We start from the raw sequence: 72,089 nt of genomic DNA, 5'->3' as shown, positions 1-72,089 counted from the left end.
ACTTCTTGCAGACTTATGTTCACTACCACAACAAACTCGCAGCATATACACGTAGTGAATGGTGATGAGTAGGGTGAAGCGTTCGTGCGACCGTCCATCCATCCGTCCGTCTGGCCGTCTGCCTGTCTTTTCGTCCGTCTATGCGTCCTTCTGTCCGTCTGTATCTCTTTCCATCCGTTCGTCCATCGTGTGAACACTTCAAATACCACCATCTAGAACATTTCATCATATATACATTTTATACGAGTACCGGCATCCAGCGGACATTCTAAAGACTAAACGAAAGGTGGCTACTACTACATCTACAAACACGGGAGGCACAGACCACGGCGTGAGGAGCTTCGCCCCTAAAAGCAAACGCTATGACTCTGAATAATTGCGTCTGTTTTTTGTATTAGCGAACCTTAAAAAAATTGTTGGATTATGGTACATTGTTAGCATGTATGTCCGTGGAAAAGAAACAGCATATCGTCTCATAATGTCAACCTCTGTCTTTTTACCTCACCACAGGCCTGCCAAATCTTCGTAAGCTTTCAGAATGAGAAAGTAACCTTGGCGGTGTACGATGTGAACTACGACTACGCCCCATCTTTATGCTCGAAGAAGATACCTGGCACATACCACAGACTCCAGAGAATAATACAGCTAATTCATTATGAGTTCAGCTCCATGCCCAGGAATGCCGTATACTGCTCAAGCCTTTATTCTGACCTCTGAAGGCGTTTTTACTGAAGGTTGGAGACATGCCCCGCGTTAATGTCAATAGAATGGCCATACGTGTTATAGATGAATGTTTGTGCTGTGACGACAGTGATCGTGGTCTTCATTTATCTCCTGCAACTGCGTTGCAATAAAAAGCTTAATATGCGACAAAGTTACCTATCGTATGGCACACACTATATGTATTGTCGCTCTCCTTCGTTGTGAAGTAGCAGATGCTCCTAGAAACCTTGAATTGGAGATTTCGTTTTATAAGGAGCATGCACATGATCCTATATTTTGGGGCGCAAAAGTTGCGGCCTCTGGGTCCACATCATGGTGTAATAATAATCAGGTGTTGACATTCAGCGCATCTGAGCAGCCAGATAATTTTCGGTCTCGCGGGAAAACTCTACTGTTAACCGTCAGATGGCTCCACGGCCAACGTGCCGTCAAAGTAGTGCTGGCGCATTGAATTTCCTCTGCCTACCCAATGTTATCGTTCTCTAGACGTGTGACCAACACTCAAAGTACGAAGAATTTTTTTTTCATTTTAGAATAAAAATGAAGCTTCAAGGAACGATCCGTATATAGGTCATTCGTACATACGGAATTCTTGGAATATGGAGCCGTGTATGCGGAAAGACCATGCGGCACTCCGCATATAAGGAACGCCGAATGATGCGGAAATGAAATTGACGTCTGAATCTAGGGGAAAGCAATAATATGTGTAGACTGAATGGACGACCACATCTGTGTACATTCAATACTTGGTACAAGTCGTCCCAATATCTCTTAAAGATGCATAATGAGGGAATGAAATATTTCTATCTTTTCAAAAGTTGTGATGCGTGAGCAAAATAAGCTTTTTGAAAAAATACATTAAGAAGCTACTGAATTACATGGTACGCATCACGGTTGTTGAAGATTGGGCGAGTTGGTTCGTCGTACTTGAACTGGTATAGCGCATTACGGGGAAGAAGAAACGGCTGAGCAGACCGACACAAGAGGACAGTTGCGCTGTGTCCTCTTGTGTCGGTCTGCTCGGTCGTTTTTTCTTCCCCGTTGTGCGCTATACCAGTTCAAGTACGCATCACGGGTCGTACTTGTATTGCAGCTAAATAACTCATTGTATTATGCAATAAACGATGGAAAACTTACAATGTTAGTGATAGCAAATAAAAGCATTGATATGCACATCGAGAGCAGCCCTGCAACAATAAATACTTTTTGTATTAGCCTGTACGCTCCAACTATGAATAGACACATCTCAGTGTTGACATGCAAAGGGGGTGACCCGGCACTGAAATTTCACGAGTTGTACCTCCGCCACAGAATGGATGCACCGGACATAATGCAACAATGGCAAGTTTACAGCAAACACATTATATTAAAAATAATTCATAGCATTTTGAAAGCGTGGTGCTGTGTTTCTCTCTTGAACGCCTTGCGAAGATTGGCCAAAGGCTGCTTGAGGCTCTGGCCCTACTGTGGATACAGCAGGTCACTGCCCTGCACCTTGATGTGTCCTACAGAGACACCTCAAAATGAAAATGATTGGCACAAATGATGTCAGACACACATGCAAGCACCTTATTTCATATGCACAGGAAATATAACACGCAAAATGAAGCTGGAAAAGAAACGCACACAATGAATCATGATATGCATATGTGGATCTGATAACAAGTCCGCAATTGAGCTCTGCTACATGCAAGAAATTAGCATGCCTCTCACACAAAAAATAACTAGGTTATTCTTACGACTTTCAACAATACAGTAAATTCAGCGAAATATCATTGAAACCGTGAAATGAATGATTCCCACACCAAAATTTTAGAAACTGCCAGTAAAAGCCCTAACGGTACAATGTCAATTTCTATGAAAGGCAACACGCGTATGCTTGGCCCGAGCACTTTGGTGGCTGCTTGAAGCGCGATCAAGCGGGAGCGACAGCAACCCCAGCCCAACATCTATATTCCCAACATCTAGTGGCGACCAAAACAACCAGTCATTGGTGATATGAAACAGGGGGGAAATCGCAGCCATGCCCCCTTCAAGATGGTTACGCCAGGCTTCTCATGTAGTTGCCATGAAGGAGGTGGTTGCTATCCTGCCGCTGGTTCTATATCACCAATATCCGGTTGTTTTGCTCGCCACTACATGGCGAGACTAGAGGCTGTGGTTGCTATCGATCATGCTTAAACATGCTATAAGTTGTCGCCAGAGCGTTCGGGCCACGTGTGCTCCCTTTCATAAAAGTTTGCAATGAACAATAAAAAGTGCGCACATGTACATTTGCTGCCTAACTTTACAGTTTGTGTGCGAAAAAGTCACCTTGAACATTGTTGTGACGTAGAACTCTTCAATTTACGAAGTTAAAAAAATCACCATATAAGCAAGTAGAACGTTGCAGCTGCCATTACAAATCTGTGCAAGCCATACTACTATAGCCCACCCACAAAGAAATAGAGGAGCAAGAGTAACAGAAACGAAATGCCAACAGAAGAGCTAAGTGCTATTTGTAACTGCTTACACCTTAGTACACACAACGTGCTCGTAACATTTCGAATACCGATCTTTAAGAAAACTACTCTATAAAAATGAATAAGATGCATTAATTCTGAATGACTGAAAAAAGTGACACATTATGACATCAACTTTTTTCTAAGCAAAATCGACAAGTCTAGAATATCATTATGCAGGATAAAATCTTCGAAAAAAACAATGAAGTTTGAAGTCAATTTTTAGAAAGGCCACCATGATTATAACCAGACAATCGGGATCAACAAGGCTAATGTTAGTTTTTCAGACCTATGTTCATTAGAATAATGAAGTATACCACAAAAAGCACAATATTCAAGCACATCCCCACGAAAATAAAAGAAGAAGCAGCCCTTTGTTATTAACTACAGCACCTTTGTAATGGTAATATTGCCTCTACTTGCCACCTTTTATCAAGGTAACTGCAGTAATCAAGCTGAAAATGCACTGTGCCTTCAAAGCCTGTTCGTCGATTCTCAATCGAAAAATTAGTGAAGCTCACGCAAAACTAAGCTGCATAATCCTGGAAACTTAGAAACTGGCTGCATTTTAAGGCTACATTGATTGCTTCTGGTTTGTTTCCATGCCTAAGCTTAGAGACAAGCGTTTCATTCAATTGCTGTTAACAATGAAATGCTATAAAATTTGCCCAGAAATTAAAGTGTGCTCAGCCATTTGTCGGTTTTCTCACTGGACCATTCCAGATTACAGAAGGAGCAATAAATGATTGATATCGAAGAAAGGTTTTCAGTAGTTTACAATTGTTAACTGAGAACTTCTTGTAATTGAGGTTATTTAGCAAATCTCTTCGACTGTACAATGAAATCTTGCAAGGCCTCGCGCACTTTCCCGTTCATGTGCCCCATCATATGTGCACCTTGGGATAGTAAATTTGACGTTGTCAAAGCTAATTCAAGGATTTGTAACTGAATGTTTAGTGATACCTTTCTTAAGAATGAAAACTTTTACAAGAGATCAAAAAGTGCTCCAGAGTTTTCTCTTTTTCACACACAAAAACAGCACGAGGTGAGATTCAAGCCTGCTCTAAACTAATAAAAATTTATTGGAAGAATACGACATCGCAATCGAGTGATTAAAACTTCTAAGTATAACTTATGACATGAGGAAATTTTCTAGGGTGACATTAGGTGGTTGAAGTCCGGGAAATTTTTTAAAGATGGATTAGAAAATGCTTGCATCTTCATTTGCCTCCTAAATTTAAACGCTACTATAAAGGAGTAATATTGATAGCTTGTACGTTTAATGCTGGTTTCACTAGTGCTTCAGCTGTTTCATTTAAAGTTGTGCCTCTATGCCCTGGCACCCATACTAATCGCACCTGAGGTAAATGATTCGTTACTAATGAGTTGAATTCGCTTAATGCTTTTGAATCACCGGATGCCACGAGCGCACCGCAGACCGACAAGTAGTCCGTTATTATTTCGGCGTAGTTCATTAACGCTACCACGTTTCGAAGGGCCAGTACGGCAGATAAAAATTCTGCAATAAAGATACGTGCGAAATCTCGAATTCGGAGGGAAAAAGACCAGTCTAGAAAAGGACAGAATATACGAATGCCGCTCTTTTCAACTTTCTGGGAAGCGTCCATCGAAATGATGATCTGTGCTCACATTCCTAGCAGGTAGTCCTATTGGGTAGCTGTTAATACAATATTCGTTAGAATTTCAGCACGACTAGAGAAAATTTCGTCAAAATATATTTGGAGGGAACTTGTCGAACTACAAATTAGAAGAACCGCCCTAGTTTGCTCGGACAGTGGGTCGAGAATAGACTGTACAAACTTTACTTATCCACAGCAGCCCCTCACTTCTTCGCTCACGCCTTCTGCCACAAACACAGACTGGCAATATAAGGCATGCTTAAGCTTACAAAAATGTCCTTCAATATTCCAACTGGTACTGTATCCTGCTTCATAGATGTGTGTGATGACATCTGCAGTACAACTGCCTAATTTCCCGCTTCAATAATTTGCGAAAAAAAGAAAGTATTCCCCTGAACAGCAGAGAATGGTAATGTTCTTTGTTTGAGCTTCTGTCGACTGGTTTACTATGGCAACAAAATTATGATTAAAAAGTTCCGTTAAGTCCTGTTCATTAGAACCTAGGACACTTAAATTTGGTAAACAGATTGTCGAGGCTTTGGATCTACAACTGCTTCTATTATATGCAGAATTTGATTTACGCCATTGTTAACTTTCGTGATGTGTCTAGTGAGATATTTTTTTTTGATTTCTCATCATCGACAACGTGAGACTTCGTATATTTTTTACATTTTTATAATAACCACTATCTTTATTTTGCTTAATTTTGGTCCTAAATGTTCTGTTAGTCTAACAACTTTGAATACTTCTTCGTTCATTCAAGAGCAAATCACTGTAAACAAACAGAGTGATCTGTAAGATTTGCACTCAGCTTTTATGTATCATGTGTGCAACAGTGATAAGAAATGCTCGTACGCTGCTTTCGCATGTGTATCACTTGAACGTGAATGCTGTGTTTCTTAGATGGCTGGTTTATTTTTTTTCGTAATGAGTCCTCAATGATTGTGTGGTTGTCTGCTTCGCTGCGTGTTGGTAAGTGCCAGACACATGAATGAAAGTCGAGAAATCATGTGATACGTTTTCTTATGTCATTCCGGCAGTGATAGCCGCACTATCATTGTTCGACAAAAAGCAGTCGATTGTAGTGGATGACGTTGTTGCAACGTTTCTCGGTGCTACAATATGATTTCTAAAACGATAAGGAAAGCTGAGTGTTCGTACTCCACGCTTGTTCATTTGAGTTTAAAATGAAATCACTGCATAGTACAACTTGTTTTTTTGCATTTGTAAACTGTTCTGAAATATGTTCTATTTTCTCAAGAAATGGCTTCATCTTCGCATCTGCTGGCTTGTACAAGACGCCCACAATTACGTTATTCTGCATCTTCTAAACAACAGCTTGCCAGTGTGTAGCGTTCTTTTCATTCTCTTGCACGTTTTAGTTTTGAAGTGCTCCCTGTTCACAATGGGTGAAAAGTCGTATACTACAATCAAATAACTATTTTAATGTGTGTGTGACGTGATTGCGAATCACAAGAAAGAAGTTTGTAACCTCAATGAAAGCATACCATACATGCTTCATTTGAAGAAATACGAGCTACGAAAGAGAAATAAGCAACGGTAAAGAGAGAGCATCTCAGTTTAAGGAAAGAAAAAGCTTTCGTTGAGGCTATCAATTTCTATCTTCTAATTTCTATTCACGTCACAAACATATGGAAGCAGTTATGTGATTGTAGTTGGCAACTTTTCACCAATCGTGAACACGGAGGAGCTCAAAATTAAAACGTGCAAGAATATGAAAAGAACGCTACACACCTGCAAGCTGGTTGAAATAAAGTAGAAAGACATAGCTATCGGCCAGGGAAAGGGGGCCCACGTACATCTACCGAAGATATGAGCTCTCCCAAATGTGTTTCCGTACATTTCTCTAGCTGTATTAAAGTTATACGGGACGGGAGTTATGTAGGATTTAAAAAACTTATACGGGCTAGATGCCTCGCCATCACCTCGGGAATCAGAATGCCTCGGAAAAGAGACAAATAGGTAAACAGCAATGTATATGAGTTCATCATCTTTCAGCCGTGTCTCAAATCTCGGTATAACGCTGTAATTTTTAATTTTACGATTGATAAGGGCAATCCATTTTTCATACTCTGGTTCAAAGTTCTTACGTTGCAGTGCAGGAGGCGCAGAGTGATGGGGCTACTATACTTAGTGGGATTAGGAGCAATTGTGCTCGCGAGCATGTAGTTACTCACACTAAACGTGTTCACTCAAATTAGACGGTACTGGACAGGTGCGCTCAAGAATCTAAGCGAGTTACGCTAGCTTTTTCTGCTTTTCTTGCAAGTATTTAGGACTGCGAAATATACACAAACTTCCAGCTCTGTTCTTTCTTTCTGGCAATTGTCATGCCTAGCAATTCTTTGTTCTCCGGGCACAGGTACTCGTTCACGCACACAGGACCGGTATGGGCAAAGGCGATTTCATTGCTCGTAAACGTTTTCGTTGCTATTTGGAGCACCTTGTCCTGTATAGCTCTACATCAAATTTTAATGACGATGTTCTTTTTTATTATTTTGTGGCCACGCTATCCACTATGTCACTGTCACCTGGTGCGATCCGTATTTCGACTTTGTTACGAATTCTCTAAACCACTTCGCCAATTTATCGTTTGGCACATCGGGAATACTTTTGATTTCTAGATAATTGTTCCTTCTGTACTGCTGAAGGTTCGTATGTTCTTTCTGTGTAGTAAAAAGTGCCCTTCCCGTTAAAAATTTTTTTCTTGAACCTGACTTGCTCTCTCTTTACCATTGCTTGATTCCTTTTCATTGCACGTTTTTCTGCAAACGACGCATGTATGGTATGCTTTCCTTGTGGTTATCAATTACTTTTTTCTGATTCGCAATCACGTCACAAACATAATGAAACAGTCATATTTATGTAGTGGGCAACAAACAGGGAGAATTTCAAGCTTATAACGTGCAAGAAAATGAAAAGAACGCTACACCCCTGCAAGCTGATTGAAATAAGAAAGAAAGGCATAGCTATCGGCCAGTAAAAAGAGGGCCTGCGAACATCTACAGAAAATAGTGCAACTGTATTTACAGATTCGGAAAATCAGAAATGGACCGCCACTTCAGAAGCTGCAGGTACACTAAAGGTGCTACAGACTAGCAGTTGACCTGACTGGTCGCATTTATGGCTTCAATGCGTGTTCATAGTGAACTTGACCGTTAAATTTATTTTCGTTGCAACAGATGCCATCTGCAAGCACTTTTTGCGCTACTTCACAGAAGACATAGAAAAAAGATCTCAGTGGGTGATAATGTGGTTGTTTTCAGAGCTTGCTATGTAAGCTCACGTCTTTTCCGGTGGCCGCCGGTGTGTACATCAGTACTGCCAGCGTTCACTTCGCCAGTCGCCGCTCATTGTTTCCGCACGATTACCTCTTCGATAAACGAAACAATGCTCACTAGATCGCGGGCCAACATCTAAGGCGCCGGTTTCTGATAACCTGCGCTCTCGCCTTCTCACGACTAGGTCCACTTCGTTCTCGTCGCTTCGTGGTCATGACAGCACGTGACAAGTTTCTACAATAAGTATTTCACTCAAGTACCGATATCCTCCCAAGTCCTTTCGCCTACTTGCTCTCAACCCCGCTGAAGAGCATCTGATAGCTCCACTTCTGCATTAATAAGCGTTATGCATTTTACTTACAGCAGTGGCCAGTATTGTATAAAGGGCAGAATAGTTAGCTTGGCCATCGACGTGACCAATACTGAATAGTAGTGGCCGTGGAACGTGCCCAACAACGCTGCCTTCTACGTACATATGATGCGCCGGCTCGTTAACGAGCCTTCCTATAAGAATTATCTTGCCAAGAAATGCCCCATGCTAATCCTAGCATACTCTTCTAACATCAGTCATTTCATGAATACGGCGATGACTTTTTTTTTGCTTCTAACAAAGTTATCAACAACCTAGCTGCATAGTGCACAATCTTAAAGCTCAGATAAAAGTGAATGATCCTGAAAAATGACAATTTTAGGTAATCTAAGCATATTTCTGGTAATCTAGGGTGCTTTGCAGGGTCAATATAGGGATGAAACAGTGTCCTAGGTTAGCATCATTGCCACCTTTGCAAGGTGGGATGGCGATGACGATGGGTGTCAGGGCGAGTACTGCCTCCTGTGATGATGATGATATATGTTGTTTAATGGCGCAAGGGCCATTGATGGCCAAAGAGCGCCAGGAAATGATATCGGTTGAGAGCAATGGTTATGGTAAATGGCTGTAAAAGGACCTAAAGTTCTGCGCTCTAAAGATGCGTAAGGCATATATTTATTAAAATTATGAAAGTGAAGTGAAGCATGCCTGGTGAGAATGAGTCTTTAGTTATTATGACATCATAAATTAGGAGCGTTATATTAGCACCGATTTCTTGCCAGCGCCCTTGGTCCCTAGGGCCGGGAGACAGGTGCTCTTTTGGATGTAGCATCCGTAGCAGCAGCCTCCTTTCAGAGGCTGTGCAACCGATCAGTTGAGTACATAACATGGAAAGTATTTACTTCTTTTAAGAATGCATTCAATGCATTATATTTGAAAAGAGGTTCGCGACCAATAAAAATAGCTGGGTGAAGGGGTATGTGTTCCTTGTATGCTAGTAGAAAATGTTTTTTCCGGTAAGCCTCTAGCTCAGAGCATTCAAGGAATATGCGGAGTACGGTAAGTGGAAGGCCACATCTGTGACAGCTGGGTGGGTCACCACCAGACAAAAGGTGTGTGTGCGTGCTGTGTGTGTGTCTTATTCTAAGCCGACAGAGACTGACCTCTGTACGGCGCGTTTTCAACATGGGTGGCCAGTTACCGAGGTAAGGTTTAATCCAGTGTAACTTGTTATGAGTTTGTAGATCCCATAACTTCTGCCAGTAAGCCCTGAGCTTTTTCCTTATGTTTGGTTTTAGGTCCATTATAGGGACAGCAACTGAAGAGTTGGCGGAGCTTCCGTTAATTGACGTGGCGAGCTGGTCGGCCAACACATTTCCTTCGATCTCCCGATGTCCTGGCACCCAGCACACGACGATATGTTGCTTGGAAGTATAGGCCGCGCAGTGTATTGAATAGAGGGATATAATTATAGGGTTTCTGTGTTTTTAAAGATTTTTCAAAGCTTTTACGACACTCAGGGAGTCTGTGTATACAACTACTCTTAGCGTATTCAATTCTTTGATGTGTTTAACGGCTACGAATAACGCGTACGCCTCGGCTGTAAAAATGCTTGTGCTGGTGAACAGAACGCCGGCATCCGAGAAGGATGGGCCGACCGCCGCATAGGACACGCCAGTATGGGACTTGAATGCATCAGTATAATATTCTGGACAGTCATATTTATGTTGCAGCTCTAAGAAATACATCCGAATGTGTATGGGGGGGGGGGGCATGCTTTGTTACAGCTACGAAAGATGTGTCACAGTCTATAACCTGCCACTGCCATGGCGGGAGCCGCAGAGCGGGGGGGGGGGGGGGGCTGGGGTGGTATTCAAGCAGCGGGACATCTGTTTCTTCAGCTAGGTCTCTAACACGCAGCGAGAAAGGGCGCGCCATGGCGGGCCGATTGCAAAAAAGTTGAGAGCTGGACAGGTCGTTGATAGTGGTATATGCGGGTTGCTCACTGTTCACATTTACTTTAAGGAAATATATTAAGGAAGAATATGTTCTCTGCAGATGGAGTGACCACTCGTCCGTTTCTACATAAAGGCTGTCAACTTGGCTTGTTCTAAAGGCGCCTGTGGACAGGCGGATGCCTTGATGATGAACAGGTTCCAACATTTTCAAAGCGCTTGGCGTGGCAGAGTGATAGACTATTGCCCCATACTCAAGGCGTGAGCGTATAAGGCTTCTATACAGATTCATGGGGCACTTTCTGTCACTGCCCCACGTTGTTCGTGACAGCACCTTTAGGATATTCATTGTTTTCAAGCATTTATTTTTAATATGTTTTATGTGCGGTACAAAGGTTAACTTCGCATCTAAACTTATACCTAGGAACTTATGTTCTGTGTTTACGGGTAGACGCTCACCCTTAACGACCACTTCAGGGTCAGGGTGCAAGCCTCTCTTTCTAGAAAAAAGGACACAGGTGCTTTTCTGTGGGTTAAGTTTGAACCCGTTTTCATCAGCCCATTCGGATACCTTGTTAAGGGCAAGCTGGACCTGTCGCTCACAGATCCCAAGAGAACACGATTTAAAACCTATCTGCACATCGTCGACATCTGTTGAATAAAAGATATTACGTGGGATGTACAGACGGAGAGAATTCATTTTTATAATAAAGAGCGTACAGCTGAGCACCCACCCTGTGGCACTCCGGTTTCCTGTACAAACGTTCGGGACAGAACATTGCTTACTCTAATGCGGAATGTACGATCAGACAGATAGCTTTTAATGACACTGAGCATATTACCGTGTATACCTATGTGTGAGAGGTCTCTCAATATTCCAAATCTCGACGTGGTATCGTAGGCCTTCTCCATGTCGAGGAACACAGATAAGAAAAACTGATTATGAACAAAAGCTTCACGTATGTGTGCCTCGATACGTATAAGATGGTCAGTGGTAGATCGGCCCTCTCTAAACCCGCATTGGTATGGGTCGGGCAATTTGTTTCTAAGTAGTGGAGTAAGCGGCAATTGATCAGTTTTTCAAATAGTTTGCAGAGGCAGCTTGTTAACGCTATAGGTCTGTAACTTGATACAGTAGAGGGATCCTTTCCCTGCTTCAAAATTGGAATTATAACAGCCTCCTTCCAGGAGGAGGGAATCACACCTGAAAACCATATGCGATTATAAAGAGAGAGGAGAGTTTCTTCAGTTTCGGAGGGTAGTTCCTTCAGCATCGCGTATATTACATTGTCAGAACCTGAGGTAGATGTATTACAGCAGCTGAGTGCTGTTCGCAGTTCTGCTAAGCAGAATGTTGCATTATATGCCTCAATTCTTGCGGATTTTCTTTCTAACTTTTGTTTTTCTATTCGTGCCTTGTAATTCTGAAAGGATTCGGAGTAGCGTAAGGAGCACGATATGTGTTCGAAATGTGTGCCGAGAAAGTTGGCTTGATCCTCCGAGCTTTCCCCGAGGCTATTTACTAGTGGAAGGCAGTACGTTTGTTGGCCCCTAAATTTCTTTACCTTATTCCACACTTTTCCCTCATCTGTGTATGAGTTGATACTCGATATAAACTTTGTCCAGCTCTCTCGTCTAGCTTGTCGACGCGTTCTCCTTGCCTGAGATTTGACCCGCTTGAAATTTTTCAGGTTTTCAGCTGTAGGAGATTCGCGAAGCAACGCCCATGCTTTGTTATGAGTGGTCTGTGCTTTGCTGCATACGTCGTTCCACCATGGGACTCGCCGTTTAGCAGACATGCCGCTCGTTTTGTTTGGTAATACGTTTAGATGCGGCATCAAGTATAACAGCTGTAAAATACGTGACAGCGTCATCAAAGGTCAGTGCAGACAGCACAGTCCATGTCATGTGTGCAAGAGTTCTATACCTTTCCCAATCATCTGAGTCAATCTTCCATCGAGGAACCTGCGGGGGTAGTTGATCTTTGTGCGGCACACTCAGGATGATTGGGAAGTGGTCATTCCCTTAAGGGTTTTTAAGAACGTTCCACTTAAAAACAGGTAAAAGGGACGGTGATGAAATGCTAAGATCTATGGAGGAGTACGTGTTGTTTGCAAGGCTAAAATACGTAGGCTCCTTTATATTTAAAAGATATAAACTAGAAGAGAAAAGAAGCTGCTCAATGAGACGTCCTCGCGCATCACAGTGAGCATCGCCCCACAGGACATTGTGTGCATTAAAATCACCTAGAACCACATACGGCTCTGGGAGTTCATCTATTAATGATTCTAGATCACGTCTGTGTAGCTGTTGATGCGGTGGTATGTACACAGAACATATGGTAATGAGTTTATTGAAAACGACAGCTCGAATGGCCACTGCCTCAAGGGCCGTTTGGAGCTTCAAATGCTTGCACGCTATACTCCAATCAGCTATAATGGCCACACCGCCAGATGGTAATACAGCATCCTCCCGGTCTTTTCGGAAAATAATATATTGCTGTAGGAAGTTTTTGTGTTTAGGAGTTAAGTGCGTTTCTTGCACACATAGCTCTTTCGCGTTGAACTTACTCAGAAGTTCTTGGACGTTATCTAAATTTCTAAGTATTCCCCTCACGTTCCACTGTATGATGTTGTCCATAGTGGAAGAAAAAAAAAGGAAGAAGTGCTGTGTGCAGAAAAGACGGAGATTAGCTCATTTTTTCAGGGCCTTTGTCAGGCCCTGTAATCGGCGTTCTGTCCTTTTTGGGGCGGTCGAGAGAAGCTCGCCACTCCTTCGGCGCTTCCTGCGCCGTTTGGCTTCAACTGGTGTCCATAGCCTCTTGCGAGGCACTGGACGCCCGCTCTACAGAGCGATCTGCGCGTCGCTTAGACTTCGCCTCGATCGACGAAGTCTCTGTCCCCACCGAGCTGGGGGTCGATAAAGCCCCCTTGGCCTCGTGATTGCCCTGGCTGCTGCCAGAACTTGTAGAGGTCACTGGTGTGGACAGGCTGAATGTGGGCAGGGCAGCGCTGGGTGCTCCCGCCGTAGGGGCTTGTGGCGTTGGCCTCGGTACGCTAGGCACGGTCCGGGCAACTGCCAAGGGCCTTTGTGGTGCCGCCCCTCGTTGCACCACTTCGGCGAAAGTTGTTTTTAGTGCCAATGTTAACGACATCCGTTGTCTTGCTTCTCTAAATGTGATATTTTCCTTTACTTTTATAGCTAATATTTCTTTTTCTTTTTTCCAGGCTGGGTACGCTCTGGAGTATGCGGGGTGACTACCTTGGCAGTTAGCACAGAGGACCTCATCATGACTACATTCATCAGCACTGTGGCCGGTTGTGCCACACTTAGCACAGATCAGCTGTTCTCGGCAGCTCTGGGATGCATGACCGAATCGCTGGCATTTGAAACAACGCCTCGGGTTTGGAATGAAGGGTCGGACATGGAGTTTTATATAACCAGTTTCGAGAGTTTCAGGTAAAGTGGTTGAGTTAAAGGTGAGTATTAAGTGCTTTGTTGCTATTTCGTTGTTGTTACGTCTGAGTTTGATGCACTGGACATGTATTACACCTCGGCCCTTCCATCCATCAAGAAGCTCTTCTTCACTCAGTGTCATCAAATCTTCGTCTGATACCACGCCCTTCACTGTAATCATGGTACGATGTGCGCTCACAGAGACGGGGATGTTACCAAAGGCTACAAGGTGCGAGAGTTTATTGTACTGTTCCTTGTCTTTTAATTCGAGAAGCAGATCTCCACTTGCCTCCTTCGTGGCGTTATAGCCGGTTCCAATGGTCTCTCTCAAGCACTTGGCCACAAGGAAGGGCGAGATCGCTCTAGCTTTTGTAGATGATTGTTCGCACTGGAGGACACGATATTTTGGGAAAGTTTCTCTGTTTTTCGGCCAAACTAGTGAAGTTGCGTCGGTGCGTACCCTTTTCGAGGCACGATCAGTTAGAGAGGGGGTCGAGGATCCCATGGGAAAATGTGTATTTTTCGGTAACGGCGTTGACCACCCACCACGGAGTCCAAAAAGGGGACGTGGCAGAGCATGTGGGCATGTCTGCGCAACGCCAGCAGTACGCAGTTACTATAACCCAATATCGTTTACCCTAGTTAGGACAGCCACACAAGGTTAACCCTTGCCGCCAGGAAAACAGAAGTAAATTGAAGAGAGGAGAGAACAGGAAGATTGAAAGTAAAAGGGAAACACGAAGATGAAGAGAGGGAGAGACAGGAAAAGGTGACTGCTGGTTTCCCCTGGGTGGGTCAGCCCAGGGGTGCCGTCTACAAGAAGCCGGGGCTAAAGGGGTGTGTTGCCGCCACAGGAGGGTCTTAAAGGTCCAATCACCCAGCGTCGGTTCAACCCCCAGGATCCCCTTTTCCCCGGACACGGCAAAGCCACGCACGGCTAGGCCGGGGAGGGAGAAGAAACTCCCCCGTTAGCTCCAATCCGTGGTGTCGCTACACACCAAACGCCTACTTGCGCAGGCGCCCCTGCGGGGTACTGCCTCCTGTCAAAAGCAAATTTACGTAAACCCATCTGTGGGTACTGGAAGTGGTGGTAGGTGTGGCCAACCTTCCATCAATGCTGCATAGGAGTGGCTATCTGGGGCAGGGTTAACGTCGGTTTTCTAAAGAGGATAGCGCTCACTAGCAGATGGAGTGTATGGCGTCGGTGGTAGTCGCGGCGTTGTTTTGGTGTATTTAACGCAGACAATGATAGATACCACATTAACCCACTAAACGGTCTTTGTTTCACGTCTCACATGTATGTTTGTTTGTTTGTTTGTTTTCTTGTTGGTAGCTTGCATACAATGGCACATATTCAATCTAGGATATTGGCAAAAAATAAAAGTAGTTTATCGTTGATAATTCTACTAATGCTTGCCAACAGAAATAGTGTAAATTTATGAAAAAATACTAGAATGAAGAGCGAGAAACTGAGAAACTAGGAAAAAAAGAAAATGAAATACGTAAATTAAAATACATTTGTGGCTTGAAATGCATCTCTCTACTCACACTGAATGGATTCTTAAAATGTTTGAGCCATTGAGTTCATAGGAAAATATGCTCTTCCAGTCAATTCATTCCATGGTTACTTGAAAAAGTGTGTCACGATTCTTCTAAGAAGAAGACAACAGTAGAAAAAAGTATATTACAATGCTCAGTGCGCTGAATTTCATTGATTACGATAGAACCAGCGATTTCGTCAAGGACGTTTGACCAATTTGGCCGCTGTTTTCAAACCTAAGGCAGCTTCTTTCAAGTTTTTGCCGTTCCACTGAATGAACAAATACGCCCTTGCAACAAATGTGTCAAAAACTTTTTGCGGTGATATTTCTTAGGTGCAAATGATGCTTGAGTTTGATTTCAAGCTATAAATGCCTGCACTGAACACCTTTGAATTGAATCAGCTTGATGGCCTCTCAGATACGCACCGGCCGAGCGTCTCACAACATCACGACCACGTGTAAACCTGAGGCCACGTGTTGATGATCATGGTCAGCCTTTAATTTCTAGTGCACTGCTCAGCCAGTGCGCGTCGTCTCTATTGTCATCGCCTGATAGCACCCAACCATTAGCTCGAGTCGCCGGCTCATTATCAATCAGGGCGAAGCTTCTAGGTCCATGCGTCTGTCCCTCCTTGCTCGCGGAACGTGACCGCCTAATTGAATGACTAACTCAGCGAGTGCAGACGAATGATTGAACAGACGGACGAACAGACCAACAGACAAACAGGCAGACAGATAGGCTGACAGACGGACGGACAGACAGACACATTAATTGACGGAGGGATAGACGATTCGCGGTTTACCAATAAACTCTCCGAAGCTTTGCCTCACTCATCATCATTCATGCTGTGATTTTTCGGCTTAAGGGTATACCTGGCTATTTAAGCCAAGATGTACCGTGCCAAGCTAATTACACTGTTATGGTAAAGAAGAGTTATTACGCCACAATTTAAGAATACCACGCTAATTAAGCCATGTCAAACTAGAACCGGGCTGACCAATGCATGCTAGTAGATGAGTTAGCTAAACTTTGTTAATTATGGATATCAGGAAGAAAAAGACGAAGCTGTTGCTGCTTGGCTGAATAGCTCTGTCTGCATTTATCGTTATTTTTTTGCATTACGGCTCAGCACTGCTCAAAACGTCGGACGACTCGAAAAGGTACCTGCCGGATCTGCGTCGGACGGGTGCTGCGCAGCCCGCCACGTCGAAAGGTGCTAGAAAAAACGAAACAAGCATCAGTGAGAGCACCGCTATGACTTCCCAAGGTGTGACACCAGGCCAGAAGCACCAACTGGTTTGCGCAAGCATACCTGACTGCAAGCGACAACACAGCGTCGAATCAGAGGACGAATCAACTGTCGTCGGGGACCACAACGGGGCGAACCTCACAGATATAGACATGGACGAGGGTGGTTTCAGTCTTGTGTGACATCGCAAAGACTGGACGGTGGGAATTCCTGTGTTGATTGCTCCAACATCCAAAGGAGCTAACTTGAGGCAAGTGAATACTATTGACCTATACTCGGAAATTAAAACAATTCTCGATGTAGCCCCTGTTAAGGGCCATTTCACAACACAGGCAGCCCTCCTCTTGGATATAGAGACAGAAAACCAAGCTAATATGCTTCTACAGACCAACACTATCTGCTGCCTTGCCATATCTGCCCGTGTACCTCACAGCTGCATGAAAAATACATGCATTATAAAAGGAGTCCCAAGATGGTACTCGGACGAAGAGCTCCTAACCAACCTGAGACCTCAGGGAGTACACCACGCAAGAAGAAGAGTCATACGACGGGTCCAAACCTCATCCTCCGAGTGGGAATCAAGGCGCACTGACTCTGTGGTTCTCACATTCGCTCTCAATTCAGAAAGTCCAGAGAAGATCAACCTTGGCTTCACCAGACACGAGTTTGTAAACTACGTGGAGATGCCGCCACGCTGTTTTAAATGTCAGCGTTTTGGACATGTTGCTAATCACTGTCGTGGGGAACAAAGGTGTAAGCGCTGTGGGGGGCCTCATGACTTTAAGACGTGTACAAGTAAAGAAAAACTTGTGTGTGAAAACTGTGGCAGCGACCACCCAACTAGCTACGACCGATGTCCAGCACGAACAGCTGCGCAGCGAAGAAATAAGACGTTTTTCCTAGACCCGAAGACTGTGAACGAACCATCGCTCACAAAGAAGACGTCCGGCGCGCCACAGCATGGCGGTTCGGATAACGAGTACGCAGGAAATTTTCCGCGCCTAAATCCGACAAGAGCTGGTACTGAGTCAACGCAAGTGCTCAACGCTGGTGAGAAATGTATCACGAAAGAGTCCGCCAAGCGAACCTACGCTGATGCACTGAGCCCACCTCAAGTACCATCTGGAAGCCAACAGCAAGAAAACCTCCAGCACGTTATTCGCGCTCTGTTCACCGCACTACGTTCATACGTCGCTAAGATGCCTGCGAGTTCAACGAAGGACATGTTGGAAGCAGTCCTGGCTCTAGAGTTAGTGTTACTTTGCTCTGCTTTCACATACACATAGTAGAATAATGGCAATGTCTCGCCCACCTGGTCTATTTCTTCCTTCAAAAGTGCCCTTAATAATGCAATGGAACTGCGCTGGTCTTCTAAAATGTCTGCGCGAACTCAACCTTTTCCTGGGCAACATTCCAATACCAATTCTAGCCCTTACCGAAGCCGGTCTACTGAATGCAAGGATGCTCTCAGGGTACACCCGACACGGCAACCCGAGCATAACCTCGTTTGCAAATGGAAGCGCAATGATATACATAAGGCGGGAAATACCTCACGTCGCCTTACCTGTGCAAGACCTGTGTTCCAACTCACTGGAAGTCGCTGCTGTGCAAGTGTGCCTGGGAAACCAAACACTGGGTGCGGTGTTGGTGTACATAAGCCCACGAAAAAGGTCTCCATGGAGACTTTCCTCAAGGACCTTTGCACTCGATTTTCCGCTCCTCGAATAATCTGCAGTTATTTTAACGCTCAACATCCACTATAGGGAGATAGGAGTGTAGAATTTCGAGGAAAGGAACATTTAGCAGCTGCGGATGCTGCCGACTTATGTGTGGCGAACGATGGCAAACCTACATTTTTCAGGCCACCAGATTCATGGAGTCCAATAGACCTTGTACTTCGCTCCACGGACCTTCTTGTATCATCGACCACGGCTACAGACAGGATGGGCAGCGACCATTTCCCCCTCTTCACCAATATATCATGGGATTTCGAACCGCTGGTCAACACTTGTGCAATGTAACACGCTGGAACACCTACAGAGAAGCGTGAGAGTGTGTGAGCTGTTCGCAGATATGTTGCAAAGCAAGTGAGTGGCAACTTCATTGCTGAAACTGCCCGACTATTTTTCCTGCTCCTGATTTGAAATTGAAGAACCTCTGCACAGCACGTAGACGAGCAGAGCGGAAACTATTGAGAACAAAAGGAAATCCGTCTGCGAAAACCGAATATAACAGGATAAACGCTGCGATTCATCACCATACAAAAAAAATTAAGACGAAATCATTGGGCCGCTTTCTGTTAGAGTGTGTCAATGTTTACGTCCTTGACAATGATATGGGCAGTCATAAATAGTCTTTCTGGGAAGATCCGCTCACACAGGCCAATTGAAGCACTCGATTTGAAACAAAGGATAGATTTGCAAACCCTCACAGAGAATTTCGCAGACGTGTACACATCTGGCAGATCAGCAGGAGCGGCAATTCCTCTGTCACCCCAGTTTTTTCTTTTTTACAAGATAGATACGCCATTCACCTTTCGAAAGCTGGTTATGACACTTAGCAAATTAAGAAGACGCTGTGCCGTGGAACCCGATTTGATCAGCAATCAAATGCTGAAAAATCTGCCTTATGAGCGAAAAAGGGCCCTTTTGGACATATTTAACCATGGCTGGAGCACTGGAGAGATCCCATTTGTTTGGAAGACAGCATGTGTGGTGCCAGTCCTAAAGTCCGGAAAGGATCCTGCGAGCCTCGCATGATATCGACTGGTATCTTTTACATCATGCGTATCTAAGTTGATGGAAAGATTCATATGTACAAGATTAACTTGGTACCTTGAACAAAGAAGACGATGGCCATCGTGTATGGCCGGATGTCGCCCACGACTGAGTGCCCAGGACAGTGTTTTGGAGCTATTAAGCCACGTCGAACACCACCACGTCAGCGGACTCTCGACACTCGCCGTCTTCATGGACCTTGCCAAGGCATATGATTGTGTGCTTCAGGCAGGCATCGTGAACGGGCTCCAAGCCATGGGTGTATCGGGAAATGCTCTTCTGTTCGTTCATGAATTTCTCAGAGACCGCTGTGTCCGTGTTAAGCTTGGAAATGTAACGAGCGAACAGAGACGTGTTTCCCTCAGCGTCCTACAAGGAAGTGTTCTATCTCCCTTGCTTTTTAACGATGCCTTGGCCAGTCTTCCTGACACTCTGCACTTAGCTCTGAAAGTAGGCAAAATATCCATCTATGCCGATGACATCTGCATTTGGATCTCAGGGTACAGGCACAAACCTTTGGGCCGGATAGCACAGAGCGCTATTTGAATCATTGAGCGTCATTTGTTAACACTTGGCCTATGGCCTGTCTTTATCAGCGGAAAAATCGGTCTTCATGCTTTTCCCGGGAGCACGACGGAAGTCAACACGTCTGTTGCTGAATATTCAAGGCCACTCAATCGGTTGTGCAACAAGTGTTCGTTTCCTGGGCATTACCATCGACAACAAGCTATTAAAGCGACGTGCGGTTGATTGTATAGTCACTGCATCAGTGCAAAGGATCAACGCTCTTCGTCACATGGCGGGTGTCCGTTGGGGCAATAATCCTATGTCCATGCATAAATTGAATGATGTGCTTATAGCAAGCCGCGTACTTTTTCAGCTGCCCCTGATATCACCATCACCGAGCCAGTTCCAACGCCTAGAGGCAGTGCGTAGAAAGGGTCTTTGCTTGGCGATGGAAGTCCCTCAAGCGGCTTCAAACACGAAGGTCGCCAATGTAGCCGAGTCTCTTCCACTTTGCCTTTTGGTGTCTCAGGCCTTATGGACGCAGCTGTCAAGCCTGGACGCGTCCTTCGCAGGCACGGTGCTTCTCCGGCAGCTAAGAGCAAGAACTGGCTCACATTTCAACGCGACACTAAACACATTTTGATATTTAGGCTTGAAACTGACTAAACGGCGCCCTATGGACCCGCCAAGGTCTTTTGTGGATGTTGCGTTTAACTTCAGCGTACAAATCTACCAGCGAAGCGCACCATTCCAGCCGCGGAAGTAAAATTTCTTGCGCTGGACCACTTAAGCACCATGTACCGCAGCCACCTACAAGTGTACACTGACGGATCAGTGTGCACACAAACAGATAGCTGCGCTGCGGCTTTCCGCATACCATGCCTTGGTGTGTCATGGTCGGGCTGCCTGGATCGCGTGGTTTCGTCCACAACGGTAGAAAGCGCTGCAATCACGGCAGCTTTGCGAAAATTGCGATCCTTTTCTGCACGAGATGTTGTAGTGCTGACGGACTGCAAATCGGCGCTACAAAGACTGCATCGTTGCCTACCTCAAGAAACGTTCCTCAGACAATCTCTGGCACTAAATAAACACTTATTGGCAAGAGTTTTATAGTAAAGTTCCAGTAGATCCTATCCCACGTTGGCGTTGAAGGCAATGAAAAGGCTGATGCCCTTGCATGCGAAGCAAGTACAACTGTTCCAAAAGTAAGAACTCCCAAGACTTACCAGAACATCAAAGATGTGATACGCAATCATTTCAAGGTGATCTACAAGTTTCCACACCAAGCATGTGTAATTCATGGACTTTCTCGTGAACAAGCGACGCTATTGTACCGCATAAGAACCGGCTCCGCAAACACCCCGGCCTGGTCATTCAAAACTGGGAGATACGCTTCCCCGTTCTGCGCCTTCTGTGGTGACATCGGGGATATTGACATTTAATTTGCCTTTGCCCACAGTTTGATGTGCAAAGAGCAGCGATGATCCGCACCTCGCGAAAGTGACACAAGTAGGTGATCCGCACCTACTGGTGTCATAGGTACCGGACAGTTGATGACGTCATTTTTCCTGAAGGACACGCGGCAAATAGGAGGAACGTGCAACAAATTTTGTTGGTCTTCCTGCGAGACACTGGGCAGTCTGACACGTAGTGATAATTTCCAAGTTCAGGAGTTGCTCAGGCGGAACAATTGCCGGCCATATAGGCCAGGCTAACCCCGCCTGCTGCAACACCACCACCACCACCACATTGCTAATTATGTGACGTTAATTATGAGCATGTTCAGTAAAGTCGTGCAAATGAGCCCTAACTAGCATGACCAAAGTGAGCACCTTGCTAATTACGTTTGGTAGATTGATACTGATTAAACCTCTGCTAACGAAGCCCGATATAATTGCCCTTTTTGAGGTCTTATCAATGAAGACAAGACAGCTCAGTGTAATTGTAACAAAGGTTCAGCGAATTAGTACAATAAAGGAGGACATAGCTGATGCGGTCTCTACTTCGAAGTTGACCACGCGGATGAATAGACGACTAAAGTAAAAAGCTGCAAAAAGCTAGGCTGTCACAAGATCCTCTGCGCCTCCAGTCTTGCACAATAGTGTAAGCTCACCAAAATATTTTACGTGCAAAGAATCGGCCGCGTATTGTTCACCGCATCAAACGCTTCACACCGGTCACATTACAGTCACGAGTTAAACTCGGGCCTTTTCATAATGAATTAACTTGCGTTCGAGTTCAGGCGTCAACCAGTTTGATTGACAGACGCCCGCGCTGGAGATCGGGTACGCCCACCACGTCTGCTCTTGCTGGGGAGCACTACGAAAATCGAGCTGCATGATTAACTCACCAGCTTTATCGCGCTTAGTATGCACACACGCATTCACAAATAAAAGAGATATCCCCACGCGGCTACGATGTACCGCATTCAATTTCACCGCGGTCATGACGTATTCGATCACAACCATGTTAACGCCATGATGCGAAAGCATCGTGGCGTTAACGACTATTGTTCTATAGTTATCTTCAGTACTTTATAGAAGCGATACAAGCAGCACGAAAGTGCTGCCTGTGTACCATTGCTACCTTCAAGAGTAGATATGTCCATGCTTCACGTGAAACAAAAGTACATGTTCGAAAGAGGACATACGCCCCATATTACGCCTGTGGGAGGCGCGTGTTGAATTGGCAAAAAGATAACATGACAATCATGCTGACGTTGCTGCACTGTTAAAATTTTGAATGAATGGTGGCGCTGACGTAATCGCACGAGGTGCATTTTTTGATAACCACCGCAAATGTTCTACACAATGTCCCACATGCACTTCTAACAGCACGGGCGTACTTGTAGCCACTTTTATCTATGCTGTTGTTACTCTGTCTGCAGTGTCTTCGTGCCATGGCCATCATAAAGCGAGCTTGCACGAAAATCGCCTACTAGAAAAGCTCGGACCGTTCTGCATATCACCCCTAGTCAGTTGCAGCGCAATTAATTGCAACGGCCGATTTTTCAACAATTGCCTCTTATTCTTTTTCGCTCCGAGAATTGACTTTCGCGACAAAAGTTTCCTTACGCAAAACAGTGCTCCTGAGTGAGTTGTAAACGCGGCTCTGATTTTTGAACGAGGTCACTCGTGAATGACTGTTGAGGTTTAACGTCCAAAACCGCCAATGATTATGAGAGACGTCGCAATAAAGGGCTCCGAGAATTTCGATCCCCTGGGGTCCTTTAACGTGCACCTAAATAAAAGCACATAGGCCTCAAGCACTTTCTCCTTCATCGAAAACGCTACCGCCATGGCGGGGATTTGATCTCACGACCTGCAGGTCAACAACTGAGTGTCTTAGCCACTACAACGAAATCTTTTGTTACGCCGCGTTATCACGTTTCATTTTTGCCAGGATGCGAACACAGGACTTAACCAATCTCATAGTCTCACAGTTTGGTAATGCAGTATATACATTTATTATGTACGATATTGCTTTTAGTCTAATTTTGTTGGATGTTTTGATATGTACCGTTCTCTACATTAATGATCCAGGCACTCGGTTCTCGGCCGATTTACTTTTCTGGCGGAGTGCATATCCGTTAGATAAAAAACACCATCATCATGGTCACCTTCTCGTTCTTCTTTTTCTTCTTCTGCTTTGCCAAACCCTCCTAGTGGGTACGAGCCAAAACAGAGGAAGTAGCAATGAAATTAATCTATTTTTCTTCTGTGGGTTTGTTCCGATTTCTAAACAGCACGTAGACAGTCCACGCAGACTGCTTTAAAGACAGCACCAAGCCCAAGCTGTCCGAAAATTGGAACAATCTGGACGGCTTTTACGCGACGAGGCGCTACCTCGCCCCGAGAAGAGAAAGACAAAATGAACAAACATAAAAGTTGTATTTTCTGGCTTTTTTGTGTTGGAATATAGAAAAAATTGGACGTTACTCACGTTGAGCGTCTGAAGAAGCGTCTGCTTGTGTGCAGACGACAATTCCAGTGAGATCCGATCTATCTAAGTGATTCGCAGAGCCGCCATCTTGCTTAGAAAGCAAAGTAGCCTGCTTCGTATTTGAGAACGATGCAGTGTTCTTGGGGTTGTCTGCTCTGCTTGCTACGTGAGAATTTGAATGTGTCATGTGTCTACACACGCATGACTTCTTTTTAGGTTAGGTTTTGATCTAGCTTATTACCAATTATAATACAAAAACTTTATAGTAGGTACAACTCAGTGATCATCAAATTTCCCTCTAAAATTTGTAATGTTTCGGTTTTACTCTACAGTTGAATAATACTTTATAAGACCACTAAATAACTGGCCAATCGCCCACATTGGGTATGAGACACAAGTGGAGGTAAACAAGAACAAGAACGGTCATCCTTCCCTGAGATTTTTTCGTTATAGCTTTCAAAATTTGGAACTCAATCATGTGTGAGCAGATATTCTGATGTGCCGGGGTTATGTTGTGCTCCGACTTGCGGATATATTGAGACTGGGTATGGGGCAGGTGGTACGCGGACCATTATAATGCTAGTTTTTGAAGGACTGTAGTGTCGGTGGGTGGTGGCCGATAACTCTACAACAAGGCGACGAAAATAGGATCTACGCCGTGGTTCCAGCAGATATTCTGATTCGCTGAGGTTCTGTTGTGCTCCCACTTGCATATGTATTGAGACTGAGTATGGGGCGGGTGGAACGCGACCCATTATAATGCTAATTTTCGAAGGGGTGCAGTGTCGGTGGGCGTTAACGAGGACTCTACAAAATGGCGACGAAAATAGGACCTATGCCGTTGTTCCAACCTCGGAAATAAGAACCCCTGCTATTACTCCAAACGAAAAGTTTCAAGGCTACATTTCATCCTCGTCGTCATGTTAGGCGGGTGGCAGCCGACGGCTCGTGCAGGCACCCGGTGCGTCTCGCTTTAGTTGGCAGGGGCGCGTCAGACTGCTGCGAGCCTTCTCATGAGCTGCAGTTTTCGCTGGTTCCGACTATGTATACGAAAACAGAGCGCATTATTCGTGCTCCTCTTCATGGCTTTCCGGTGAAACGCAAGATTTTCGCCCCGCCACAGTGGTCTAGTGACTAAGCTACTGGGCTGCTGAACCACAGCTTGCGGGATAAAATCCCGGCATTGGCGGCTGCATTTCTGATGGAGGCTGAAATGTTGTAGGCCCGTGTACTCAGATTTGGGCATACGTTAAAGAACCCCAGGTGGTTAAAGAACCCCAGCTAGAGAGTTAAAGAGCATGCAAAAGGAATCAACCACAGACAACCTGTCCAATTGGTTTCGAAAAGTCTTCTGCATAACGTGTTAGCATGACCCTGCGCATGCATATTCTAGGCATTGTTCAGCTATGGCCCTTTTCACAGTTTCGGGATGCGTCAACTCGTATGGAAGCAATCTCTCAGCACACCTGGACAAAAAATCCAACAGCCGTTACGACTCTGCAATGTAATGCGCTAAACCAAAAACTGCAAAAAGCCACAAGCCTTCAACTGACGTGTAAACACAAACCCTTTTTCAGTCTGCGAAAGCCTGCTAGAACAATGTTAACATTGAGGTAATATGTGACGGTGGTTAGTTGCTTTAAAATAATGAAAATTAATCATCATACGTAAGAACTTCCAGAGCCTCCCCCTAATAAAATGTTGGTGGAACGTAATAAAAACAGTTACGGTCAAACATAGGAAATTGCACAACAGAGGAGCAACATACGAGCCCAGGAAAATGCCTCGTCTTTGAATATAAAATTTCTAATAACGTTGACTATAACATAAAACTTGAGAAGGGCCATAACAGCCTATACTGTCGTGTCCCCGGCATTAATGAAAGTAACCACACCACTCTCACCTATGCAACTTCTTATGTAGAAAAACAATTTACTGTGCAGGACAGAATAAAATAGGTCCTCGACATCAACGAAGAACAAGTACACATTGAAGGATTATTTGAATAATGTCGATGGTGTATGAGAAATTCTCAGTTTAAAATGGGTATCTCATGAGAACCGAGTCTAGCCGCTTCATTAAAAACTGTCTAATCACGTTCTGCTAAATCCTTCAATCACTCACAAATGTCCTGAATAAAACACCCGGCTTATGCGTCTTGGCCGTAAAAAACACATAAAAGTTGTTCTTTTTGCTAGCTGCAGTATGTGATAGACTGTGCTTGTTGTGCAATTGCAAGTCTTTACTCAGAGCCACTGCCTTGCTTTTCAAAACTCTTGTTTGGATGGCTTTTAACTTGACGAAGTTCATGAACTGCTTGTCTTGCCTTGAAATTACACAAATCCACAACCAATGCTATGAAACAACCACTTTTATCCACTTGAAATGTGCACAAATAGTTGCACTTGGAAGAATAACCACACGCACCAACGTACCCTCCTGACAAAGAGGGTTTACCCTGACCTTGCTAGAGCTTAAACATTGTCTTTTATGCAACAATCCTCCCTAACTGCGGCATCGACTTTTTCCGCTACTCGTCGGTGCAATGCCAGCAATTAGTGAGTCAGCCACCGAGGTTCGTGGCTAAGTTTTTAGCCTTTGTTAAGTATTTAGCGTACACTTTCTGCAATGTGAACGTTTCCCAGCCCAGTGAGACCTTTCCAGGTAGTGCGATCAGGCCTCTTCAGTATGAAACAGTGGGCATGCCTCATATTCGGGTTCCAGTTTGCCTCAGTGATGTGGGCTGATGAGCGCTTGGTATCACGAAACTTCTTCAACTCCAGCCATTCCAGGTCCAAACTGAAGCAAATTGCACAGAGCAGGTAAAGAAGGCACACCTTCTGCCATAAATTATGAATTCGCATACTTTAGTAACTTGACTAAATGAAGGTGTGACTTCTTCAAAAAGAGCACTCACTTCTTGTAGAACATGGCCTTTCGGGGAAGTCATGCCTTAATTTGGTTGCGTTTGCAAGTATGTAAAGTTTTAAAATCCCAATTGTGGTGCAGGCACGCTTATTTTTTACCTCCTTTATGCTATGTACTTTAGTTTGAATCTGGTGGGACTGGTGCTAAAGAAGTTTTGCAATGCCAACCGTATCATACTTGATGAGTCACAATAAAAAGTGCCTAGTCAGGCATGTGTTATCAGTCTCAAATGCATCATCTCTCAAAATTCACGTGCTGAAAGTGCCCCGAAGAACAATGCATCTACGGTTAAACAGGCACACCTTTCAACATGGTCACACTTGCGCAAAGCAGCCAAGCATGTCTATTGGGTCACGCTGCTCCTGGGCTCACCACGTCGGAGCCCACAACTTCCGCAGGGAACCACGGATTAAGCCTGGCTGCAGATGTATTATACAGAGTCGGGGACATGGCTGTATATAGTTCAGGTAAAATGTTTAGATATGTTTCAACGTTGCTAAAAACGTGTCGAAAAGCAGTTGGTAGTACAACTACAATACGTAAGCAGTAGCACTGCGATGTGAGTTCAATTACCTGTTGGTATTGAAACCAACGTGCGATGTGCAACAGCTCAATAACACATGCTTTTTTAGTATGTCAGCATTTTTTTATGTCCAATGCTATACAAAGGCTTCACCCAGTTACCTACAAATTTTCCAACCCTGTGCAAGCTAATATAATCTTATGCGTGCAAATCCCATCTAGCCTTCTTCGTTTCTCAGCTATTTTTTCCACCTTTTTTTAGCCAGACAATCTCTCTAACTGGTCACTTGTCTCTACCTTACATTGCTTGACCTGGCCAGGTCCACCTTTTTTTCTAATGTTAGCTAGAATGTCCTCTAGCCCTGTTTTTTGTCTGTTGAGCTCTGCTTTTTAATATCTCTATGTTATGCTAACCATTTTCTGTTTCTTTTTTGCGTAGCTCTTGGTCTGTTCTGGACATTTTTCTTTTCTACTTTTTTACTATCGTTCAACTTTCTGCATCATATGTTAGCACTCGCAGCATACAATAGTTGACCACTTTTGCTTTAGGGACAGTTGTAAATTGCCTTTTATAATTAGTGATTGTCTGCCAATAAAGTTTTGCCCATTCATATTGTTTGGTGAATTTCCTTTTCTTGAATAGTGTGTTCTGAGAATATCTACATATATACTGTAATAATTCTAGTGTGCCATTGCTAACTCTCACTCCCTTGTTTAGCCTCCTAACATTAGATCCTTGTCTTTTACTCATTTTTCTGTAACCCCACTTGAACACTTTTTTGGTTTAGATCCTCAGTTCATTGTAGTTTAACTGCACCACTGCTGAAAAGCAAAATGTAATTTGCAAAGCGTAAGTACCGAGATATTCTTTGTAAATGAATATTCGAGTTTCTTATCAACATGGTAGCTCAAATACGTCTGCTAAGCGTGCTGTAAATGTTACTCAGATTTCGTGTTCTTGCCAGATTCACATCACGAATAAAATTTTTCTGCTCTGCGACAGCTCCTTCCGCATAAAGGAACTTTTATAGTCGCCCCTCAAGACATTAATAAAGTTTATTCTATGCCCGTCTGTCTGCTCTGGACTCTCTGTAGATGTTGGCTAGGGTATTCATGCATGCATTATACACTAGCTACTCTAGACTACTGGTATCTCTGCCGAGTCGAATGCCTTTTATTATTTTCTGTAAGCTAAGTAAATGGATGTGTTCCGTTTCGCAGATTTTTAAGTTTGACAACACATGACTATGATCCACAGTGTGATATCTGTTGATCTGTGTATAATTCTTGAAATCTTTTATCTCTCTTTGTCTGTATTTATTCGGTACTCACAATTTTACAGTTCGCTTGTACAATTGATTCACCAGTACGTAAAGCGTTGTGCAGAAATTGCCACAAGCATGTTAAACACGAAATCTCCATCCTTGATCGGGCCAACAGTTTTGCTGCATAATTTTAATTGGTCATGTTTTGTAGGGCTCTATTTCATTCTTGCAGGGCAGGGTATCCAAGGGGATTAAATCCGGGTCTGGTTAGGCTTGTGATTTTATGTTTCTAACTTTGTTTACATTTACTCACGCAATTTAAGTGTTTTATTTAACTTTGGCTTCTTTCTCTGTTAGGTGGCTTATTCGTGAGCTGTCGTAAAGGTCTTTTGGCACCTTACTAGAGATGTTGAGACTGCCGATTATGTTACTCTATATGTTGGAGTGTGCATTCGTAATTAGTTTTCTCTTATCATGCTCTGTCCTTTCTTTGAATTCTTCATCCAACTCCTTGGTGTTATAAATCCCCATGTCGGCAATTTTTTTTGTTAATCAGCCCTTTAAGATCAGTTAGTTCAACTTTAGATTTTGAGTGGGTAGCTTTTGTAGATTGTTGTTTATTTTTTCATTTTTTTCGCGATTTGGGAGATTTAGCCTACTTCTTGCCCCAGTGCTTTAACCTAACTGCAGTTGCGTTTTAGGCATAAATATAGTTATGGTTTTGTTCATTTTCTCTATGTCATAACATTTTTCCTTGTGACAAGGCCTCGCATACGAGTATTTTAAGGGAGTGCTGAGAATGCGCGTGACTGAGGCTCTGCTTCGTTTTTGGAAGATCCTTGCAATAATAATAATAATAATAATAATAATAATAATAATAATAATAATAATAATAATAATAATAATAATAATAATAATAATGCCATAATTGGGTGCCTTAAAGTTCCGCATTCAATTTGCGGGCTTACTGATGATGATGACTATTGAATTCAAGCGTGTGAAGAGATCGTTTTCGTCAAACATTTAAAATAAAACATTAAAAACAAAAACCTATTAAGCATGAATCGCCAGTTATCGCTGATGCATTTGAGGTGGTAGCTGCATTGAATTTTGCTCGCAACAACTTATGCTTACGACGGCTCGCTGGCACCTCGTCTGTTTCCTGTGAGGAAAAGTGTCACGGTGGCTTCTGGTTTTGTCATTGGACCAGCGCGAAGTTCAAGCTACGTGTTTATTTGCGGCAAGCATTCTTCTTCGCGATAAATGTACTCTCGAGTGACGACAGTGATAAAAACAAATGTTTACAGCTTCACAGTGCACCTCGTTTCGAGGACGGGTAAGCTGTAAACCTCTAACTGATCTCCGGGTGAACGCGCTGTTGCACCAATAATTTCGTGGCAATGATGGTAATACCGCTCAGTGTTAATGTACCACAATTCGAAAACGTTCTCGCTGCACAAGTTGCTTGGTTTGTACAGCAGCCTGATGAGGTCATTGTAAAGGCTAAAGATCTTCATAATAAAAGAAAGACTTTCATTTTTTACTCTACTTACGTCGTACGTGTTGCGTATTTCTCTTGTCGCGATACGTGTACTCATGATGTTTACTTATTGTGTGTGTAATTTAAACACGTTGCTGGTTTTAGGATCATGAGTCACTCTTCTGCTATGCCCGATCAACAGCGGGAGCGTTTCAATCAGGTAAAATCGACTGCTCTGACACTGAGTGACGGACGAGTCAGATGCTCAGTGTTGCGTAACAAATTAAGTTGATACGTCACATTGGGCCCATTTTTCGAATTGTTATGCTATTTGAAATAAGGAACCACCGAAAACAAATTGCAGATGAGTGTCGGTGGGGGGGAGGGGGGGTGGGGGGTAATGTTTTTCACTTTCGCCCAGGAATAAACCCTTCCTTCGTTAGCCAACAGTCATGCATCCGGCAATTGGAATGCGGGTAATAAAATAAAAAGATGCAATTACTAAATATACCATTCGCAGTGCTACAATGTAAAAAATTGTTTTTCTTGTTTCTTTCATATTTTCAGATTTAGCATAGTGCCTACTAGTCTGCAGATGCAAGATAGCAGTAAATAAACAAAAGATGGCAGGAAAAAAAGGATAAAGAGCAATCGTTGGTTCACTAACTCAAATGGTTGCTCGAAAGAGACCAAGGCAATGCGTGCATTAAAAAGCTACGAAAATAGTTAAAAATGAGCTGCCATTCACCCGGGTTTTACAAGGCAATACCAATTTTATTATTTCTTTTTAAGTCAGAAGTGTGATGTTATGAAACTAAAAAACACAGAAGTTGACAGGAAGACAAGCTTAAAGAGATGAATTATTTGTGAACACGGTTTGTTGCTAGTGCCATCGTTTCATCATGCAGACTGATGCAAGGCTGCTACTGCCGATTTATCTGAATTGCGTAGGGCAGATTTATTGACCTGAAGAGAACCCACATAAACTGGTGCTAAGAATCAGCAAATGACCACAAAAAATTTACCATATGTTGTACCAACAAGTCCAAAATGCATCCCTTGCCACCATTAGTGCATTTAGTACAATCTTCATACCCTCTCCTCCAACCTTAACCAAGCAGGGAAGGCCACGTGCGAAAACGGCGAGCTCAAAACGAGAAGTCGGCATGCGGAATTCTGTGAGTTAAAAGCCAATTTTTGTTATTGGTTGCGCCAGGGTAAAAGGGCCAATCAATCAAAAGCTCATGAAACACAAAAAAATGAGGGGCAGGAGGGAGCAAGGGTTTCGCATGGATGGGTTGAAAAGGAGAAGACATTTTGCTGAGTTACCTTTGCCTCGAGGAAGCACCACCAGACAATGGGAATAATAGCCTTAGAAATTCCTTGAAGAATGGCTTACTTTTATAGGTTTTTGCTGTGTATGTGCCATGTCAAATTGGTTCAAGTGCCTTCTATGAAACATTTATTCTTCTTGGCTGAAATTAATAAACTTTGGAATAAGGTGCGGCAATTTTTTTTGAACAGCTCTTTAGTGTATGTAGGGTTTTGGACCGTTAAAGATATGTGCTTTCACTATTAACTGCTGCGCCATTGCTTCCACTTATTCGTCATGCTTGCTTGATGCCTATTTATTAAAACATTAACAGGTGTTCTTGTTTGTTCAATAGGATTGAGAACTGGGCTAAATGGTTAGATATCATTTCCACATGTGGTGTATTAGCGCAACAGTGACGGGGACACAGAGGACAAGAAAAGCGTGTATCGTGTTTTCTTTTACTCTGTGTTCCTGTTGAAGTTGTGCGACAACACCATGTTAAAATGTTGTCCGGTTTGTGACAATACTTATATATAATCTGGTTGATAATGTTTGAACTAGTGCAAGCAAAATTAGAATTTATACTATGCATAAACCACTTCTAGTGCTTTTATTTCTAACATAATCTTGAAGGTGTCTAACATAATCTTGAAGTGACAAATCACGTGGGCGAGCATAAGGTCTTTACCCAAGTGTACATAACTGTGAGCTTACTTCAATATTATACAAGTTAAGCAACGAACAACCTTTTAGAAGCATGTGTATTCATGATTGAAGTAGTTAATATGTTTTCATCTGGAGAATTCAGCAGTAGCATTGAAATTTTTTTAACCACAAGATGAAGTCAGCAATTTTTTGTAGCCATTCGGGTTGGGGTAGGGGTGGCCTAAAATTGGAGGGCTCGATTCATTTGAACCATTTCAACTCTGGATAATCCGTCCCTGCTGACACTGTGTCTATAGATGCGACGTTCACATCCCGACTTTAGTGCCTCGCTCGCTGTAGCCGAGTTTTTTTCGACTATTGTCACCTCGGAGTGAAATTGGGCGAGGTTCCGTGGAGGCTGGAGGCGGCATCGGAGAAAATTTGCGAAAATATTTTGCTTCACAGCATACATCAAATGCCGAAATTTCTTTTCCTTTCTCCTAAATAGGCGGCACATGTTCGCAACATACACAGCAACGCTTCAATTGTTTCGCTGAATTTTCGCTTGCACGGCAACTCTTTCCTTGTGGTTCGTGCTCGGGTACGTGGCCAGTAGCTCCCTTCAAGAGTTATTGTTCAACCCAAAGGCACCTTCATGGTTTTCAAAACACGTTCGTGCACTGTCCTGCAAAGCGAAGTATACACGGTGCACTTTTCGGTGATTTGACCATTCGTTGCAGTTGTTGACGCGCTCAAAACACTGCGGCAAGTCCTCGGCGTGTTCATAGGGGTCACCATGAAAATGGTCAGGCCTCCGTGGCTCATCAACAATCGACGTGCGTGGCAGCAATCGGAGACGCCATTGCGGTACTCTCACCATGCAGAGACTGCTGGAGACACTCAATATGGTGGCAAGGGAAATTGTGGTGGCTCACCAAGTGAACTACGGTTGGTGCGAGCTCCCTTGGTTCGAGTTGTCGTGGCACCGGGCTGTTTCTTCAGAGTTCAACTGAGTTTAGGATCATTACCCAGCATGTTCACCAGAATTGGGAAGCATAATTCAGGCGGCCCAAGAAAAACGGTATATAGGTGGCAAACTTGCTCCCGAAAAGTTAAGGAAAATTTTGCAACGCTCCTTGTAAGAGAGTGTAGAAGAATGAATATCTCCGAGAATTCTTCTAGTGGTGCGCTACTTCATCAAAATCCCTTGTCGAGTAAGCATGCCCCGTCACACCCTTGTCTTATCACCGGGCTGATGGTCTCTTAGAGGGTGCGCAAATTGCGTGCGTAGTTTGAATACTGCATCTCACTAACGTCAGTATTTCAGTAGGTATTTCATCGAATAATTTATTGTTTGCACATGATTGTATTGGGTTTTGACAAGTAAACAGTGGCAGCGATTTTAACTGCGAGCAAATTGGGAACGTCTTTAGGGTTCGTGCTCCATGTGGAAATTAAACATAAGTAATAAAAACTGTGTTCACATTGCTTTTACAAGGAAATGAAAACCATTGGAGACAGAGTGTATCAACGTTCAACCATGAAAATAAACGTCAAAATACAGCGTAATTATGAAGTGAATGGTGTTGAGTATGGCGAAGCTTTGAATGGTTGTATCTTGTTATCGGTAAACCGTAAATCATCCGCAGACCGTCCATCTATTCATCCGTACGTCAGTTCACCCCTACGTCTGTCCGTCTCTCTGTTCGTTCGTCCATCTGTCTGTGTCTCTCTGTTTGAGAGGTGGCTACTTCATATAGGAGACTCTCGACCCACGCCTTAAAGAGCTTCGTTCCTAAAAAGAGTTGCCAGATGCAAATATTTCCATTGTAAAAGCAGGCCATCACGTAGACTACCATCTCGTCATCTATTTTAATGAGTCCACGTCGTCAAACGCAAAACCCGGAGGCTCCACTGTCATTTAGCGAACGAAGAGACGCAGAGACGAAAGAAAAAAATGTAGAACAACTTCCAGTGCGTTTCCGTTGGCTACCATACGCTATGGAACGCGTCGCTCACTCTGGCGCCCTCTTGAGGTTGAGTTAGTGGAAAGAAGTCGCTGCTGCTGCGCCAGAGAGTGTGTGAAGAGCGAAGTAGCCGGCTAACTCCAAGCTGTTAATGCGTGTTTCTTCGATCGTCTTGGGGCTGCTCGCTGCGCCTATTTGTCTTAATTTTTGCGTGGTGTACTGAAAAACACCAGGGCCCGTGTAACGCAAGTTGTGCATAGAGCTCCAGCCTCAACCCAGGTGCAAGGTAAGTGTCCCTATGTAATTCCTTCGCCTACTTACATCCTTCGGCGGTCCATGGTTTTACCACGGTACTTAATTTAGGAGTGCAAAAAAGCAAACGCGTCTGTTTTTGCGGGTTGTGGAGTTGACTCCATTCTCGCGTCTGTGCGAGTTATTTTTCTTGCATTATTCATTAGAGCGACGCCCATGCACCATTGGTGTTGGCCAGATAGCGCCGCTTTGGAAGGTGCTTTCGCGCTGAGGCTGAACCACATGCAGCGATTTTCACTTGTCAGCTTTTGTCTAATCATGAAAAAAGAAATGTCCTGTTCCTGTAAGAAAAAAATACGAGAGCACACAAAGAGCAGTGGCGCGTGTTTATTGCAGACGGTGAGTGCTTTTATCGTGCATTTTCAATTGTAATTGAAAGTTGTTAACGGTGCAAGAACCGAAATTTAGGGGTTGAGCTCGAGCGCTTTATGTACTGCTGAATACATTTATAGCACCTGATGAAGATGTTCCCAAAGCACCTTTAGTTTTAGGAGTGAAGCTTCTTAAGGTGTTGGTTGTGAGTTCCTGTTGTATTTAGTAGTAGCAAGGAACCACTGGTGGCACATACACGCTCTAGAGCATGTAAGAGCCACAGGGGATGCGAGATGGTGGTACTCGGAGTGTTCACTAGAAGGACGCATGGAAGAACACACGGAGGGACGCACGGACGGACGGACAGACGCACCAGCAGACGGACAGATGAATTTGCGGACGCGTGGACGAACGGACAAATCGATGCACCAATGGACCAAAGGACGGATGAACGGACTCTTGGACGGACGCACGCACGGTCGCCTGAACGGACGGAAGCAAGAACAAATGAACGGACAGAAGCATGGACAGGCTAGCGGACGCTTCGCCCTACTCATCATCATTCACTCTGTGGGTATGCTGTGACTTTTTCTTTTCATCTGTTACTTGTAATAGCTGCGCTATAAGCCTATGGTGATCATGACTGCGCTGAGGAACTAAATAGTATGGATGGTACAGCCGCTAATTTGTACAATTCGTGAAAACATATGCTAACTAGAAATAGTTTTTTTTTGTCTAGTACTGGGGCCAAAAACTGCATGTTTTGCTCAATTTCTTGTTTTGGTTCTTGATTGCTAGCCACCAGAAAAGATAGACGTTGGTATCTGATTGCGATCGGGCAATTTTACTCGGAATAGAAAGTGACCTTTGGTAACGTGCTAGAGGACCCGACGTTCCCAGACAGACGAGTTTGCTCCGAGCTCACCCTGCGGTGGCCAAGGCACGAAGACGGTGCGGAGCGCGTGATATCAGCGTAGATAAAAACGGCTACAAGAACTGGCGTGGCGTTGGAAACGCATCTGGGAAATTTACGGCGGTTATCAAAGAAACACCGTGTGCGAACACGTCAGTGTCGTCACTCAGTCAACATTTCAACAGTGCAGCGACGTCAGCGTGATTGACGCGTTATTTTTCTGCCAACTTAACACGCACCTCCCACAGGCATGTTCCTGGGCGTTTCTCCTCTTTATGATAGGTTCTTTCGTTTTCTCTTAAGCATGGAAAGTTCCACTTTCGAAGGCAACAAGGGTGTAGAAAAAACACTGTTCTGCTGCTTGTTAGCTCCTATCAAGTATTGCAGATAAATATAAGGGCAGGTGGTCATCAGGAGCGCTCCCGTCTTGGCGTCAATGCGGGTATGATTCGCATCGTCGTGAGCGCGGTGATATTCAACGCAAAACATCGTATTCGTGGGGTGATATCACTTTTACTTCTGTGTGCATGTGTGCATAGTCTGTGCTATAAATCTGATAGATAAATTGTGCTTCTCGACGGGAGTACTGCTCCTCGGCACGGGCAAACGTGGTGGGCGTACCCGATCTTCACCGCTGGCGGCTGTCAATCAAACATATACATGCGTGAACTAGGATGCAATTTTGTTCACTATAAGAAGGCCTGTGTTCAACTCGAACTGTGATGATGCCGGTGTGACTGTAAAGTGGTTACGCGGTGAGGCTTCTTTGCATATAAACTATTTTGGTGAGCCTACACTACATGCACACGTTTGGAGATATGGAGGAGCTTGTCAAAACCTAGCTTCTCTCAGCCATTTAGGTTGGTCGTCTATTCATGTGCGTGATCGTCTTTGACGTATAAAACCGCATCGGCTATGTCTTCATTTTGATTGCACGAATTGGCTGGGGCCTAATCACCATTACACTGAGCGGTCTTCTTTTCATTGCTAAGTTTACAATTACAACGCTATTATCTCGGGCACAATTAGCAAAGCATTGTGATCAGTATAAATCTAATAAAGTTGATCCTGAATAGCAGAATACAAGTTGTATAATATTAGTAAGGGCTAATTAATATGCTTTTACTTAGCGTGCTCGAGATTGACGTCGCGTTATTTAGAACAGTTGAGCTAGCTAATCAACTAACACACTTTTGGTATCCCGGCTGTAGCTGCACATGGCTTCATCAGCACAGTCTTTTTCAAAGATGGCGTAATCACACCAGCCTTTAATGATTTGGCATAATTAGCTTGGTCGTAGCTTTTGCTGGCGTAACTAGCGAAGTATACCGTTTGGCCAAACAGCTAATTAGCCAGCCGCACGTGCTCAGCTGCTAGTGATTGATGATAACAAAAACGATGCGCACCGGCCGAGCAGTGCGCTAGAATTTACAGGCTAACATGTGGCCTCGAGAACGCACAGGCTGACTCGAGGCTTCGATAGAATGAACAGACCGACTCGTGCGCTCGGATTTAGCTGTGGTCACGATGTTGTAAGGTGCTCGACTGGTAAAGATCTCAGAGGCCACCGTGTTGATTATTCTAAAACAGACTTAGAGCAAATAATAAAAGTTTTCAAATTATTTTAAACTCCTGTGCTTCTAAAATTGCCATCAAGAAATGTTTCTTACATTTTTATCGCATGGATTGTCTTCTTGACTCCGTGGAAGGACAAACAAATAAAAGAAGATGCTTTTCGTTTAAAAAAAACTGCCCAACTTAGTCCACCAGTCAGGACGCGATGACTGGTTTTATCGAAACCAATGAAACGCAGCGTGCTGATGGGTAAACCGATGGAGCGCGCTGATGGGTGAATTTGTCTTTTGGTCCTGTTGACTCGTTCAGAAGGAGGTTTAGCAACAGCTCGGGAATACCCTGAGTTTCGCGAAACTCGGCCAATCTTGTGTAGCGCCCCTAATCTTGTGAATGCACAAGACACAGTAGATGCCTCGCGAGAAAACGACCAAGGTGAAGAAGATAGATTGTATTTTGAAAAATATTGTAAAAACAGCGATCACGCGCGTGTGCTGACTTCGAATCATTTAAATGAAAAGTTACCGCTTATTCAACGAGCAGATATCACTTCGCAAAAATTGACAAACTAGAGGTAGGGTCGACTCGTGAAGCATGTCAAACACGGTAGGGTCAGGAGTACTCTAAGAGATGCGTCTAGTGCTTGCACTAAATATTGCAAGCACTAGACGCGAGCACTAGACGCAAGCACTAGACACTCAGCTTTAAATTGTGCCATTAACGCATCAGCGACTTGGCTCATAACATTGCGCTTACGTCAGCAAACTTGGAACTACAGTTCTGCATTCCTACTGGCTTTCCTAATAAACATGTTTCTTTTTTTCAAGAGGCATACGATAGCTTCAAAGTTTGTTGCTGGGCAACATTGTTTTATTCTCGTGCAATATGTGTTTGTAAAGCTATATATACTGACAGGCATTAAGTGTTTATATAAAGGTAACACTTGAGTCATTCTAAGCTGAGCGTCCCGAAAATTTCGGTGGCCATGTGTAATGTATTAGGGCATTTCATGTGAAAGCGTACCCAATCAGTTTTCGACCATCTTCGATCATGGTAAAAAAACTTGTGCATGTATATGTGAATTTGAGAACTAGGTATTGAGCCACTATATATTGCAAACAAATCTTGTGTTGCTTAGATGTACTTCAAACATTCGGTACACAAGTGAAACTGTGTCGCACTAAATAAGTTACAAAAATTGCTCATTTGACCGATTATATTGAAACACTGTTTTCTTAATGATAAGGCATTATTCTTTCAAGACTTTTAAACGTTACTTATTTATTTTTATCTTTATTTGTTTCTTGACTTAAAGTTGCAACATGCTGCCTGTTTAGCGTTTTTTTATAAAAAAGCACAAATGTTTCGCAATATGGGACTATATTAACAATTCCTGTTTTATACGTTGCCATATTTTCAGCATATGACGAAAATCAATAAATTTGCTGCACAAGAGTTTTATCTCTTCCCCTTCAATTTCATAATACACTCTTTTACTCACACAAAGCAGTGCAGTTACACAATTCTAGCATTTCTCGTCTGAAGCCAAAGTATGTGATATGCCCAGTTTATGCAGCGTGAATTAATGTTGTCTTTCTATTTCTGTCCCCAGGTACAAGAGGCAGATCAACCCGACTAACCGCAGAGCCGGTGAAATAGCTCGAAGGGTGCTCAGTCTCTTTGAAATACTTTGATAAATAACTGTGCAAGCATTCACAAAAACTTTCCTTGGATAATTTATGCACTGCTACCCTTGTCGAATGACAGTGACATAGAGACATAGGCTACACCACAGTTCATACTGACGCAGACTACAATGGTTCTCATGGGCCATAACTAGTAATGAATTGAAGGCAAGCTGTCACCTTCCAACGAAAATGCTACATTGATGGTCTTATATTAGTTTTAATTCACAAAGAGACGTTCGATTACACTAATTACTGCCATCTAAAACTGACCATTCCCGTAATTTTGACGGTAAAAAATTTTCAATCGTACAGTTAAGTTTTCTATGTTCACAAAAAACATGAATTTGATGAAACAATACCGTGTTTAATAAATGGTGGCTTTTAGTAATTTTCATACAAATGTTATCAATCTGACGGTTTGCTTGCATTTTGAAATGACGGGAAACACTTCAAAATGAATAAATTTTGCCGTGAAAATGATGGCCTGTCGTCTTTTTGACGGCTATAAGCTTGGAAAGAGAGATGCTGGGATATTTACCGTTATTTGACAAATTTTTTTACAGTTTAGGTGCAGCCTTCTCATCCGACTGCTCACAAAATTCGCATGTGGACGATGTAGTTTGTAAAGCTGTAGGGTGCTAAACTTCATTCAACGCTAAGAAAGACTTTGAAATTGAACATAATAAATAGGCCTTCTTTACAATGTAAAAGGGTGTGTTCCTGGACTAGTTGGTGTTTGATCAAATTCATAATGCAGTGCAAAAACGACAAAACCTATACACAACTTTGCGCTTGTAGTGTTTGGTTGTGTGTCCGTGATGTCGTTCGTCTACTACATCATAAACTTGATTTAGCATGTGTTGGACCTATACTGAACTATGCTTATGCCATATGGGCTTCATCACAGGTAACATTGATTGAAGAAATTGAGAAAATACAAAATTGGGCGGTCAGGTTCGACTTGGGGTGGTATAACGGAGTGAAGAGCTGTAGTGAAATGAAAAATTAGCTTGGGTGGGAAGTGCTTCCCTCACGTTGGCAAAGATGGCGGCAGAAACTATTTTTTCAGATGAATTGTATTAAAACAGGAAATAACAAAAAATGCTTAAGGAACATCACTACTATTTATCTAGAACCGAAATGTTTTTTGGCGTACCAAGACGTTATTATTCGCAAAATCTTTTTTGTTAGAACCACTATTGAGTTTAATAAGTTGTCTTAAATGGAAGTGTCCTGTTAAAACGAAGCATTCGTCGAGTCATGACATTGCTGTAATCCCCAGGCTGTAATGCCTTCCGGAAACGCGGGGTAATGTTTGCATAAATAATAAAGAAAATTTAAGCGTGTAGGAGAGGTGTGAGAGTGGGAGCTGCGTGCATGATCTATAACCGTGCTCCAGCCGCACACCAGATAGAGCTCGACCACAAAACGCTTCGCATTTAAATGCATGGGGGAAAAAGCTTTTGTTTGAACGTCATTATGCTTCCCAGCTTATTTCTGTTCAACATCATGCGTGACGACATACATTAACTAGCTGATATAAGCACACATGATCACTAAAAAAACGTGACCAGTACACCCAGCTTAAAAGCGGCAAACAGAAAAAAAAACTCATCAAATACAAAATCCATCTGTCGTATTGTAGATGAACGAGAAAAGCACAAAGCGTTAATCTGCTGCACAAAGACCATTTTTCGCTCAATACAATAGGTAATAGAGATATTCTCTCTGCGCTCCTTCAGTCTTGTGTGGTGTTCTATAGCAGTGCTTTACGAGCCTATAAGGTTTACACAGATGAGTGTTCGGCCGACCTTTACTATATTTTTAAGCACTCATACGTTCTCTGTCTCGTATGTCAGAACTGAGCCTAAGTGAAAAGTGTAGCTTGGGTGAGTGCAAGTTTTGATGTAGCTTGAGGGCTGTACTGCCCCTTTTGCTCCCCCTATCGATGACCATACGTATGTGTACAAAACGTAATAAGTAAATAATATTGACATTCTTGTTAATATAAGTTAAACAAGAAACGACCCAGTGTGCTTTCCTGTGTGACTCCTAGCTGACATAGGATCCAGCCTTTCTTATGAGTACCAAAAAATGTGAACATACTGATGTTGAAGCTACACATTAGAATCAGAATCATTGCAATCATTTTACACCACTTCAAGGTCGGCAGGAAGCATGTCTTGCTTTTGTTGTGTACGAGTAAGACTTCAATGAAGTGATAAACAAGGCAAACACTGAAAACTTTGATTCTTTAGAGAATGAATTCTCTCTGCATTAGTGCACTTACAGTACACCTACTTTTTTGAAACCCTAAGGCATAGCTTTGGAACATTACGTCCTTCAATGAAATGAGAGAGACGTGTTCCAATGACTTTTCCTAGGCCTTTAGAGAAAACGGGAAACAAATACTCAGATGACACATTTGAAACAATGCATGGAAACATTAATAGAAAGCGAAGGTACTCATGCATCTTGCTTCAAGAGCGCAAGCACTGTAACACATAGTTGTCTGGTTGGCACAATAGTTTCATGTTTTGCATTAGCTGTAGCAAGCTGTTTATGAAGGCTCAGGTAGATGCACATGAAACATAACATTGATAAATATTCCCTCTTGCGCACCTTCTCTGTGGTAAAAAAGTACAAAGAAAACTTGTGCCAGCAAAGCAGAGTGATGATTTACAAGGATTTTGGGAGTTGAAACGAAAATTCGAGCCACTCATGTTTGCAAGACAAAAGTACAGTGACAAACAGCTGTGGAGTGAAGACAATGCTTCCATGCACGCGTCCAACAAGCTGTTTTCAAAGGATCACATGGAAGCACACAAAACAAGGCATGGAGAATCATGTGCTCGTGTGCACTTTCTCAATAATAAACATAGCCAAGTATCACGAACAAGAAAGCATGTGTCACAAAAAACACTCTGTACAACCATTCCAAGCAAGGCTTAAAAGAAAATTTTGAGCCATTTTTCTTTGCAAAACATGAATACCGTGACAAATAGCTGCCCACTTGTGATGATGCTGTACTTGCACGTATGTAATAAGCTGTTTTCAGACGATCACATAGAAGCACACGAAACAAATCGTGGAGAAATATTTACTCTTGTGCACATTCTCAGTGAAAAACACAGCCTAATTTTGTTGTTCGGATTCCACCGACATGAGCCTCAGTGGACGACCGCTTATGCATACATTGTATTACTGGTGTGTCAAGTGGTCACCCGTAAATTGCGACCTGCATAAAAAGCGAGTGCTTTGCCTTCAGCTCAACTAAGGCATGCTCACTTTTTGCTTAACACCTAAATCTAAACCTCGTCGTAAATTGAAGGTGTCCTCATCATCAGCCTGACTACCCCCATGCAGGGCAAAGACATCTCCCATGATCTGCCAATCAACCCGGTCTTGTGCTTTTTGTGGCCATGTTATAGCTGCAAACTTTTTAATCTCATTGACCCACCTAACGTTCTATCTACCCTTCGCGCATTCGCCTTCTCTGAGAATGCAGCTAGTTACCCTTAATGACCAGTGGTTATTCTGCCAACGTGCAATGTGCCTGGCCCTTGTCCATTTCTTCTTCTTGGTTACAACTATGATATCCTGAATCCTGGATTGTTCACTTACCCACTCTTCTCTCTTCTTGTCTTTTAAAGATACACCTATTGTTTTCTTTCCTTTGCTCGCTTGGTCATCGTGAATTTAAGCTCAACCCTCTTTGTGAGCCTTCAGGTTTCTGCTCCTTAGGTAAATGCTGGCAAGATGCAGTTGTTATATAACTTCCTCTTGAGGTTTAGGGGCAGATTACCATTCATGATTAGAGAATGCTTGCTCAATGTGATCAACCCCTTCTATATTCTTCTAGTTACTTCACACTCACGGTTCGGCTTCGCGATTACTACCTGTCTTAAGTAGATATATTGCTTTACAACTTCCAGCGTCTCTCCACCTATCGCAATGTGCTCTTTTCTGCCGAGACTATAGCACATTACTTTAGTTTTTTGCAAATTCATTTACAGACCTACTTTTCTGCTTTCCGTGTGCAGTTCTGTAATCATGAGTTGTCATTAATCTCCTGAGTTACTGATTAAGGCATTGTCATCAGCGAATCGCAGGTTACTAAGAGATTTTCCATTAACTCTTATGTCTAACTCTTTCCAAGCTAGGGTCTTGAAAACCCCCTGTAAACACGAGATGAATCGCACTGGAGAGATTGTATCTACCTGTCCTACACCCTTCTTTATCGGGATTCTTCCGCTTTCTTTATTGTGGCTGTGCGTTCACTGTAGATTTCTTCCAGTATGTTTATGTAGCGTTCTTCGATGCCCTTATTCAGTAGTGCCTGCATTACTGCTGATGTCTTGAATGAGTAAAACACCTTTTCGTACTCTATGAAGGCTATGTATAGGTGCTGATTGTATGTGAACGTGTTTTATATGTTTATGACACGCGATAACATAACAATACGGTACCTTCCTTAGTGCAGTTAAGTGCAACGTATTTCAGTTGGTGTGTCTTCTTATCATGATCTAGCAGGAATTTATTTTGCGGAAGACTTATGAGTTATAGCCTTGTTCCTTTTTCCAACTCCATAATGCAAATTATTTATTAAAAGATCCCATCTCACACATTATTAAAAGGACCAGGACAGTGGAGGGCTGTGACACTTTGATGATGCACAACCTTATTGCGATTTTGAACTCCAACTGAATGGCCACTGCTTGGCATATTTAATGCATAATAAATTCTATTGTTGCAACAATTGTCTGTGTAAACTTTTGGTTGTGAAAATATGCTCAGACAATCGACAACAGCTGGTCCATTAGTTTTGAGAAACAACCAAATGGTACTTCTTGTCTACTGATTATAGCAAAGCCTAATAGTATTTCTCAAAAATATGTGGTCAATAGGTACGAAACAACAGCTGTGGCACTTTAAACAAGATATTTGCAGTAATTGAAAGCTGGGAGCACTTGATCACAGCGATATTAGGAGTCTGTCACTATGTACAGATCATTTGTACTTGCATACGTCTTTGTGCTTGCAGGCTTATGCACAGCAGAGCAGAAGGAACCTACGTTTTTCTCCATTAAAAGCACAATGAAAGAATTTGATTTCCCTCTTGCAGCCATACATTTCAACTAGAAAGTTTGTCTGGTTAGAGTTAGTTGAGGAGGTAAAAGTACTTATGATCTTTAAATGCTCTAACACCCCCCGAAGAGGCTATGGTGGTGAATAAAAAAATGCTTTCTTAGCAGAAAAATCAAGGCAAGGCTTCTCTTTATTGTGAATAAAAAAGCCTTTGCTAGTCTTTGGCAGTACAGTTCTAACGCTTTTCGCTAACACCAAGAAAAGTCAACTGCATTTCTAGGTCTTAAGCTCTTTTGCTGGCCTCCGAACCGTAGTATACTAAGCTCAATTTTTACTCTTTATATAGCTTCTTACATATTCTTTTATAGCAAACTGCTAATACCTAACATTAAATGTCTCAAAATTCTAATACTTCTGAAGTCGAGATTGTCACAAATTATTCGGATTTTCTTTTAGCGTATCAGAATGGTGTCATAACATAATGAACTTCACTGAAATGAAGAGAGTATTTTTGTTCTGAATGAACAGGTGCTGTTTCAATTGCCACGCTTTTGCACAGATTGTCAAACACATTACAAATGATCTAATAACAGATGTGTCAACCTAGTAAACAGAAAAATTGTATAATGTGCTGTTTTATTGCATCTCATAAAAAGGGTAACTTCATTCAATACAAGCATTGCTGGTGATCTTCATAGTCATAGAACTAATTAAAGTTAAGCAAATAGTATAGAGGTTCCAGTTTGTTGCATGTACATATAGTAGCACCTTATTTATCCTCTTCTCTATGCCTGTACGTTTCTTTATAGACGTTTGAACAACGTGGAAGTCGTATTATATTGCCTGTCTTTGTAATATTTCACTCCAACCTAGCATAGTGTTTCATGCTAGATTGCCAAAAGAGATTATTATGTCACATCTCCCATTTACAACGAAGTTTCTTTTGAAGCTATTGTTTAAGACAGTGACGTCATTCAGCATTCTGCTGTACAGCCAATGAGCAATACTGTTTGTACAGGACGCAATACCATCGGTCGAATATACATGCTTTTTTTGTTAACACATGTAGGTTTGAAAATGATCAGTGTAAATGCGGTTGTCTTTATTTAAATAGGAAGTAGTGCATTGAAAAAAAGAATGTGTATCTATTTTGACTCTAAGGTAAAGGAAAACGGTACCGTGCAGTCAGGGGTGGATCCAGCAAATCATTTTAGGGGAAGGGGGTTGCCTAAAATAACCCCGGAAAGAGGGGCGCGGTCATTACTTCTTTGTTTTTTACTAGCTGAAAAACTCTATCATAGCAATAGTACTATTTCTATGTGTTTAAAGGAATCCCACTCAATTGTCCTATTTGGTAATAACAGGTGGACGGCATGCACTGAATAGAGGGGAGGAGGTACTGGCAGGCTTTGGGGGAGAGTAGATCGCCTCTAGCGCCCCCTTCTGGATCCGTCTCTGCGTGCAGTTCTGCATGAGACCACAGGATTGATTCAGAACTTAAAGAAGTCGAATTATAATAGTTGTATTATGAACTAGTGCCCTAGTTGCGTGCACTCAGAGAGATTAAGAGGTCAAAATAATTAAGATTTCACTTGAAACAGTGCATCTCACAGCCATATTTTAGTTTTGCGACATGAAACCGTTGAACTTGATTTTATTAATTCTTCTCTAAACCAGCATAGATGTACAGTTCTTGCAAAACTCTGCTCCCAATTTTTTTCTTGTGAATGTGTGGTTCGTCACAGAAATCATGGCATTATTAAGCAGTGTGATTTTTTGAGGCCTCCTTATCACCATGACCTTTTTTAACATTTGTTCAAACCAGAAGACAAGTTCCACAGGGAACATTTAGTGCATAGGAGGATGTTTGAAACAGTTGGTTATGTGTTCAAGTTGGCCTATACACACACCTTTTGCAAATCAACAAAATTTCTTCATCTTCATTAGGCAAACTGATTCTATATATTTGTGCAGCTGTCATGCAGCTAAGCTGTCAAAGAAATAATATTCAGGACAAATTGAAATGTTTATTCAAAGTTACTGACAAGAAAATGTAAAGTTAGGCTTCTCTCATAATCATATGGTGGTTTTGGTACGTTAATCCCCACAAATCACCGAAAATGAGTAGGTAACCTTGCCTAAACAAGTTGCATTTACTACATGCCTCACTGATCAAGGTAAATTCTCTGCAATTAGAGACAAATTCATTTATAGAAAAAGTGCATCCTAAACGCAAACGAGGGAGCAGATAAACAATAACGCTACTGAGAACTTTAATAAATATCCTATAAAAAAATGCAGCACAATAAGCACCTGCGAACATATTCGCCAATAATAACAACAGAATGGATAACTTGAGGTTTTTGATGGAGGAAAAATAAAGAAATTACGAAAAAGACCACATGTTGGAAGCTGAAGCCAAGGCAATGCTTTATTAGCAGTTTTTAAAATGGTTACCTTGTGATTTGTTTCAATAATATTCCTCACTTAGCTCGTTGTGCACTTGGCTGGATTGCAGATTCATTTCCACCACTGTCATTCGTCCTCCTTTGAGGTCTTTGGCAGCAAGTACACGTACCTGTAACGGACATGGCAAATTACCCCACCTCCTCCTTTATTTTCCTACACAATTCAAGCAGAAGCCTATCTTTCTACTCCCAAATAAAGGTGGCGGTGAGTAAGCTGTGCATGCATGAACTTTCCTGCATGTCTCGGTCTGCAATTCCAAGCATAAACTCTCATAAGAAACTGTAATAGGTGTCCACTTTGTTCAGAGGGCAGATGCAGATATTTAAGCAAAATTGGTTTAGACACAACAATATCAAAATAGGTGTGCATTTTTACTGCAAAGTATTGCACAGTTAAAATAGTGTGAAGAGAACACTCGCAGTAGAGCAGCTGAATCAGTGACAAGCGTTCCTTAGTTGTACGCGTAGTCACATTCGAAGGGCCTCTTCTGCAGCCCTGGCAATGCTCTGAAAAAAGCACATGCTAGTGCCTCCATTCCAAGTTCAATCGCGAGTGGGCACCGCAAAATACAGAGCAAGAGCCCCTTCTTACTTCAAAGGAGACCTCTAATATGTGCCAATGATCGAGCGAGCGCCACTTCCCTTCCCGCAATTATTTTTCAACCTGTTCTCCACTACGAAATTCTGCAGCAGCCGTTCTTCGGAACCAAAGTTCTGAGAGTCCTTATATATGCGGAAGAGTTTTTCAACAATTTTACAGTGTGATGCTTTAAGGCTGCATTCTGAGTTGTCACAAATTCTTTGAACATTTGTAGAACACCTTTCCCGCCTTATCATAACCCCTGAAATTTCACACAAAGATTTTTCTCAGGTCTGTAAAACAGTAAATACGTGTGTCTTCAATACATCATTTTTGATAGAAAGACGGGTGTGCTTTTTTTCTAAAGGCTCTTCTATATTTTATTAGTCAAGTCAATTTTTATAACAGATTTTACTTGAGGTTACATATTTGGAATAGTACAGGAGGAGGTCCCAAACTTTCATAGAAACTGATGGGGGGGACCTCCTATGGCGACATGAATGGAGTAATTACAAAAAAAGTTCAGAGGTAATTACAAAATAATTACAGCAAAAGGTGCGAATTTGTGAGCAAAGGATAATAAAATATTTAACAATAACAATACAATTATTACATATTAGGGTGGTAATATAATCAAAAATTAGACATTTTAAATATCAATAGCAAATGATAGAACCAGAACAAAGTAAAATAAATACTGTACATGACAGAGACAGCCACTTTTCTGTAAGTTACGTAAACTGTAGAAAGGCAAATGCTAATATAAAACTAACACTTACCTGCTGAAAGCTATTGACAGTAAATACACAAATCAGTTGATTCTATTAATTCCTGAATAAATAGTTTTTTGCTACGCGAGGTGAAAATATGAATGTTGTGTGATGATTTTAATTGGAATAAAGAAAACATATATTATCTTATCCATGTGAACTGCACTATTGCTGATGAAAATAAGTAGAACAAGGAAGACACTTAAGAAAAACAATAATCCAGAGAGTGAGAAACAAAACAAGCAAACAATCTATAATGTAATTACTGTAACTTGATAATGATAGCCGACCATACAGCTAAGTTTTCCAACCCCGCTCATTTGGGATGTATGTCCTATATCTATTCACAACTAAAAAAATTACGTCCCAGCTGGTTTTCTTCTTTTTAAGGGGGGGGGGGGGGGTATTTCTTTAAGGGGGAATTATGCTGCATGAATGAAATCACGCACCAGATCAAATGCATTTTGGGGGCAATTTCCGAAAACGGAGGCCCCAAAATTCAAAACACTTTCTGTGGTTTAACTTAAATCTCCCTTCGCAACCGGAATAGCTAGAAGTATTTTCTAATTACTGCGTAGTTGCGACATGAGTCAAAATAATGCTCGATAGTTTTCGAATTTTCGCAGAACGGGCAAAGGTTCAAAAGTCTCATTCCTGTTGTGTGTAAATAAAAATTTATTGTAGGAACACGGTACCAAAATTTGAAGATAATAACCTAAAGTTTTTTTTGATTGAGTTTGCTGAAGTTTCGCTGAAAATTTCAGATGCTAATATTCTGTCTATTATGAGATATTTTTTAAATTATCTGTAAAAATAGCGAATTGTCTATAACTCCTGCTAAGTATCCCAACTCTTGAAGTACCGAAATCATTGGCCAATCAAGTGATGCTCACGCCCAAGCATCTGACACTTCAATTATTTGTAACCAGCAGTTTTCTAGTACCTACGCTAATTTCAGGAATGTTAAGTGCGGCGGTGTATAATGTGTGGAGATCTGCAAGGACTTGAGATTCTTCAGAGGGTGTCAGAGCTGCACACACCGAAAGTGAATCCGTTACGATGCTTGCTCTGGTTTCAGTTGAAGGAAATTATCGTACTGCTGAAATAATGGCCGGTCTTCAGTTAGAGGAGCGAAATACGGGAGCCTCACGGAGAATGACCAGCCAAGGAAATCAGAGGCGATTTCTACGCTTACCTGTTCATCGTTCACATAAGCATCTGTGGCTTATACAATATTTGTTTCTGTATGTACCAGGTAATCTTTTAGTATAGGGTTTAAAAATCTGAGAGATTGTTACTTGGATTGGGGGGGAGAACATTTTATCACATTTTGTGCCTGTGTTGAGAATTCAGGAATTATTTTGAATTACCATTGTAGTGTCTGAATATATGCTACCTAGTTTTTTTCACAAAAATTATCTGAGGTGTATGAAATCATGGCCAATGAGCAAGAAGAAAGAGGAGACAAGGTCGCTGATAAATGCGTACTCTGATCTTCGAGCCGGAAAACGGTAAATGAAGGAGGAGGAATAAATGAGGAAGGACAGGAAGGTTAACGTAAACGGTAAACGGTAAAACCTTGAGAAGTTTCGAACCGTTACGATGCAGAATCGACGAAGGAGTCTTGGTAAGCGGACTTCCTGATACATTACACTATTCGCCCCGAACCTATGAAGTCCCAGGCGTATACGCAGGGCTTATCGGTTTAACAATACTACAGGTTTCATTTTACATTGAGCAGTCCTCGAGAACAATTTACACCCAAAATTCATTAGGTCGTTGTTGCTGTTGTTGTTGATGATGACGATGATCCTTCAAATACTGGCGCACACCCACAAAGGGAAATTGGCCAAGAACTGGGCGGCAGGATCTTTGCTTTGCTTTGCTTTGCTTCCCTAGATGCATGGGAGATACCCACTTTAGAGGATTGGCCATGAATGCAACGTAGAGACTCTTAGATGTTAATTTTTGTATCTATAAAATTGAAAGCCGAAAATAAAGAAATGAACTGGCATTAATATCGCTTGATTACTTCTTCTTCCATTCTGGCTCGAACCCACCATGAACGATCGGCCAAAAATAAGAAGCAGACCATGATGATGATGTCAATATATAGCTTATAAAAAAGATTGGCTAAGAACCGAGCGCCTCAGTCATTAAGGTAAAGGATTGTCCATTTTAAGTCGTTCAATGAAATTTCAAGTATTTTTTTTAATTTTTTTTGTTGAATCATACAATTCAAAAGATTATCAGACTGCTTGAAACCGTAGCCAATGGCTAGTCCTTGTTCCAAAAAGAAAATGCATACAGTAATGCAGGCTTACTGTTACATAAAAAAACTAACACCAGAGTCCTTCAATGCTTTTCTGGTCACGAAAGTGCCACCTCAGCTTCATATGGAGCCAGCACTGGCCGCTAGGGGCGCAGCTGTGCTCGTGAGGACATGCTGCCGTCCGCTACCGCTGCGGTAGTGTGTTGGTCTGCTTTGATTTCCAAGCTTTCTAAACTTCTGCAAAAGTCGTTTCACTTTCCCTCATTTACTTGGAACATTCAGCGTGCGTCGGTGACTGCGTGAACGCGCCGTCTGCCTTGAAATGAGCACCCGGGAGAAAAGAAACTAACAGCTCTGGACAAGCAGCTCGCGGCAGTCGCAGTCGAAAATGACAAAAATTCGGGGTTTGCCGCACCATAACGATGATATGCTTTTGATACACGTCGTAGTGGGGGATTCTTGATTAATGTTTAACAGCTGGGGTTGTTTTTATATGCATGTAAATCAAAGTGCACGCCTTTTTTTCTGCTCTTGCGTTTCGCCTTGTCGAAATGCAGCCGTCAGGGTCGGGGGAGCGCCGCTCGTTCGTCGCAATACTGCAACTGGTCCAGCTTTTCAAAATTTGCCTGAAATCAGACACTGTACATTCGCAATAACGCACTTGCTGTGCCACATGTAAACAGAGGCGAACATACAAGTTGTTACACGTCCATTCGCCCGGAAGTGAGCAAAATCTCTCGACTGCGCAAAGTTGCGCATAAGGCCAGATGGTTCGCACGGCACGGCCGCTCAATTTCTATTAAACTGTGAACATTATCAGACTCCTGGTGTCATTTTATTCGCAACCGAAAACCCAAACAATTAAACCATTACTGCAAGAAATGCTTCTGTAGAATGCCTTCTTTTCATGACAAGAAAAAAAAACACCTGTTCTATGCGCTTCAAATTTCTGGACCGAACGATTAAATCCCTCTACGAGCCTTAGGTACAATATATGTAATATCAGAGTCCTTAAATGCCAGCAATACTAACCTCATAGCAGTCTTCGGTGCGGCGTGTTGCCCCGCCACGGTGTTCGAGCGCTTATGGCACCCGGCTACAGATCCGAAGGTTGCGAGATCTAATCCCGGCCGCGGCGGCTGCATTTTGGTTGAGGCGAAATGTTGAGGCCCGTGTACTTGGAGTTTGGTACACGTTAAAGTGGTCAAATTCGTTCCGGAGCCCTCCACCACGGGGCGTCTGTCATAATCACAGCTGGTTTTGGGACGTAAAACCCCATCAGTCAACCGGTGCGACGTTTAGTTTATGACCATGACGAACGTGAAAAGTAAGGTCGAACACAGTTGACAGTGTATTGTAATTAGGCCATTGTTTTATAAGCAGTCTCATATAGAAGAGACAGTAAACCAGTAACTTAAGCCACTCGTGATTTCGACAAAAACACACAAGAAGTTATTTTGATTCTTCTAATGGCCGACTATATACGAGGGGTTAAGATATTCCAATCATCGATGCTAATATTGTTGTCAGTGTCAGAAGGAAAAAAATATTTCAACAAGAAAAATACATACAAGGTGCCTGTGCGAAAGCAATATGCAAGCACAACCATTTATTAATTTTATTTAAAACAAACCACATACACAGAACACCAGTGCACCAGTTCATAAAAAGCTAAATAAAAAACGTGAAGAATGGACAGCAACATATGTGAGATATGGATTGGGTGCAGAGTTACCTTTGAGTGTTTGGTTTTTTACCACCCCCTGCTGGAAATGAAGCGCACCCTTTCGCTTGCATCTGTTTGTTTCTTTCTCTCGTAAAAAAATGCAAACGCACCTTGAGAAAAAACTGAACAACTTCTGCAGTCGTGCTCACAAAATGTGACTTGCAACCGACAGCAGCTGAAGCAGTCCGAGGGTCCATCAAAACATCCTCCACAATATTCATGTACACACCAGAACAAGCAGTTTTTTCAACTGTGTGCGCTTCCATGTGATCCTCCACAATTTGAAGGAGTGTGACGAGCTGGCTGGAGGGCACAAGGAGAAAACCTTTAGACTTAACAAGAATCAGGCCAGTTGCCGGTCGTTCTGAACTCCTCAGACTTTCTACGCAGCTTGAGCATCTCAGCGAGGAAAACTTCTTTGCAACGTATCCAGCGAGGTAGTGCAAGATCTTCTCCTTAGGAGACTGCTGATGTTGCAAAAGTGAAGCCTGCTCCACAGTTTCTCCTGGCTCCAAAAGTACTTCATCAAAGAGAATAGCCAAACAGTCCGCCTGAAATGCAAACACTGTATTGCTGGTGTGCTGAACATAGAAAGTGCACCGAACGAAAAAGATGTACTGAATGCCTAGTATTGCTTTACACCTTTGTATGACGAAATCCAGGCTTAATCAGAAATCAGCTCGGCTTCTCCAAATTAATGGCTGCAAAATCTTTGATACTGCCTGCACTGCACAGTCCCCTGGCACATATGTAATGCTCATACAGCTTAGTGTGGCTAGAAATGAGAAAATTCACACCTAAATGCATGCAGCCTAAAAACTATCCTGAAAACTTAGTCAAAGAACTAATACGCTTTGATCAGTTTCATCCTATTCAGGAGATATCGCTCCGCAAAGCGTTTGTACTGTGTTCTTTCTTGCCTGCACTTTTTTTTTCATTTTGTTTTCCCTGACGAATTCTTACCATCTGGCTCAGATTTCTACCCTTTCAACTCCTGTTAATATATTCTTGCTCACGTGACAGGCAGCAGGTTTTTCCTTCTGGAATAGGTCTTGGAGCTTCAGGAGGAGTTGTGGGCCGTCTCCTACAACTGATGCTTGCTGAGGCGGCTGGACAAGATTTCTGACAGAGAGCATTCTATAAATGAACAAAAATTGCTGGACTGTTGGTTGTCCTCCGTCACCAGCCACGTGCCTGATAATGCCAAAAAATCTCTGAAAGAAAAAATAAGGATTACTATTTAACTATCAAGCGAGAACGTGCACATGCTTACCTCTAATGGGTCCTGTCCAAACTTTCCCACCAGTACGTAACGAAACCCTGAGGCAAGGAGGTTTTCAACCAGTGATATTGTGCTGAGCAAAGTTATTCTCAGCGCCTCACAGGTGGGCTTGCTCAAAAAGCAGAGCTGCCTTTGCTTTGGCAGACTTTCGATGTATTTGCAGCACCTGTCCAACCATGAAATTCCCTCTTTCAGTGTCTATAAAGTAAGAAAGAATTTAGCCTGAGATCAGAAATGTGTGCAAGAGCAAAGTAATAATTCTTACGTCAACATGCTCAGCTTCACTGTTCTGCACGTGTTCAGGCCTGCGGGAGTTCAAGCAGTCAAACAATCTGTTCATTTGTCTGGTGAATTCAGATGTTCCCGCAGACCCGTAAAGCTTTTTGCATGATTCCTGCTCACTGTAAAATATCATGGCTGTAGCTGTGGATTCACTGAAGAGCTGAAAAGAAATTTTTTGTATTGCATTTCACTGTGAGTCACATCAAAAAGGCAATTTTTTTTGTTTTCTAAGTGCACTTGAGTGTTGGGCGCCTTACTTGAACAGCAAGTTTGACGCTCATTTTCTGAAAAGCGTTTGGGTATATATGTGCCCTCGTCAGCTTTGGTACAGCACGCAGCCCTGACTGTTGCTCTTCATACCCTATAAGTACTGCATAATGATCATGATACACTTCCCGACCTTGAGGCAGCTGTAGAAAGAAGGAGTGTCAGAATGTCACTCGAGATGAGATCATATGAGTGACTATATCACAGGAACAGTAATTATTTCACTTACCAAAAACTTCCCAACTTTCTGCAGGTTATTTCTAATACATTTAAATATGTGTGGTGGATCAATGAAAAAAAGGAAGCAGAAAAAAAGTGAAGAAAAGCAAGTCATGCAGTTTCAAATTTACAGGCTGAGATGACACCCTCATACACGACGACACGGATGTAATCTGGCCTAGCGCTTACATACCTTCATTCACTGATGCAGCATCGGTGCGGTCTGAACAGGTCGTCGGCGATGCTCGTTGCTCCTCCGTCTCGCACGACGACTCACGTGCTCGTTTGCGCGGTGATCGATTTGTCAATGAGCGGGGTCGAGGTTTACGCTTCGTGAGATACGAAGGAAGGCCACCAAAAATACTTGGGACAGTGTCAGCCTTCAGCGTTGGCTTGTCGCGCTCCAGGGACATGGCATCGCCGTTGATATTGAAATCATAAGTAGTGACAATGTCCGAGGCGTCGAAATGCTTCGCACACACATGTGTATATTTGGACTCAAAGTTGAAGTCGCCACTTTCCTGCCGCGGTATGGCCCGTTTCCATTTCTCGCACTGGTCCTTGTCAGGTGGAAAAGAAAACAACGACACCTTCTCGGTCGTTCCTCTGTAGCCGGAACGGCACCCCGGCACGCAACACGTGTTAGGCATCGTCGTCTCACAACATTTGGCTAACTCGGACACGCACGCACGCTTCTTCCACCAGTTTGTCTCGCTGTGCGCACGCGTTTCAGTCTGTTTCAGTACGCGAGCAGCCCGAACGATGCCCTCTGTGGCGCAGTGGCGCCGCATCGCGGAAGTTTTGGGCAGCGTATGAAGCTCTCTTATAGAGTGACGGCGGAGTTTCGTGACCAGAAAAGCATTGAAGGAATCTGCTAACACTCAGAAACATAGGGTGTTCTACCCTGTGTTTAAAACCGTATCGTAAGTAATAAAACTGTACATTGTACATAATAAAAGAAAATGTTGCATGACCAAACTGTCAGACTATGAGATTGGTTCGGTCCTGTGTTCGTATCCTGGCAAAAATAAAAGTCATAACGTGGCATAACAAGTGACCTCGTTATAGTGGCTAAGCCTCTCAGCTGGTGACCCGAAGGCAGCAGAATTGAATGCCGGCCATGGCGGCAGCGTTTTCGATGGAGACAAAAATGCTTCAGACCCGTGTGCTCAAATTTAGGTGTACGCTGAAAAACTCCAGGTGGCATATATTTCCACAGTCCTTCACAGCAGCGTCTATGATATTCAAGGGTTTCTTTGGACATTCAACCCGAACAGTTATTACCGAGTGACCATGTTCCAAAGTCGGAGCCGTGTTGACAAAACTCACTAACGAGCAAAGTTTTGCGTAAGAGAAATTCGGTTTCACAAGTCGATTCACGAAGCAAAAAAAAAAACGTCTTAAGAGGCCACCGTTGAAATATCGGACGTTGCAGTAAATTGGAGTGCGATTGACCAGGGCTCTTACGCAGGATGACCCGAGGTTCTCGGGCACACGATATTCCTCGGAGCTCACTCTGCGGCGGCCATGATATGAAGACAGTGCGGAGCACGCGGCCGCACCTTTGAGAAAAATGGCTGCAAGAACGCACGCGCTGTTAGTAACGCATGTGGGACAAAGTATATGAAAACAGATGTCGACACTTGCGTAGAAGCCCATGAATCCAGCAGACTGCGACTGGTTGCCACTGTCGAAATTCACGCGAGGAGGGAACAACTATCATAAAACAAAAAATAATAAAAAATAAATACGGCATCACAACCAGAAGCCGTAGCGACGCCGCGTATTTGCCCTACATGGCGCAAAATTGAAATTTTCCTTAATTGCTGACCTTTTACATGCCGTTCTTATTATGGGATTTTATCGCGCCTTGTGCAACGCGAGTCGCAAGAGAGAGAGAAAAACCAAAATGCAAAGATTGTGGAAGGGAATTCGTTTTATTGGACAAATGACGTGGTCACCATTTGCACAAGAAACTTCGCAGAGGCAATTGTGAGGCAAAGGTTCACGAGCACAATAGCATACTAGTTCGAAAACTCGCGTTGCCCAATCGTCACAAACCACTGCAGGAAGACAGTCGCTTTAAAAAGGTGGCTTTGGCAGCCGTAGTACAACTTCTCGTTGGTTAGCGTGTCGCTTTCACAGTCACCAAAGGCGATGGTACGCTGGCGGCACCCCAGTGAAAGTAATTTGCTGTTACAGCTGCGCCTATCTACACATTCTGTGAGCTAGTTAAGCTCTCAAATGTTACATAAGTAAACAGCACATAAAAATAAGTGAACTACTCAAGGTACGCACCACGGCAAAGTGAGCAGTGAGCAATACCTCGTTGACAGGGCAAGGTGCCGAACCAAAGTAAGTGCTGAACTTAAGCTCTGAGAGCAGATCCCCCCCCCCCCCCCCCTTCCAACTTATGGCATTCGACATAAAATTGAAGCAATCAATTATTTAGCCAGGTCTGAGATACATCGTAAAATAAGTTTAGAGTTAACCTTGTCAATTTTAAAGGTACGAATATCCGGATAAGAGAATCAAATTGAAGTTTTGTTTTTGTTGTTTGTCCCCTTCTCACCTACTCGCGCTTCAATTGCCACGCGGTTGCTGATATCGGTTTCAATAGGTATCCAACTTCTTTTCGTTCCGACTTTCGCGACCAATTTAGATTGACCTTGTATAGGACGTTTGTGGCGGCTATAAAATAAAAAAAAACATTGTGTGTGAACACGTCAGCGTCGACACTCAGCCGACATTTTAACAGTGAAGTGCTGTCAGCGTCATTGCCGCGCTATCTTTTCGCCAACTCAACACGCACCTCCCACAGGTGTGTTCGTAGGCGGTTGTCCTCTTTCGGACAGGTTCTTTCGTTTCACCTATCCACATGCAGAATAGACATTTCCACTCTTGAAGACAGAAAGGGTGCGCGCGCACCCCTCTCGTGCTACTCGTATCGCTCCTATGAAATATTGCAGGTAAGTGTAAGAACAGATGGTCATCAGGGGCACTCGCATCATGGCGGCAACGCGGCTGTGATTGGATACTTTATGAGCGCGGTGAAATGGAATGCAAAACATCGTAGCCGCGTGGTGATATCACTTTTAATTCTCCGTGCGTGTGTGCATAGTCTGCTCGATAAAGCTGATAGATTAATCTTGCCGTTCGACGTGAGTACTGCTCCTCGGCAAGATCAAAGAAGGTGGGCGTACCTGATCTTCGGCGCGGCCTTCTGTCAACCAACTGATTTACGCGTGAACTGGTATACAAACTCGATGAGTCTGAGAAGGCCCGAGTTCAGCTCGTGACTGCCTTATAGCCGTTGTGACTATCAAGTGTTCGATGCAGTAAACCCTACGTGGCAGCTTATATGCGTAGAAAATAATTTGGTGAGCTTATACTACTTATGCAAGGCTGCAGCCATTGAGGAGCTTGTGATAACCTATCTTCTTGCAGCTTCTTAGGTTGGTTGTCTAATCATGTGCATCATCGGCTTCGAAGTGAAGACCACATCAGCTATATCGGACATTTATTTTACTAATTGGCTGTACTGAGCTGTCTTGTCTTCATTGATGAGGCTTCAACTGAAAGGCAATTATCTCGGGCGCAATTAGCAACCCCATGATCAATATGTAGCTTATGAACGTAATCCTGATTAGCGGAATACTGATTGTCATTAAAACAAGTAAGGCTAACTAGCATGCTTTTAGTTTGTGTTCTCTTGATTAACGCCACGCTAATTAGCATACTTTAGTTGTCTCATACACTAACAAGCATTAGTTAGCCCAGTTCTAGTTGCGCATGGCTTCATCAGCAAGGTATTCTTTAAATGCGGCTTAATTACCCCTGACTAACCATGAGTTAGCGTATTAGCTTCGTCATGGCATGTCCTGGCCACTAGTAAAGTATACTACCCAGCCAAAAAAATTACAGCATATTCAAGGAGTGAATGATGGTGAGCGAGGCAAAGGTTCAGAGGGTGTTACTGGTAAACCGTGAATCGTGTGTCCACCAGTCCGTCCATCTGTCTGCCCATCCGTCTGTGCATCTGTCTGTTTGTATGTCTGCTGCCTCTCTGTGCGTCAGTCCGTCCGTTCGTCTGTATGTATGTCTGTCCGTTCATCTGTGTGTCCCTCTGTGTGTCCATTCATCTGTCCATCCACACCCGCAGAGTGAGTCATTGAAATAGGCGGGCACGCACCACTATCTAGAAGGAACAGACCCACTGATTTAGGATCTTTGCTCCTAATTGCTAGTGACTGGCCGCACTTGCTCGGCTGCTAGAGGGCGATGACAAGAAAGACGACATCCAAAGGCCGAAGGAGCGCGCTAGAACATCCAAGCTGACGATGATGATTAACACGTGGCCTCGGGTTTAGCTCTCGTCGCGATGTTGCGAGACGCTCGGCCGGTGCCGATCTTAAAGGCCACCCATCTGATTGTTCCACACAGACTTAGTTTAGCCTTCGAAGCTTCAAATTGAATTTAAACACCCGGTGTCTCTAAGAAATATCAACACAAATTGTTTCTGACCCATTTATTGCATAGGTGCACTTCTACACACAGTAAACGACAAACAGCCGAAAGAAGATGCCTCCGGTTTGAAAACATCGCCCAACATAGTCCACCGCCCTTGACGCGATGACTGATTTTGTCGTAACTGATGAAACGCAGCGCGCTGAGGGTTGAATTCAACTTTTTCGTACTGTTGTCTCGTTCTTAAGGAGGCGTCGCAGAGGTCGGGAAGATTTCGAGTTTCGAAAAACTCAAACGAAACTCTGCCGACCATGAATAGCGCCCCAAGACCATGTCAGCGATGATAATGCAGTTGCTATATTTGCTTACGACTCCGAAAAGGGTTCCCAAGTGAATTCACGGGGCGTAAATTTGTGCAAAAACAGCGTCGCTTCGAAGATATCTAGAGTGGTCCATACCATTCTCACAAAGATTGTGGCTACTTAGAACTTGCGGCTGCGGAGAGAAACCGAGGTGTCACAACTGAGTTTAAGGTAATTCACAACCATGTAAGGCTGCCTAATTACTGACGCTTAATTTTATATAAAGACGATAGTCTTTCTTGAGGACCTTCATCGCAAAAATTTTGGTCTGTCTGTCTGTCTGTGTATTTGTCTGTTTGTCCACTCCTAACGTCATCGGGTATTTGAAACGGCTGACCTCATTCGCAGCGCCGGCCAATGTTGCTCAATATTTAGCGCTCATACTTGTGCAATTGTCAACCAAAAATCAATTATTGCGCATGTCTGGGGCACCATAACATTACGTATATATTCTGCATCTGTGTCTCTTTCTGGAAAAGGCATAAATAAGTACCTTTAAGGACTGTAGCGCTTATCATGCTGCGCTCACTATGCAACGCTTGCATGAAACGGGGAGTGTTTCCAACGCTTTGCTAAGACTAGACGGTGGTGGCCTCTACTCGTTGCCTTGCATTCTACACCTTATCACGTCGGAGACGGGCGTGCACACCCGCCTCAGAGGCACGCGCTTTTATTTCCAAGAAAACTGCCAGATGGCACTCATGCCTCACGTGTGACATGACTTGATGCGCTCGTTCGCTTCCACTGCACGCTCGAGGCACTCTAACGCAATGCCTAAAAAATACCACTCAACAACTTTCTTGCGCAGAACTTGAAATAAATGTTTTGTTCACTCTCTCCACACGCAAGACTATCGTCTTTCGACGACATTTGCAGATTACCATGCACATACGGGGACAATTTCTTTTTTTTGGCACTTCCAAGTTCATGTGTTGCTTCCTTTGTACACAATGTATGGTAGAGACCCCTTCCATGTTTGTTAACACAGGTAGACCGATCTCAACATTATGGGTAAAATTACAGTGACGTCGGCACGTAACAGCCGCCACAAACGCTGAGGGCAGCGATGTGCGCCAACAAAACGACGTTGTGAGACACCAAAAGCGTTGTGAAAGCCATGTGAACTGAGGGCTGCGATGTGCGCCAACAAACAAAACTAAGTTGTGAGACGCGACTCACATGCAACCGTGACGCAGTTCGTCGGCATACCGTTTTTTTTTTTTGTTGCATGACTGAGAACACCACATGCACCATTGAAAACCTAGCAGAAGCTGCGGTAGGCAGAGCCTCTTTTGCCTACCAAGACAGCGCCACCGCCTTTTCTTGACGTAAGTCTGGTGAAATTTATTTATTGACAACCACAGGCGTCCAATAAGCTTGAAGTTTCAGTAATTAAAGAAACCCATTGGGCATTAATAGCGTAAAAGTATGCATTCAGAGGCCCGTGGTTGCAATAAAATCAATATGCTACATGAATTGTCAGTGAATTCGAATGCGGCAAGGTATATGGTCCACATTATTTATCATTGTGATAGCAACTATAAAGACCCTCTCGGCTGAATTTCGCTGCTGGTGCCGGCATCAATCACCGCATATGTATACGTTTCTATATATGTGAAAACACAAAAAAATCCAAAAAAAGACTCCGGCGCGTGGCATGGAACGAGAGAACTCCACGTCGTGAATTGAGGCGTGAACCAATGACCCTCTGAGGGGTACCTACTTCAGCGTTCAAACGGCAAGCTATTTATATCTACCATTTACGCTCCCGGCAGGCATCTCGGGGGGGGGGGGGGGGTACTATCGTGTTTTCAGCATTATCAGCAAGATGGCGTGTGGCGGCTCTCATCTTTCGCGCGTACTTTGGCCCGCAAAAAGGAGGGAAGTGGACGATATTTCACACGCCCTTCCCTTGTGGGGAGGATCATACGTCTTGGCTGGCGTTGGGCTTGCACCGAAATGATTCTGTTGTAGTTACGGGGCGCACAAAGGTCACTGACATCGTCGTACAGCCTCCGTTTGCAAAAACGGTGCGCTTTTCAGGCACAGAAAAGTGACAACTGAGACGCTTATTCGCGTTCATCAATACCTGTGAATGCGTTTTGTGCGTCATTTGTGCGTGACAAACAAGGAGCGCATTTTGATCTGCTTGCAATTCTGCGCACGACCTTCCCATTTGTTTCAATCGCGTTCGTTGCTTCGCGTTTGCAGTAATGGGACATTTTATGTTATTTGGTTGCGTCCCACATCATCAAATGATTAGCCTCAATTGTGGCGCTTTGCACATTGGTAGAAAAATACCACCAAATAGGTCAATAGGATCAAATACCCTGGACGCAAGTGGAAATATAAGGTGAAAGTGGGTGAGCAGAGCTTTTCAATTAGCCGTTCATAAATCCAATTTTGTTGTTGTACTGTCGTATATTGCGATTGACGGTAACTGTCAAGTGGGCACGATCTTTGAAATACAGCTGTCGATGCACGTCGGGAGAATCTGGAAAGGCGCATACTTTGCAAACCAAGTGTATTAGAGATCTGCGTGACCACGGATGAATCTGCAAACAAATCAAGCTTTTACGCCTTCGCTGTTCGGAAACAGATGTTCGCCACGATAATATGGCAAGCAGCTGGGTTCACATGACACCCGTTGGTTCACATGACACCCGTTAATTTAAATGACACCAGCAATGCGCAATGCGCCACAATCTTCGAGGATACCTTTGTTCAAGTTGCTTTTTTGGCAAATAACAGCTGTTTAGTAAGGCGTAACAATATCATTCAAAGGTTGAGCCAGCCACTGATATGTATTTTGTGCGAGGCAGTGATCATTTGACGTGTGAATAATTTAGTCGCCACGGCTAAACTCCTACCGCATGCTCTCATCGAAGCAGACGAGAAATGTGAGAAGATCATGGCTTCGCAGACAGGCACCGCTAGTGGTGATGGTTGTGAAACATTACTCTCATCATCAGGCCATCTTATGACATTAGCGAAATACATGTTTCTCCAACTGGGCCAAGCTTAGTTAGCCTACCTGTCTTTCCTTTCTTTACTTTCTCTTTCTCATCGAGCACCACTTGCGTAATCGATATATCTGCCCCCCCACGCACACATTGATATGTGGGGTTTGACGTCACCGAACCACCTTATGATTATGAGAGCCGCCGTAGTAGAGGGCTCCGGAAATTTTGACCACCAGGGGTTCTTTACACTCCACGCAAATCAGAGCACATGGCCTTCAACATTTCCGTTTTCGTCGGAAATGCAGCCGCCGCAGCCGGGATTTGATCGTGCGACCTGCAAGTCAGCAGCCGAGTAGTTTATACATTAGACCACCGCGGCACCCCCTCACACATAAGAGCAATTTTTGTGCCACCAAGAAAAACACGCCCAGCTTTTAAGAGCTCCCTTACGTGCTGCGTAGAAAGCGCAAACAATATGGAGCCGTAAACAATGTAGGTGTGTTGCTGTCGATTCTCAAAAACGCTTACCGCTTGACTTCCTTCTGCGTTTAACTGGATTGTTGTCACTAACACTGCTTTTTCTGAGCCTGTAAGAGGTGTGAAAACCAGCGGCCGTATCACGGTGTAGGGTGAAGTATAGCGAAGCGTGGCCCTCACTGTGTTAATAGGCCGGAGATCGGTGCCTGTGTATTGACGTCAACTAGCAATCCAGAAGCCTCGAATGTGCGCTTGTGTGTCGGTAACAGTTCGTTCGCTTAGCTCTCGAGTACCTCAGTTGGGTGTTGTGCGACATCTCAGGTTGACAGCATATTGGCACGTTACTTCAGTTACCCCGAATTGGTATGGTAACTCATGAACAATATGCTAAGTTCGGTTCTTTCTTCGCCACTGATAAGCCCTTGCACTTCTATTTTCTTGTGGGCAGTCCAGTGTTCGGGAATGAAACAGATGTTTGTTGTGAAAAGTAGTGCTGCGTTAACGTCTTCAAGACTTGTAAAGAGAGTCTGCTCGTGTAATAGTAAGTGTTAAGAGAGCTTTAGAGATTGGTTTGCCTTGCAATGTTGCGGTGGTGCAGCTTGTCGTGTTTGATTATTCACTCATCAGTTCTCCTTTTTGTGATAACCATAGACCGAGGGCCGTAATGTGGCGAACGAAAGTTCTGAGATGATGCTTTCTGTCGTAGACTACATTGCAGAACATGCCTAGGCTTTCCTTACGGAGAACTTTGGTTCTACCAGTCACCGAAAGTCCATAAACATCAAAATTCTTTCCTGCTTTCAGAGAGAGCAAAGATTTCACCGGTGTTTTGTTGTGGATCAAGTTGTAGACCAGCATCTGCTAACTACAGGTTTTCGAGTCCATCTGCCTGCCGTTTCGCACGGCACTAAAGCCTTGACTACAGCAACCCAGGCATGGCCAGGTCTTGAACTTTACCAGTGGACATCTTCGCTTGGCTGGCCCTTCAATTCTACGTCATCGACAGATTTTAGTTTACACACGTTCTTCGTCTGTTGGCCCCAGAACACACTTGACGTCTGATGACATGGACGGCTAATAATTGCTATGTCATCGCTGAGCTGAACATGCGGAACAAAATTTGTTGCTATGCGTGTAGTACTACCACATGTGCAAGTCTTTCAGCCCAGCAGATAAAATGTTTCGCTATGTTTTGTTAAAGTATGAAAATTTTACTGTTACCGTTGTATGCATACATTAATAAGCGGGAGGGGAGAAAGGGCGATTACATAAGAAATTTTTGCAATGTCGTATAAGCGAGCTCTTATCTGAATAAGATAAGCAGGTCCATGCCTAAATTTGATAGAAAATATTATTGGGAATTTATATTCTAGAAGCCAGGTAGCGCACGAGGAATTCATGTTATGTGAAAAATCAGTTTTATAGAAGATTACCGCTTCGGTAGTACTATACTTCACCAGGACATAAATCTTGCGCTAGCTGAAGCCTACATGGCAGTCAAGTTTTTTTGTCTGAGTGAATATAGCAGATTTGATCACCTAGACAGTATGATAGCTTTGTGTTACAGCGAAATAGTTTCATAATGAGTGTTTTTAGTGATGGTTTTCTAAATATATCATTTTTGGCCTGCTCACAGATCACGAATTTTGTTGAGGTCTTGGTATGAACAGGTTGCACACACTGGCAAATCAAGCCTCTTCATGACTTGGAGAACCACTAAATGTGCAAGTCTCTTTCGCTGGAGAGACTGTTGTCTTCGAAGTGGCCTGGTTGTATGCATGCCAACCTGATCTATATAGACTGTCACCTGCCTGAGACCTTCGAGGGAAGAAAACTGCCCAATGGCTGGTTGATAGGTTATCTTTTATTATTACTTATGATTAGGTAAACACTGCTTTTTGTGCACACATTGAAAATCCATACATTGTTGCTAGCCTTAAATGTACCTATTATTCTCCCACAACTATGTTAGCTACATCATTGAAAAAGTAAACTACAATATAATTGCTGTTCAAAGTGTCTAGTCTGACACTTATTAATTTGACCCCATACGTGTGAGGCTGAAACGCTCGTGCCTTTGAAATAGCACAAATACTCTGATTCCTATTCGAGCTCTCGAGCTTGTGACTCAAACGGTGAATCAAGTGCTCTGTAAGTGAGTAGCAAGTGGGTGAAAATCGCCTGGCTGTTCACAGCTTGCAAGGAGAAAGAACTATAGTAGCAGCCTGAGACCTCGAAGGTCTCTGCATGCACAATTTATTTGACGTAGATTTTTCTTCGTCTTATGTTGTAACATGTTGTATTTCTGCCGTAAATATGTTCACCATGCTTGCATAGTGAAACTTTTCTTTCACAAATTGTATGTGACCTGAATATGCGCTTGTCAATCTCTGAAGGTGACTCTCGGTGTGGCTTGAAGCCATGACTCTTCATCGCCATATCCGTGGCTGGTTTAGCTGAGCGGCAGTGCAATGCAGCCAGCATCCATGAAATCCATTTGTTGAAGCGCATTTTGATGCTTTGTTTTTCTGCTGAAATTGCAGGTCAACAGAAAGAGCACATTGTGACGACAGGAGCAGTTTGTATTTCATAGTGACATGCTGTGCTCTGGCAGTTCGACTTCTTGGCAGAGCATTTTAGGCACTTCCTTTTCGCTTGACCTTTGAAATTTTATAAATTTTTCATGAAAGATGCCAAACTGTGGCTTTAATGTAACGCATGCTATAGTTGTAGTGTGAAATTCTATTTGAGCTATTTCAGAGTTCTAACATTTTGAAATGCATGGTAATTGCAGTGCCTGCGCGTCTCTGCCTTCACTGCCACAGGAAGCAACGTCCATGGTTGACAATTCTGACAGGGTTTGCATTATTTGTAGTAGCAGAAATAGAACCACATGGCAGTAATTTTGTAATTGTTCAATATATTCGTTCAGATTACCCATGGTAGCATGGCAACAATGATTTCATGTTTCTTTAAGCTCTGGGAAGTGCTTTTATGTGGATTGTTTGGGTGGAAAGGATCCTAACTACTCTTAGTGTATTGAACACTAGGCGTTAGTACTAGTGTATTTTATCCCATTGCATGTACGTCATTTTCAACCATCTGCTTCACTCTTTATACTGTGTAATTTCTACTTTTTTAATATAGTGTTAACTCGCATAAGTTTATTCATTTCATAAAACTATTGTGTACTCTGCGATTGGCTTACCATATCAGCAGCTTTTTGTTATATTAGTACTGTAAGTACTAATTCCTACTTTTATGAAGGTATAGCATGCACTGGTCTTTTTGATGCATCTGAATTATGGTTTTACCAGTACATGGGATGCTGTTCTGCCCTAGTGTAGAAGCTGGCGACTTGGAACAAGTTTGAAAGTGGATATAACAACGTGCTTACCACCCGTACTACTATTTTCTGATAGGGGGTGAAAACTCCCCGGAAATGTATTACCACATTTTAACTGTGCGAAACTAAACGATCCTAAGTTCTCTGCTTGTGGTCTATGTTTGATGCACACAAAACATAATTACTTTGTAGTGGCATAATATAATCTGTGATTTTACACGTATGTGATGAGCAACGATGCAGTTGACACCAGCAACAACGTTTAAATGCAGAACTCTAGAGCATCAGCTTACACACTTGGTATACAGTCCTTGTACATCAGCGACTTAAATTGCTGCTATGAGGAACTTGAGACAGCTGTATGTGAACTGTGCTGATTAGGCAACGTTGAAGCCTTTTTGAGCAATGTTTTCAGGGAAACGCAACACGGTCTACAAGTGCCAATAGAAATATTGCTTGCACCTATGATCTTAGTGGTTCAGAATAGTTTCATTACGTGTTGGCTAAAAATTCTTTTCGCTATGCAAAATTTTCAGCCCACGTCACCTAAGATAGATCGTTATTGTGTTACGTTGTGTAAAATTACCGACGTCTAACAAATTGTGATGCGCTGGCCCTTCTCTTAGGATGCCATTTTCGGGACTGTTTTCTTATACTCGTATAAAAATGGCTTGCTGGTGATAGCAGCAGTAATTATCCATGATGCTCTCTAAAGATGGTTTCAGAAACATTGACTTCGCATATAACGGTGTTCAGGAATTTCTCTCCTAAGTTTCTTCACTTATAGCTCATATTGTTCAAACTGAAAGTGTAAACACTATTGTTTTATACTTCATCCTATTATATACACCACAATGTATGTATGTATGTATGTATGTATGTATGTATGTATGTATGTATGATTGTATGTATGTATGTAGGTAGGTAGGTAGGTAGGTAGGTATGTATGTATGTATGTATGTATGTATGTATGTATGTATGTATGTATGTATGTATGGTATAAATAAAAATCAGTTTTTTATCTTTTGGAGTAATGATACTGATTTTGCTGAGTTTCTATGTATAGTTGTTTTTTTTCTCTGCCAGCATAATTTTCACCTTGTTTTCGACGGCATAATAATAGCTGTCACCTTGCACAATATCTGTGCATTCGAAGACGCCGCTTCGTTTGCGAACATACAGTCGTGAGTGAGAAAGAGGAAACATGAAAGCAACTAGAAAAAGTAGCTTGTAGCTCGGCTTCTCTACATAGCATTGCTCCTACACATCGCATTTTTCGAATATGTTGATTTCAACTAATAGCTATTAATCGGAATAACAAAGCTATAACGCGATGCTCTACATGTATATATGTGTGTTATATTTAATCATTTTGTAAATCATGTTGGTACATACAAATAATGGCTCAAACGATCACAAGATAAATATGTGGCTTCTGTTCAATGCCCTGTCTTCTGTACTGAAACTGTTGTTGATGAAATTGAACTTCAGTTGAGAAATTTTGTATAATATCCAGAAGCAAAGTATCTCTCTATAATGAAAATCAATTTGTCATTATACTGTTTCTCTTTGGAAGATCGGGGGCCCTCTCCCCAGCATTCCATATTCTGTTGTACTTTATAACCATTGTTAGCGACATTACAGGGAAGTGCACAAGACAGGTACCGAGAGAGACACAAGCTCATCACACAGTTTTTGTCTTCTCACTCTGTCCCCGCTCTTTTGTCTTGCTGTGTGTAATACATTCCACCAAACTAGCACATGAACGTTTCCCGAGTAGAGACGCAAAGTGTAAAAAAAGAAAAGCTTCAGAAAAAGCCAGTTTTTTTTCTGCACAGTTGGGAAGATTGGACAAAGTTTTTGTGAGGTAGAACATAAAGAACTAAAGCTTAGGCGACATTCAGCGTTGAGCTTGGAACAAGAACTCCGCACAGGATACCGAAACATGAAACGATGGCTGACCATTTGCCATCGACATCACTTAAAGCCAGCTCCAGCGTCAGTTTAACTTGAGTCCTGGAGCGTCAGATTTTGGGTGCAGTGCCACTTACGAAATTGTAAGAACTTAACTGTTACAAATTTGTGCATGGCGCTACTCCAAAACCCTATGCAATGAAATACCAAAACGCCTGCATAAACATCCTTATTCAGTACCTTATAACGTAGCTTCGGCGTTAAGGTGTAGTCATGTTAGGGGCTGTTGGTGATATTTTGGTATCCGTTATGGTTCTATTTTGAGTTTCCTTCGTACACTCCTGCGACCAGAGGCAAAAGTATGCTTAAAAAGACGTGTGCAAGCAAATTCCACGACGGTTGGGCTGATTTTCAGGATGTGGATGTACTTCGTGGTCAAGGAGACCAGTTCCAGTAAACAGGGACTGCCTGTTTGTAAGCACTGCAACAACAGCTACGCTGCTCTTAATGCGGCATCTTAACATGATAAATACTTCTACAGGTGAAGTCAGAAATACTGACCGTGGAAAGAATTTGAACTTCAATTTCTATCATCTTCTTGAATGCTTCTGTTGTCGAAGCCACGACAAAAATATACAATTATACGTTCTTTGCTTTGTTCTAAATGTTGTAACAAGTATAGGAAGCTGTACCCATTCACAGTGAGCTGAATGAGTTTGCAGAGATGCTGTTAATGCGCTTTAGATCTTTTGAAAGCCGTATTCATTCGTGAAAATAGAGAAAACTATTTATTTGTTATTTACATAATCAAAGTTATTGGTTTTACCCCGTAGCAGTAAACTTTCGCGATAACCTTTTGCTATATACGAAAGAAAATTTGTTCTTTTTCATTTTTTGCAAAACTTTGTAAAGGAAACGCAAAAAGATCAGGTTTTTTATTGCTCAAGTTTCTAGCAATTTTGCATCTCTAGTCTCGACAAAGGCACTTATCTTCGCCACAAGAAATTGCTCACTGCATGTTTAAATTTTTGTTTCGAAAATTGTTATGTCTGACCACCAGTAGAATATGCAGACACGTGAAATGAAATATATCTGGTGTGATAATAATGTTTTGGAACTGGGCATCCTTGCAATAACAGTGCTTGGAGGACAGGAATTGTGCTCTTAGATCTCTAACTCATGAGGGGGCATAGCACAGCGCTTTTGGGTCAAACGTGGAGGTAAAAAAAGCGAGCACGAAAGCCATCCTTTGAAGCAAATTTTAAGGACAATAGTTGTTGGACTATTTGGTGCATTGCATGAGGAGAAATTCCAGCCAATAAAACAACAAGCACATGGAACGAAGAAGACGGAAAAGCCACTTTCATATCTCCTTCGTTTCCTGTGTTCACTATTTTATTAGTTAGAATTTCTTCTTATGCTTAAAAAAAAGTACCCGCTTGAACTTAAATTCTGCGGCCCGGCAACCTCTTCACCGGCCGGGCTAGTTGTTAAAAAATGTCGATGTTCGATGACACTGCAAATAAAACCCAGTACCTTCTAGATGGTCAATCGAGGCTGTAACCACTCCTCCACTGTTGCAGTGCTTGAGATGGGAGCTGGCCACTGCAGCATTTTCCCGTCGTTAGTATGTTATCATTCCCTCTAAAAACGCCAAACACTGAACGTCCGGTGAAACGAGGTCAAAAATAGGAACAACAATATGAATGCGTTCGCCTAAGATGACTCGAAGATAAGCCACTATGTGTGGATGTATTACTGTGCACTTCACAACGGTGTATGACAAGGCTAATGAATTATCCTGAATTCAGTGTCACCAATGTTTTTGTTAATTTAGCGAGGTTTCGCTAATCAAATCACAACGCTTTATTAGCTTTGATTCTCATATATAAGGACACTCACACTTTGTCTCAATTTCTGTGTGGCTGTCGCTCCTTAAAAACGCGTACTCCGCTTTTTTTGCCATCAAAGCATACGACGCCCTTCTGCGTAAGTTTTTTATGATATCTTCACTAGAATATCGTCTTTATCACCTTGTCCATTACTTTGACATCAGGCTTTGGCGAAGACGAAATGAGAGTCGCACTAAATCTGTCTATTTTTCTCCTTTTGTTTGACGCTTGGGGTAATGATACTTTAAGCCGAGACACGTGAACGGCCCTTGTTTGCCCACGAGAAAACCACAGTCGAAACAACTGCGCCATGTTTTGTGAAAAGCATGAACACCGAAACACCTCCTGCTGAATCCATCTCATTTTACGTGGTCACAAATTTAAGCGCAAGCATATGCATGCTCTCGGATACCGGCTTTGCCAAAATGCTGCGGTGCATGAAGCATGTGGTATCGGGCTCACCATGCCACTTAATTACTGCTGCTCTATATTCCTAAAGGATTACAAAAACCGCTCCTGTGTTTTAAAATGAGATTACTGTAAAAAAGGCAACTCTCTACGTTGAATTACATTACACCCTTAGGATATATGCTCGGTTATGCCGGATTAGATGAGCAGCAGCACAGCATCATTAAAATGTAAGTAAACTTGTCGTGGCGAAAAGGGAAAGATAATTGTGGCACATTTTCAAACAACTAATTCACCAATTTTTGCGCGCTTTCATTTATGTAGCGCATATTGAGTTTTATTCACTTGCACATATATGGATTATAGCTGGAAGCCATTCAGCAATTACTTCTTTTCAGGTACGGTCATTGATGTACCATCAGTTCTTGGCTTCACACAGAAGATGCGGACGTCTGCTGCAATGCATCAGGGCGTATTAGCTGTAGCAGACGCTTGCGGAACTGGAAGCAGAGATGCAGAGAACCATCGGCTATCGTCGTATACTCTCGGTGCATGACACTTTGCTGGCTACCTTGCCATCATGAGCACACACTCCTTTTTTTTTCTTGTCGTTTCATCTGACTTCCTGCGTCTCCATTGCGTTTAAAAGTGCCTAGTAAGTTCAAGTCATGTGATTGCTAATGTGCCCGTTTGAGATAACACAGTTCTTGGCTAAGAAAATGCATCGCCAAGAAAAAGCTTTGTGGATTCGGCCCCAGTTTATTAAAGCAAGAACGGCTGATCGCCACAATGCCCGCGGTCAATAGAGAATAATATAATGGACAATGGCGCACTCGAATAATGCGTTTGACCAGCTAGCTTTCAGTAGATGCATGCTGCACAGGGTTTTTCGCGTACTTGAGAGCTGCTACCAAATCCGGCATCTCATTAGAAGGCTTCATTGAAAAAAAAATGGCAGCATATCCACGGGGTGAATGATGGAGAGTGGGGCGAAGCATCCGTCCGTCCATTCGTTCTTGCTTCCGTCCGTCCATGCGTGCATCTGTGTGACCATCCGTGCGTTCATACGCACGTCCGTGCGTGCGTGCGTCTGTTCGTGCGTCCACACGTCCGCCCGTGCGTAAGTCCCTGCATGTGTGTGTGTGTCCGTTCGTCCATCTAGTCAACAGTCCAAGTACCACCATCTCGCATCTTTTCATGATGTATGCGATAGATTGAATTGATTGATATGGCTGTACCCTTTAGATCGGGCGGTGACTAACGCCACCAAGCCAAAAGACTTAGTGAACAAAAAACTACATTTATTTTTTTCTTTAAATAGTGAGGTTGAGGACTCGTACTTTGCAGTGAAGGGTTCAATTTTCACTCGTGCTTTGACTTTAGCCACCAATCAGATAACCTTCTTTTAGTTAATTCTACCCGCCTAAAGTCTATTTTGCCCTCCTGGTCCCAAAACCCCAGCGCTTTGATTCCGCATATAGAAGCACCGTCATCCAGCAGACATTCCAAGGACTAAATGAGAGGTGGCACAGGCACACTTTCTTACGGCTTGCGCTCCGTATCTTCTTCCCACCTTTAATCACCTCAAGTCAACGGTATACTAGTTCGCTAAACCTTTCTAAAACCAGGAGGTTACGCCCAGCGAGTATAACCTAGCAACCCTTTCTTGTCAGATAGTGCTCAATTTACAGGACGATGGCTGCTAATTGAAAATGAGAGACAGGAGAAATCGGCAATTGGTTAACGCGCACGCTGCGAATTTTTTATTGTTCAACAATGCACAAGAGAAATCTCCCACCGGCACTACCTTGCAGGTTAAAGCGTAAGACTGGTTACGCACTACGCCTACTACGAGGGATAAACGGGTGGCGCTTTAAGGAGCTTGCGCCCCTAATAGCATCGTAATAGACAGCGTACCACCTGCACCAATCTCAGTCTCCTAACATCCACGATCGGTTTCACAACAGAACTTCGGAACATTAGAAAATTCTTCTCACCCACGGTAGAGGTGAGACCATTAAATGCTTAGCGAGAAGTTCTTGGGATTAGTGACCCTTTGTTTGTTTGATTGTTTGTTTCCTTGAAATAATGGCTCATACCCACTCAGAGGGTATTGGCGTTTCCCTCTGCACATGCCTCGCACCTTATGAAGGGGATTGGCCGATTATAGGGTGAATTTGCCCGATACTTTCCGAATTGCTTCATTTCTAGAAACGCCAGTTATATATTTATAACTTGAAGTGCCAATTGTAAATTTGAAAATTATGTAGTGAGCCCACAATTCAGCAAGAAAATTGTTTAGTTGCAACGATGTATTCCTAAATAGGGAATAAAACATCCCTCTGGCTGTGCCCTAGTGCAGATGCTCCAAAAGAAAAAAGGCTATGTTCTGATAATTGCCACGGCAGTTTTTGAAGAGGTGCTGCTAGTATGCTTTTCCTAAATAAATGAAAATGTCGACAATATAACAAAAAATGACAAAT

General features: G+C 43.0%; 2 protein-coding genes and 1 long non-coding RNA gene across 3 annotated transcripts in view; 1 reads left to right on the top strand and 2 right to left on the bottom strand.

Moving 5' to 3' along the window:
* Positions 1 to 874, top strand: part of LOC142767111 (uncharacterized) — a 39,591-nt gene extending 38,717 nt beyond the window's left edge. The window contains exon 2 of the long non-coding RNA XR_012884759.1: positions 511 to 874. This is a non-coding gene — a long non-coding RNA (uncharacterized LOC142767111). The remainder of the gene's footprint in view (positions 1 to 510) is intronic.
* Positions 875 to 51,565: 50,691 nt separating this feature from the next.
* Positions 51,566 to 53,022, bottom strand: LOC142767110 (uncharacterized). Its single transcript, XM_075868336.1, has 2 exons — positions 52,744 to 53,022; positions 51,566 to 52,278 (listed from the first exon to the last, which is right to left on the bottom strand). The coding sequence occupies exons 1-2, from the start codon at positions 52,861 to 52,863 to the stop codon at positions 51,733 to 51,735; spliced, it is 666 nt and encodes a 221-aa protein (XP_075724451.1). The 5' UTR covers positions 52,864 to 53,022; the 3' UTR covers positions 51,566 to 51,732.
* Positions 53,023 to 53,962: 940 nt separating this feature from the next.
* Positions 53,963 to 54,427, bottom strand: LOC119180167 (THAP domain-containing protein 2-like). The gene has a single exon (XM_037431311.1). It carries the CDS (start codon positions 54,425 to 54,427, stop codon positions 53,963 to 53,965), a length of 465 nt encoding a protein of 154 aa, XP_037287208.1.
* Positions 54,428 to 72,089: the final 17,662 nt, after the last annotated feature.

The sequence above is a fragment of the Rhipicephalus microplus genome, chromosome 7 (genome assembly GCF_043290135.1).
Source record: "Rhipicephalus microplus isolate Deutch F79 chromosome 7, USDA_Rmic, whole genome shotgun sequence".
In the NCBI taxonomy this organism is placed as follows: Eukaryota; Metazoa; Arthropoda; class Arachnida; order Ixodida; family Ixodidae; genus Rhipicephalus; species Rhipicephalus microplus.
The sequence above is the reverse complement of the archived record's forward strand: the minus strand, read 5'-3'. Positions and strand labels throughout refer to the sequence as shown.

Excerpts from the sequence above, each read along its gene's own strand:
- LOC142767110 (XM_075868336.1), bottom strand. The coding sequence starts at position 52,863 with ATGCTCTCTGTCAGAAATCTTGTCCAGCCGCCTCAGCAAGCATCAGTT. Across the intron at positions 52,279-52,743 it reads AAAAACCTGCTGCCTGTCAC|GCGGACTGTTTGGCTATTCT; the intron begins GTGAGCAAGAAT and ends TTTGCATTTCAG.
- LOC119180167 (XM_037431311.1), bottom strand. The coding sequence starts at position 54,427 with ATGCCTAACACGTGTTGCGTGCCGGGGTGCCGTTCCGGCTACAGAGGA.